At 39.5% G+C, this 72,089-nt stretch overlaps 5 protein-coding genes across 5 annotated transcripts; all 5 read left to right on the plus strand.

The window, feature by feature from the left end:
• The first annotated feature begins 5,361 nt into the window (after positions 1 to 5,361).
• Positions 5,362 to 6,696, plus strand: LOC130095959 (olfactory receptor 52L1-like). The gene has a single exon (XM_056262566.1). It carries the CDS (start codon positions 5,752 to 5,754, stop codon positions 6,694 to 6,696), a length of 945 nt encoding a protein of 314 aa, XP_056118541.1. The 5' UTR covers positions 5,362 to 5,751.
• A 14,756-nt stretch (positions 6,697 to 21,452) lies between these two features.
• Positions 21,453 to 22,382, plus strand: LOC130095960 (olfactory receptor 52L1-like). The gene has a single exon (XM_056262567.1). The coding sequence runs from the start codon at positions 21,453 to 21,455 to the stop codon at positions 22,380 to 22,382; it is 930 nt and encodes a 309-aa protein (XP_056118542.1).
• Positions 22,383 to 28,882: 6,500 nt separating this feature from the next.
• Positions 28,883 to 29,925, plus strand: LOC130095963 (putative gustatory receptor clone PTE03). Its single transcript, XM_056262570.1, has one exon. The coding sequence runs from the start codon at positions 28,936 to 28,938 to the stop codon at positions 29,851 to 29,853; it is 918 nt and encodes a 305-aa protein (XP_056118545.1). The 5' UTR covers positions 28,883 to 28,935; the 3' UTR covers positions 29,854 to 29,925.
• A 13,289-nt stretch (positions 29,926 to 43,214) lies between these two features.
• On the plus strand, positions 43,215 to 44,132 carry LOC130095992 (olfactory receptor 51L1-like). Its single transcript, XM_056262605.1, has one exon. The coding sequence runs from the start codon at positions 43,215 to 43,217 to the stop codon at positions 44,130 to 44,132; it is 918 nt and encodes a 305-aa protein (XP_056118580.1).
• Positions 44,133 to 52,124: 7,992 nt separating this feature from the next.
• LOC130095993 (olfactory receptor 52K1-like) lies at positions 52,125 to 53,956 on the plus strand. The gene is made up of 2 exons (XM_056262606.1): positions 52,125 to 53,022; positions 53,913 to 53,956. Exons 1-2 carry the CDS (start codon positions 52,125 to 52,127, stop codon positions 53,954 to 53,956), a joined length of 942 nt encoding a protein of 313 aa, XP_056118581.1.
• Positions 53,957 to 72,089: the final 18,133 nt, after the last annotated feature.

Consider the following 72,089-nt stretch of genomic DNA (forward strand, 5'->3'; position numbering starts at 1 on the left):
AGGAGGAGGAGGGGGAGGGCGAGCTGGGCCCGCAGGCTTTGGTGGTTGTGGGGCCTGCCGTTTTTTGGTTGACATCTGGGGACTTGCAGCAAAAGAGTGCGATAGTTTGGTTCCAGCATACACCAGTTTTTCCATTTTCTCTGAGAAGCACAGAAGTGGAGATGCTGGAGAGAGGGATAACGTGCCTGGGGAGAGGGGCTGTTGCTGTAATATGCTGTCCTGGTTTCCCTCGCTGTTTTCCAGAAAAGTGTCCTTGGGAGCTGAATCTTGGAGCAGTTCTGATATGTCCCGGTCTGTCTGTGGAGAGCTCTGTGGGCGGGGCTCTGCTGAGATTGTGTCCGTGAGCAGAAGTTGTTGTGGCTGCATGGTGTTATCGTTGTCCTTGTGTGATATGCCAACCGCATGTCCATTCAGGTGCTGAAGTGAAGTCCTGTGGTCATTCATACTGTGTCCAGGTGTGTGTGTGCCATTCAGGTTGAGTGGATTGGCACACACTGCAGAAGGATGATTGAGAGAGAAGTAGATGTTGTCCTTTAGCACTCTTGAACCAAGTTTGTTTGGGTGGAGCTCATCCTTTTGAAACAGTTGCCTCTGACTCCAGAAAAGATTGAAGTTGTCAATGAAGTTTACTTCCTTTTATATTGCAGGTTTTCTGCAGCCATGTGTTGAGCCCAAGCAACCGTGAAAACCTGTTTGTTCCTTTTGCTGGGAGTGGTCCACTGATGAATGGCTGAACTTTCAGTCTCCCTGTTTGTGCCATCGATTTGTAAGTCGATCGGCTTGTTTCTCTACACTCAGTATGGCCTGTCGAGGAGGACTAGATTCATGGGACTCACCGGCTGTATGCTGAGGGCGTCCATGACGAAGCTCTGTTGTGTGTTCCGTCTGGTTTGGTGGTCCCACAAATAACTTTGTTTCAAGAACTGCAATCCTTTGTGAAAGTCTCTGGCAGTTAGTGCAGCAAGTAGATTCCAGAAGAGGCATTTTCTCTTATCCTTTTGCAGTTGTGTTTTCCCTTCCCCGGAATTTAAGCTTTCAGTGGGAGGCTGGTCGGAGAAAAGAATTCTGCTTTTTTGTAGTAATCAAGCGTTTGAGCACTGTGCTGATTTGTTGAAGTTAAAATTAGGTGATAAAAGGAGATAAAATTTAAAAATATAGAGCGATTAAAAAATAAAAAAGCGATAGAGCAAAGCGTGGAGCAGTAAGCAAGAGCGTCCGAACAGTAGCTGAACAGGAAGATCCGCGGACCCGTCTCCAACCCCGTAAAGAGATCCTATTCGCGATCCACAGGAATGCATTCTCCGCGCTGCCTCGGCAGATGCGGGTCCTGAACCCTGAGGATCGCGAGCCTGGCCACTTTCCTCGAAAAGCGCCAGGCGAGAGCGGAGCATGCGGAGCAGAAGCATCTCGCAATGCTGGCAATCAGCCCCCTCGAAGGCTGACACCGCATGCTCCACTCCCAAACAAACTACACAAAGCTCGTGTGTGTCCCCACCCGTTAAATAACGCGGGCAGGGAGAAGCACAGAGTTTGTAAAGTTGTTTCGCCATAACTCTTCCCAATAATATCGAACAGACAACAATAAATAGACAAAGACAGAGTAACACAGATCGCTTGCTGAGACACAGAAGCTAATGCCGGTTTGCACCGGATGTGCTTTTATCCCCTCCTGGTCATGACGTCACCCGCCCGTGACGCTCATTCTTTCCATTGGACTAGTTGACATTGATGCTCAGACGCATTCACGCTGGGGGCACTCCCAAAGCGTCGATGACGCATCGCGAGTTCCCTCGAAAGGGAACTACTAACTCTGCGTTCTGTTGGCGGGAAATAGACATTTAAAAATGGTGCCAGTTACTGTGACCTGGTTTCATCTGTTTAGTATTGTAAAATGTTCCAGTACGTAAGTATGACAAATTTTTTTTCACGTGGTCAATTGAAAACAATAAACATTTAACATGTTGACCGGTCTTGTTTTTGTACTTTAAATCAATATAGTGAAATTAATGACCAAATACATGTTAACTGAAGAAAAGGGACATGGTAAGGACAGGAACAACACTTAAACAATACACAATCATTGACACACCATATCTGTGTTAACTGTTGTTAAATTGCGCAAAACAAATAATGTGTTTTGTCTGTATGAAAATCAATGTATGCATAGTGTGTTCTCAGTCCAGTGTCAAAATAAAAAGTAATTTCACAAAATAAGAGTCTCTAGGCACAGTGGTTCACTGTGACACTGAGTTATGGAAATTTGATCCTCTAGCGCAAGTCTCAAACTCAACTTACCTGGGGGCCGCTGGACGTAGAATCTGGGTCAGACTGGGCCGCATCAAGTATTCCACAAAAAAAAAATTATTCAAGTACTCCAAAAAAGGAGAACAACTGATCCAATCTTCTCAATCTTTATTACTAACGTTTCTTCTGACGGCTGCTTCATTCTCTTTCTTTGATTTCTTGAATAAATCTTGTTGCCTCAATAGACATTTTTTTAAGATTGGCTACCCGGTTCTTTCTCTCATCTCCATGGTGTTTTGTATACTCCTCAGCATGTCTAGTTGAGCAATGACGTCTGATGTTATATTCCTTGTTCACCGCAACTTTCTCTGTGCATATGAGACACGTAAATTGCCTGTGCTCTTCGCCAACCTTTCTCTTTTCTCTGGCACGTTTTGAGAGAGACATGACTGGAACTGGGTGATGGCATATATTTTCTGTCCACTTCTGACTAATGTGACTAATGTTGATACCTCCCCAGTATGTTTGTACTTCGCGGTTGTCTATGACAACTATTGACAATAAACCCGCCGTAAGCTGTCACGAGACTATCTATGGCAGCCCATAAGGGCTAAAAAAAAATAATAATAAAAAAACGCGGCACACGCAACGACGGGCCGCACTAACATTAAACTTTAATGTCAAGTAGGGGGCCACACAATTTTTGCATCTGAAAGTTGCACCCAGCGCCAGCATACCCCAAATAAGTGCCATGAATCCGGATGGATGGATGGATTCAAGGTTCATTCAAGGTTTCAGTCAGATCAGTGCACCCATCACCTCTCTCCTGAAAAAAGGGGCCAAGTCTCTGCCCTGGACCACCAAAGCCACCCATGCCTATGAAAGACTCAAGCTTGCCTTCAGCTCCGCTCCTACCCTCGTCTATCCCAACCCTGATCTTCCATTTCTCGTCGATGGATCACCTTGAAGGCAGAAGTGATGTCGACTTTGGCGAGCCAAGCACCATGACCCATGTTTTTTTTATCATATCGATCGCATGATCTATATCATGGTATTTGAGAGAAAATTCATTGAGAGGAATTAAGCTGTTTATGCATTGGAACAAGAAATTTTGCGCCAGATGATGTTTCAAGCCAACTACTCTCCATTTTTCGATGGGAGGTATCGTTGGCTGGGCCGAAAGATAGGAGGATGCCGGGGAGATGTCTTGCTGGTGGGGGCAAGGGTAGTCCACAGCATCTTGACGTGCGCGTGGCGGTTCGAACATGCAATGAAGCTTAGGTGGTAGTATCAGGGGGAGAAGTAGTAGTCATGGGGCTGGCAGATTATGACGGAGGATCCGGAGAGAAGCGGAACTCGTCGTAAGACGGTAAGAGTTCGAGCTGGGGTATTAAGAGGCGGACCAAATGCTGGAAAACTGTCGTGGGACAGAGGTAAGTCTGTCCCCAAAAAAATTGAAAAAAAATAAAATAAAAATGATAACACTTTAATAACTGCACGCTATTAATCATTAGCTATGCATTAGTAAACAGCATTAATAGACATTGATGAGCAGTTTATAAATACAGATATAAATGCTGTATTCTTGATTTCATAAGCATATCTATAATATGTTTAATAATTATATTTTCATATTTAATTAAAGCTCCAGTCCGTAACTTTTTTGGGTTAAAAAAATTGAGCAAGTACATAACCAGCCAGTGTTCAAAACGATCTGCTTGCCTTAGCTCGATTCAAAACGGTAAGCTTGTAATAATGTTTTCAATTCCAGTGGTACTGTTGGATTTCCGCGGGAAATTGGAGCTTGTCTTTGCATCATTACGTCACATCTGTGCACATAAAGAAGGAGTCTCAGCTAGTAGGCTATATTGCGAGTGAGGATGTTGGAGGTGGAGATTTATAGCCTTTTCTCACTGCACTTGCTATAATTAAACTTATTAATTTGATGGCGGATCCAGAAAGGTTCAAACGACAATCACCAGTGACAACTGGAGATTCACCCGTTGTAAAATGCAAAAGACTTTGGACTGAGAGTTTGGAAAAAGAGACTGCAACCGGCCCACGCGAAAACAAGGATAAATATCGGAAGGGCATTAAATGTAGTCAAGCAATGCTGATGTTGTTAACATTAACAATTTGAGAACAAAGTATAATTTTCACGGTTTGGCGTGATATGATAAGCGATCATTAGATTTAATCAGCGCGATTTACTGCAATGCTTTTTTTCCCTTAGTTGGTCAGAACAAACGTGGATGTTACTTACTTGTTCAGATGACATTTTAGGGTGAAAATTCTTATGTTGGTCATACTTCCAAAAAGTAGAATCTGTGATTCCGAATTACAGTATCCACACCAGCACTTCTGGGTTGTATGTCAGAACGTAGGCTCACAATTGCCCAACGCTGGTTATGTGTTTGATGCGTGTGATGCTAGTGAGGCTACGTTCTGACGTACAACCCAGAAGCGCTGCACTGTTACACTACGAGAACTCACTTAGAGGCCCACACAGAAGAAAATGAATAGTTAAATAAAGTCGTCATTTTTGGGGGTTTTGCGCACAAAAAGTATTCTCTTCGCTTGATAAACTTCTGGTTGAGACACTGTTGTCACTTGGACTATTTTAATGATGTCTTTACTAACTTTCTGGGCTGGCAAGTTTCAATTACATAGAAGCCTGAATGAGTGAGACAGCTCTCAGATTTAATAAAAAATATCTTAATTTGTGTTCCGAAGATGAATGAAAGTCTTACAGGGTTGGAACAACATGAGGGTGAGTAATTACTGACAGAATTTTCATTTATGGGTGAACTAACCCTTTAACTAGTGATTAATAGCGTGCAGTTATTATAAAGTGTTACCAAAAAAATTGTTATATGTATTGTGTTTGAGTTAGGGTTAGTTAATTCCAGTTGTATAGAACTTCACTATAAAGGCCCATAATTTTTTACAAATAGAAATATTTGTTCACTGCATTGTAAGTCAATTTGTGAAGTAAGTGCTGGCTAACAACATAATAGAACATTTTTCAATAATTGTGTAAAGAATTGTATTATATATTACAAGTTTCATATTTTATGTACTGTTGGAACTGATGTATTGACAGGAATATGGTTGGCAAATTTAAAAGACAGGTAATGCTTGCAAATCTATTTGCGGGCATAGATTGGCAGTTATTTCAAATTAAGGGTCAAAAAGCCTTTAGAGAGCTTGTTAACACTGCTTTTAATGTTTGTGGTCAAGGCAATTAGCATGAGACCAGTGTCCATATATAGCAAACCAAATCAAACTTTTAGAGAGCACAATGGGAAACATGACAACAGAGGATATGGTAAGGTCTTGTCACTGAAATGGCAATGTGCTACTGTTAGAGAATCTAACATTTGCCTTTTTTTTCCATCTACAGACAGCCTAGCTAAAGACAATTCAAATTAACTTTCTATAACTAGCTTTTCAATTACTTAAATATAATAAAAAGAAAATCTACATAATAACTGCATATCCTTCCAGATGCAGCCACCACTGGAGAATGAGTCCAGTGTCTTAGTATTTACACTCTCTGGTCTGAATGAAACAATGGAAAACAGATTTGTGTTTTTTTCTCTCACTGCACTGTTTTATCCCCTTATGGTGTTTTGTAATGTAACTGTAATTTTCACCATCATACTACATAAGAAGCTTCATGAGCCGATGTATGTGTTTATATGTAATCTCTGCGTAAATGGACTTTTTGGCACTTCTGGATTCTATCCTAAATTCATGTATGATTTATTAGCACACGATCATGTGATTTCTTATGCTGGATGTCTGATTCAAATATTTGTCATTTATTCATCTGCTTTGTGTGAGTTTTCAACATTAACAGTGATGGCATATGACAGATATGTGGCAATATGTAGACCACTTGAGTATCATTCAATAATGACCAATCAGAGGGTTTTTAATTGTATCATTTTCTGCTGGCTGGCTCCATTTGTTTGCATGTCTGTTTTAATTATTTTAATATCTAGACTCACCTTATGTGGCGCTACCATTGAAAAGTTATTCTGTGAGATTTGGGCAGTTGCAAAACTTTCTTGTTTTTCTACAACTGTAAATAATGTGTTTGGGTACATTGTTATTCTTACCTATTTTGGACATGCAGTATTCATATTTTGCTCATACATTCACCTGATTAGAAAGTGTATAAAGTCAATAGAGGGCAGGCACAAATTCATGCAAACATGTGTGCCACATCTGCTTTCATTGATCAATGTGACTGTTGCTTTGCTGTTTGATGTACTGTACAGTCGTTATGGCTCAAAGAAAGTGCCTCAAGGTGTGCGTAATTTCATGGCTCTTGAATTCTTACTTGTACCACCCATTTTAAATCCTCTCATTTATGGACTAAATCTGACAACAGTACGCCAGCAAGTTATGAGAATGTTTTTCAAGAAACAAGTGGGAATATCATAGTGAATATTTTAATATTAGTAAAAATAACATTATGCTTTATTTGTTTTAGAATGAGTGTGACATTTTTTTAAGAATATTTGAAATATTTAGAAGATTTATTTAATGGACATTGTTGTTCTATTATTGATAACATAATGAGACAATAAGTCACAAGAGGTTGCACGTTATAATGATTTCACCATAATTAAGGGGTATTTTTAGGTATGAAATGGGTACCACTTTAGAATAATGGTCCGTCATTAATAAGTAACTATATGTAGGAAGTAATGCAGGACTAATGAGTAGTACTACATTAACACTTTAGGTACTACTATTAAGTAATATAGAAACAAGCTTAACTAATCAGTAAGTAATATCGAATTTAGGACTAAGGATAGTCCCTTATTAGGTAATAAATGATTACTTAATGAGATTGGGATCATTAAGAACTAATATGTAATTGTGACAAATTATAAAGAATTACTAATTAAATACTAATCACAACATGATAGTGTCTGAGACGTTAACAATTGTCTGTTTTTACTCTCAACATGGTTATAAAATGCATCACTAATCAAGTGTTACCTGGTCACTATGCAGGAACTACTAGTGATCTGGACCATTATTTTAAAGTCAAAAAGATATTTTTCACTTTAAAATAATGGTCTAGATCACTAGTAGTTCCTGCATAGTGACTAGGTAACACTTGAGTAATTAGTGATACATTTTATGACTATATATTCAGAGTAAAAATGATGACTGATTATGTCTCAGACACACAATAATGTTCTTTATAATTGGTCAGTTAGTTAATAGTTATTAATGAGACTAATCTCATTAACTAATTGTTGGTTACCTAATAAGGAACTCTCTCCTAATTTTGATATTACTTACTGATTAGTTAAGCTTGTTTCTATATTTGTTAATCTTAGTAGCTGAAGTGTTAATGTAATAATACTCATTAGTCTTGCATTACTTTCTGCATAGTTACTTATTAATGACGGACCATTATTCTAAAGTGTTACCATGAATTGGAGTAGATGGATTTAAACCCCCTTAGCCACTATAAAATCTCTGTACTGCACAGCCTTGACAACACAACTGTTTGGAAGAACAAAAAAAATTATAATTTTTATTTTGGGGTGAATTTTTCTTGCATTCAGGTGCACTCAGTCAATGTTTGTTCATGTAAAATAAAACATTCATATAAAGTGCTGTTCAAAACCTGTCTATGTGTGTGTATGTGTTTTGACCATAAAATATTTTGAATACCATAAAAGTGTGATGCCTAGATCACATGCTTTTCCATTTCTTTGCCTTGCATACGGTCATTCTCCCACTCACTGCCATATCATCAAATTGGGGATTCAAGGGATGCAAACAGGGCTGACAAAGACCTATAGCAAGTATATGTTTCTATAGTAATGTCCCAAGCTGAATTAAAAGTTCTAAAGTTGTGCTTTCAAATTAGTAATGGCCACTTGAGTGCAGGTTACACAATTTTTATAAATGCATAAAGTCTGTATTAGGGTTACAGTCACCGCCCCACAGGTGGGACGTTTGTCATTATATTTTTAAAACAATAATATCTTAGTAAAAACCTTAAGTAATATTGACAAACTATATATCGTTTGAACGCTTACAATCTCTAGTTTCCATATTTGGTGACTGATTTTCAAAATAAATTACAGAGGAGCCGTAATTTATCAATTTGCAACAATAATATTTTCATACTCGTGTTCAGACCTTTATTTTGAAATAGCAATGAACATGAAAAATCATGAAAAAATGGTAGAAACCTCAGTTTGTTTTCATGCCAAGAGTTCAAAAGATAGCATCCATTCAATTATTTTAGAAAAAAAGGTCTGAATGTTTTAAATATAAAGAAAAAAATAATAAATTCACCATTTGTGATGTGGCAGTGAGCTATGATGCACATGCATGTTCTTTGTATGGGTTTCTTAGAGGTTGAATTCGTATCAAAATCTACCAAACTTCCCATACTTCTGAATAGGATCTCTACTTCATAAATTGTATGAAAATTGTGGAAATAATGGTTCAGATCACTCAAAACACATATGGAAATGGAGGCGCCCTTATATGGGCAGTAATGGAGTCTGGTTCTGACCTAGTGAAAAAGTTTGGTACTGCGCCCAAACAAAATTTTACTGAAAGCTCATTTTTTGAGATATCAACCTAAAATTTGAAACACAACTTGTTCAGATTTTTGGCTTTGATTTTTCTGTAGTTTTAGAGTAGCCCAGGTTTTGAAAATATATATTTTATATAAAATATGAATAATTATTTTTTTTACATTGTACATTTCCATAAACTCAAACTTCTATAATTTTTTTCTGTTTCACTTTCTTAATTTATTTCACTTCTACAAAAATCTGCCAAATGTCTTCTTTAAATAAGACCAATCTTACGTCTATATTCCAATTCCATTCTTGAATTACAACCATTTAAGTTCAAAATGTGCATTTTCATGTCTATTCAAAAAAAGGGGGGTGACACTTAACAGGTTAACGCTTAAAGGGATAGTTCACTAAAAAAATGAAAATTTTGTCATCGTTTAATCACCTTCAAGTTGTGCCAAAACTGTATACATTTCTTTGTTCTGCTGAACACAAAGGAAAATATTTGATAGAATGTGGGACACTGAACAGTTTTGTGGCACCATTGAATTTTTATAGTAATTATTTTCCTATGGAAGTCAATGGTGCAACAAAAACGGCTTGATTACAAACTTTCTTCAAAATATCTCCGTTTGTGTTCAACAGAACAAACATTTTTATATATTTTTGGAATAACTTGAGGATGAGTAAATGATGACAGAATTAAAAAATTTCGGTGAACTATCCCTTTAAATGCATGCCAATCATTATTACATATCTGGGTCTTTAGCGTCCCACATCTATATCTAACACGGATGGATCCCTGTCGCGATAATATAAAAAACTCAATCAGAAAAAAACAGTCTCGACTAGTCTAACCACGAACGACGTGCTAAGTGAGCTGAACTGTATGAAGTTCAGTGAACTTCTGAACTGTATGAATGGCGTTCGTGGTTTGACTAGTCGAGACTGTTTTCCAAAGATGGCTCCTGTCTGTATACACGAAGTGGACTGTCTTTATCTTTATCTTCTTATTAAACGGTCTGTTAAACTTACAAAGTTCCCAATGCTTCGTTTTGCATGTAGGGACCCTCATTATGTTACTGTGTTAGTGTGGGGCTATTTTGAGCCTTGTTAGTGGTATTAATTATTAAATGCCCCCATTACTAGCGTTATACGCTAAACAGTTTTTATAGATAAAACTCTTTACATTCGATTATCATGAAAACAAATCTCAGAGAACGGTTGACTAGGTACCAATGTTTTATTAGACCAAAGGTTCATTTTGCGCCGGAGTTCTCCTTTAAAGCTTTCTAAAGACATCTCTCATGTTTGTGCGGCAAGTATTCGCTGAGTTCATTTACAGACGCATTTCAGAATGGATTTCACTGAGAGAGAGAGAGAGAGAGAGAGAGAGAGAGAGAGAGAGAGAGAGAATGCACATTGTGTTTGTTTTCTTTATTTTGTGAAAAGCACAACATTTTGTTATTATTGTGAGTGTACACAAAGAAAAGGAGACACTTAATGATGTATGATCATTAAGACACTTAATGATGTATAACACTAATCTGTATGACCAAAATCGATGGAGTATTTTGAGTCTCTTTCACACTGATAAGAAAGAAATAACGAGGTGTGCATGCCGGGACCTCCGCATAATTTATGTAATGCGGAACTACCGTTAAATACGGGGTTCTTTAGGGACACCTAATCTGTAACGCCGCTTTAGCTCTGAAGCTCTGATTGGTGCCGATGCAGCCGAGCTCCGCCTATCTATGCGCTCTATCAGAGCCTGTCTACATTCTCTGGCACTCTGCCGTTTTTTGTTAGGTCGACGGTCCAGTGAGTGAGTGAGTCAGAGATATCAGCGACAGCGAGTATGGCAAGTGGCGGTGTTCCACAAGAGCTAGAGGATCCGCCGGCTTCTTTAAGATCGCAAGTTTGGGAAAACTTCGGTTCCCTATCAAGGCTACGGAACTTCGACATTACGGATGTCGTATATGGGAACTCCTCTCCTCCTTCACTTCCGCTGAATTCTTATAGGCTAACGCCAGCAGAGCTGGCCAATTGACGCAAATATGCAAATACTGAATCATGCAGTATAAATACAAATGCAGCGTCAATTCCATTCAGAATCTCTCTCTTCACGCTCAAATCGTGTGCTAGAAAGCTGATACTCCAATATTGAACTACAAGGATTTCTCGCTGTCGTTGAAGGTGCGCCGGAGATATGTACACTGTCTCCAGCATCCGATGGCGACCATCTGCAACCTGTGCTCGGGCCCCATCGTGCCCCCAGACACGCACCTGTTCTGCGTCGCGTGCATGGGGCTGGCCCATGCTGAATCAGCCCTCACGGATGGAGGGTCCTGCGACTTCTGTGCAGACATGTCTCTCCGAGCCCTCAAAGCTAGGCGGGAGAAAGCTCGCGCAGCAGCGGGGATTGGGCCTGCTGCCGCCACTGAGCCGCTGGCAGGCCCCCCCCCCCCCCCCCCCCACAACCGCGGGATCGAGGTTCGTCCCCCGGTGAGTTTCCCCGACCCCGTTTTTCTACCCCCTCGTGAGGTCGCGGACTTCGTGTCCTTCGGGGCAAGCGAGGAGGACGACTCCATGTCTCTGTCGGCCTCTGAGAACGACTAGGGTGCGGAGCAGGCCGCTCCGCGGGCTTCCGTGGAACAAGAAACCCTGGCGGACCTGCAGGATGAGCTTTTCCGCATTCTCTCGAAGGCCGTTGAGTAACTGGACCTAGCATGGATTGCTCCTGATGAACCATCTAAGAGCAAGTTAGATACGTGGTTCCTCCAATCGAGCCGCCGTCAGGCCGCTTCGAGAAGAGGGACACCGTTCTTCCCCGACGTTCATGAACACGTGGTGAAGGCATGGGCGGCCCCGCAATCGGCGCGCACCCTCTCTTCCACCCAAGCCATGTTTGCCCCCGTGGACGAGGCGGGGGACCACGGCTATCTTCGCATCCCTCCCGTCGAGGAGACCGTCGCCGCACATCTTTGCCCGTCGGTTCCCGCTCTGGGCTCGGACCGCAGCCTGACGTCCCGAGCCTGCAGATTTACGGCGCACCAGGCCAACAAGGCCTACGGTGCTGCGGGGGAGGCGGTTTCTGCAATGCATGCGATGGCCCTTCTTCAAGTGCTGCAGGCTAAGCAGCTGAAGTCGCTGGATGGTGTCGCCTCAGTCGACGCTGACGCCATTCGTGACCTCCGTTCGGCCATGGACCTCGCGCTCCTGGCCACGAAGCATTCGGCCCAGGCGATCGGCCGTTTGATGGGTTACCTGGTGGTCCTCCATAGACACCTGTGGCTCACCCTGTCGGACGTGCAGGAGGCGGACAGGAAGACACTGCTAAATGCTCCAGTCTCCCCTGTAGGCCTATTCGGAGACGCCGTGGAGAAGGTTATGGAGCGCTACTCCGAAACTCAAAAAAAGGCCAAGGCTATGAGCCACGTCATCCCGCGGAGGGCGCCGCCGCCGCCTCCGCCGCAGCAGCGCTCACGTTCGTCTTCTGCCTCGGGCCGCCAACCTCACGCTGCGGCCAGACGCCAGGCTGTAAATGTTGTAAATGTTACTCATTGTTCAATAAAGCATGTTACTACTTCACAAACAGAGCTTTTTTCTCCTCTTGCACCACACACTGTGTTACCCGCCCTGCCGAGCCTGCCATCCACTCTGAAGGTGTATGTGGCTGCTATTGCTGCGTTCCACCCCCCTGTTGGCGGACAGTTTATCGGAAGACATGCGTCGGTGGCACGGTTCCTCAAGGGAGCTAGGAGATTATACCCTGCGCGACTGCCTTCGGTGCCGCCGTGGGATTTAGCATTGGTCTTGGAGGCTCTGTCGCGTCCGCCCTTTGAGCCATTAGCTTCTATCGCTAATAAGGAGCTCTCGGTTAAGACGGCCCTGCTTCTCGCTCTCGCTTCGGCGAAGCGAGTTGGGGATTTACAAGCTTTCTCTGTAAGTGATGACTGTATTCGCTTTGGACCGGGAAACTGTAATGTAACTCTCAGACCGAGGCCGGGCTATGTCCCTAAGTCGCTCAATACCCCGTTCAGAGCGCAGATCGTTTCTCTGCCTGCACTGTCTGCTGAGCCATCGTCCTCTCAGGGTTCGGATGCTCAGAGTGCTATTTGCCCAGTCAGAGCGCTCCGGGAATACATTTCTCGCTCGGCCGCTTTTCGACAATCGGACCAGCTGTTTGTGTGCTTTGGTGGGTGCAACAAGGGACGGGGGGTCTCTAAGCAGAGGCTTGCTCACTGGATCGTGGACGCTATTGTTTTGGCTTATGTTTGCCAGGGGCAGGAATGCCCCTTAACGTCAAGGCTCATTCGACTAGGGCGGTAGCCTCTTCGTGGGCATGGACTAAGGGTATGTCCATTCAGGATTTATGTCTTGCGGCTGGCTGGTCTTCTCAGAACACGTTTGCCAGATTTTATAAGTTGGACTTGCCCTCTGTAGCGTCTCGTGTACTTTCGGTGAGTTGATTATATGCACAGTATTATGAGGGCTTCTCTGTGCTGCGCTCATGAGTTGCTCTGTGTGTTGTGTGTTTTACTGTGTCACCGCTGTGCGTTGACCTTCTTACTGTTGTTGTTGCCCTGACTGTTAGTTAGTGCAGACTTTCCCCGGTTATACTGCTCAGGATATGCAAATTCTGGCAGTGTTTTGCGAGCTTGTGATTGGTCCCTTTGGGCCTATCCGGGGTTAGAGGTTCGCTATTGGCAAATCTCAGCCTATCGGAGGCTTGTGTACTTGGGGGCGGTCTTTGTGTTGGGTCTGTTGTCTGTGGCGTGTTTTGCTGTCACGGCGGGATTTTATACAGTTCCCATATACGACATCCGTAATGTCGAAGTTCCGTAGCCTTGATAGGGAACGTCTCCGGTTACTTACGTAACCTCGGTTCCCTGAAAGGCAAGGAACGAGACATTACGCTCACCGCCGTGTTCGCTATTGATTTTAGCGTTCATTCGATTCTTAAGGGAATTGACGCTGCATTTGTATTTATACTGCATGATTCAGTATTTGCATATTTGCGTCAATTGGCCAGCTCTGCTGGCGTTAGCCTATAAGATTTTAGCGGAAGTGAAGGAGGAGAGGAGTTCCCATATACGACATCCGTAATGTCTCGTTCCTTGCCTTTCAGGGAACCGAGGTTACGTATGTAACCGGAGACGTTTTCCAGTCAGTTACAGTAGTACAGGCGAGAGAGTGGTGGAAAAGACGAGGACTCTGTGTCGGCGTTGTTCAGCGGTTGTTGGGTATGTGAGCGGAAATACATCTAACATGCTAACGCATATCCGACGCCATCACCCAGATTTGAACATCACTGGAACAAGACAATAAAAACTGTTCAACTGCTCCTCCCTACAGTGCTTAACCAGCCTTTAGATACACATACAAATAGGGCCAAAAAAAAATCACTGAAGCAATCGGAATTTACATGTCATCTTCAATGCGCCCGTATTCACTCGTAGAGGAAACTGGCTTCAAGTATTTGCTGCACGTACTCGAACCTCGTTACAACATGCCATCCCGTACACATATGAGGCAAACTGTAGTCCCTTCCATATACAACCAAACACGTACGTTGATGGAGCAAGAGTTGTCAGCTGCACCCTCCGTTTCACTAACAACTGATGGTTGGACTTCTCGTGCTATGGAAAGCTATTTAACGGTGACTGCTCATTTTATTGACTCTGAGTGGAGAATGAAAGCATCAGTTCTATAGACGCGGCCCCTGTATGAGCAGCACACAACTACTCACCTAGCTGAGAAGCTACAGGAGGTCGTGGCAGAGTGGAAACTAGAGAGGCCTGGAAAAACTATTTCAGTGACCACAGACAATGCAAAAAAACATTGTTAATGCCGTCAGAGAAGCAGGGCTGGGTCCGCAAGTAGCATGCTTTGCTCATACCCTAAATTTAGCCGCACAAAAAGCACTGGCAGTCAACCAGGTATCAAATCAGAAAGATTGTTACTTTTTTTCATCGTAGCACAACGGCTGCGTATGTTTTGGAGCGTAAACAGCTGGCCCTTGACTTGCCGAAACACTGCCTCATACATGATGTGTCGACACGCTGGAACTCCAGCTACGAAATGGTTGAGCGCTATCTGGAACAACAAGTTGCCATTTACTCTGCATTAACAGACAACTCCATAAAGAACAAGCAGGACGGCTCTCGTCTGTCAGATCAGGAGGTGAGCTTCGCAGAGAGTGTGGTTAGGATTATGAAACCTTTAAAGACCATCACAACAATTTTGAGCACAGAAACAACTCTGTCGGTTTCAATGATCCTACCACTCAAAACAAAGGTAATGAAGAGAGAAATGACGACGATGCTCCCATCGTCAGGGAAATGAAAAATGCTATCAGAGAGACCTTGCAAATCCGATACATTGACCCAGATCTCCAGGATTTCTTTAATAAATGTACTGCATTGGACCCCAGGTTCAAATCGCTCCCTCATTTGGATCCTGCCCATCACCAGAATGTCTTTGAAGATTTCATCACAGAAGTTATGAGCAGAACAGAGCAGGTATGTATTTAATGCATATTTCTAAGTCTTTTTTAAAAACGTATTTGTTTTCTTTGGCGTATTGATTTTTAAAAAGTAATTTGTTACACACATGTGTATATTATATTTGCGTGTATTAAAGTGTGCATATTTAGGATCTGCATTTAGTTGTGTTGTACAGCACTTTGGTCAGTCTTCTGGCGGTTTTAAATGTGCTATATAAATTAATTAAACTTGAAACTTTAATGCTAAGGTTGTTTGTTTTTTATAAAAAAAATCCCTCACTTCTTTCATGTCTTAAACTGAATATATTGCTGTTACAGTGTTCACTGATAAAACCCAATCATTGTCTTTGTTTTATAATACTTCAGACTGAGACCACAGAGACAACACAGGACAGGCCATCAACATCACAGGCTACTTCCTTAGCAGAGATGCCAGAGTCTGAGACATCATCCTCCCCACCTCCTCCAAAGAAGTCAGCCATGACAGAAGTCTTTGGCACCCTCTTTGCAACTAGTCAGATGAACCATCCTGATTTGAAGCAGAAGGTGAAGGAGGAGGTATATGCCTACATAGCCAAGGAAAGCACTTCTTTGGAATCTGACCCACTTGGCTGGTGGAAGTCCAATAAAACAATATTTCCAAATCTAGCCAAGTTGGCCAAATGCTACCTGGCAGTACCTGCCACCTCCGTCCCAAGTGAGAGGGGTTTTTCAACGGCAGGTGACATAGTCACTGCCACAAGATCTATACCCTCACTAGTGAAAGTGTGGACATACTTGTGTTTCTGAAAAAAAAAAAATATATATACAATGAAGATACCTTTAAGAGGTACATTTTGTGATACAGCACATATTGTTCTTTTCTTTTATATTTTATAGGAGATGATGGACCACATTTTTATTTTTACTTCACCCATTAGAAATATGGAATTTTTACCTCCATTGTACCGAAATCGTACCGAACCGTGACGTCTGAACCGAGGTACGAACCGAACCGTGACTTATGCGTACCGTTCCACCCCAAACGTGTACACAACAGAAAACAGCAGCTAGCTACTGTCACGAATCTGGTCCATACACTTCCGGTCAATCACCACCAGAGGTCACCCACTCACTGCATGGACTCTTGCACTTCACTACAATCCCGAATCCTTCATTGCATTGACGACTCACACAGCTGATACCACTAATCACGCTCACACCTGAGAACTATCACATACTATCTCACACTCTTTATAAGCCTTGGACTTTCTCTCCCTGATGCCGAGTATTGTATTGTGTTTAGCACTCCCCTAGTGTTAGCTTCTCTACAGAGCCCATCCATTGACTTTAGTCTTGCCTTGTCCTTTGTTCTGATTCTTGCTAGTGGTGGGCAGATCGAGGCTTCGTGAAGCAATGAAACAGTTGAAGCAAATGTGCCATATTGTTTCGAGGCTTTGAATCAATCCGACACCCGTCTCCACGGCGACACCTAGTGGTCACTTGCAGGTGTTGATCTGAAACAACCTTTACAATGAGCCATTAAAAAAGTTTTTTTTATTATTGTATTTTTCTAATATGTGAAGCTTGTAACCTGTAGGCTCTTCACATTGCATAATGTTATTTTGTTCATGAAAAATGAATATTAATAAAAGAAATCAAGCCACAATGTCTCACTTTCTTATAGATTTTTATTCAAAAATATTAATTTATCTGCTGTCGAAAGACTCAGCCTACTTCTTTTTTTTTTACAGATAATTTCTCCAGCCTTTGAAAAAATGCTCTCACAAGGGACACTTGTTGCTGGCATGCAAATATATTTTTTAGCAAGGACATACAAATGAGGAAAGATTACTGCTCTCTCTTTCCAGTAAGTTAGTGGATCATGAGTTCTGGGCAAAAACGCATCGTTGAGGTATTTTTTCACTTCTACTGTGGCATCAGCTGTAGCATTGTGTATCATCTGGGTTTCACGGATACGATTATGAAAATGTTCCCATAAACTGTAATGTGTTTCAACTGGTGTTGATGATGATGATGAGCCTGATGTTAACATTTGTGGCTCTGAATGAAAATGAAAACAGCAATTAGTAACAAATCCTAAACTGACGGCACAAATATATTGGAAAAATAGTAGCCCACTGTGAAAGTAGCCTATCGGTTCATTATTTGGAAACCTTCCTAAACAAAGTTATGTTATGAATATGTATGCTCAGTGTGTAGAGAAAGATAAAGTGGATTGTAGAACTACTACAATTAGAAAAAGCAAAATTATATCTTGGCTGTAGATTGGGTACTCATATGTAGACCTATAAAATGTATTTTCACAAAATATATTATAGTGACAACATATATTATATTCACAGTAAAGCTGTTTTTAACTTGATTGGCAGTTGTGATTGGGACGTTAGGTAGGGCTTGGCCTATGGACTTTCTAAACAGTGTCCCACCATTTTGTCATTATATTTCAATTATAATTAGCCTATATTTCAAACAATGCATACCTTGCTTAGATGGCCCAGCAGTGTCAGTAGCAGGCCTAGGGGGGGTGCTATCCTCTGCACCCTGCAGAATGGCAGGATGAGTGCTTCTCAAATAGCGCATCATGGATGATGTATTGTTCCCACACCACACATGTACAGCATCTCTTCTGTGGAGCCTCCATTTGTATCTATCTATCTATCTATCTATCTATCTATCTATCTATCTATCTATCTATCTATCTATCTATCTATCTATCTATCTATTAAACTATTCATCTATGTATCTATCTATAAATCTATCTGTCTATATATATTTCTATCTATGCATCTATTAATGTGTCACTATACTCTATCTGTCTCTCAGTCAATGTGTAGCCTACATTTAAATGGAAGCCTAAATATAACTAAACAAATCGCACTATAAATGTCACTATATCACCAAAAATCTGCTATCTCAAAACCAAATTCCGCTCACAAAAACCCACGATGTGAAAATGCGTTGACTTCACTTTTATACTGTGTGATTGTATGATCTGTTCCCGACCGACCTATCAATCAAACCCTGACTCGGCGGAGCACTCCACCTGTTGAAACACTCAGAAGCTTTATTTAGCCGTAGTCACGTGACGTGGGTGTTTTGAATCACGCTTCGGATCAGTGTTTCGAATCATCTGCGCTTCGGGATCTCGCAAAGCTTCGGAACGTCTGTTTCGCGTCAGCCATCCCTAATTCTTGCCTGTTTCCTGGATTCAGCCTTAGCCTAGCCCTTTGGACTCTGTTTGTACCTCGTTTGGATTTTTGCTGTTTACCTGGATTATCTCTCTTTGCCTTGTCCCCTGTTGGATATTTTTCGCCGATCGTCTACCCCCGCTTGCCCTAAGGATTACTCTGTGTCATGCCTCTGCCATACCCGTTTGCTGTTTATTGACCTAGCCTGTATTAAGACCATGTTTTGGAATAAAGCCTTGCATATGGATCCGCACGTCTCTCGTCTTGTTCGCCCCGTTACAGCTACAGCGTTTGAGTCACAGATACATTACACATTGCATGAAAGGTAATATTTCGAAAAAGCATAATAGGGGCACTTTAAAATCCAACAACTCTTACATTATCATCACATCTCGTGCACCACTGAGTGATAAGGCTGCCTTATGGATCCCTAAAATTCGAATCCACCTTTTATGTATTCAAATGTAAATTTTTATTTTAAATTCAACGAATATTCGAAATTCAAATTTTTATTTGACAGCCCACAGTGAAGCCCTAAGGTCCATGGCTGAATTTGAAAGAGGAGGTCAGAGAGGGAGGCTGGGTGGCAATCTTTGAAGACACAGGAGACTTGGAGCTGGGCGGGACCAGCGGAGACACAGAAGACTTGGAGCTGGATGGGACGAGCGGGGATGGAAGACCTTTTCCAGTTCATAAAGACCGTTTGCAGAGGCCAGCTGCAGCCCACCCTAGGCAGCTTTCCTCCATGCCCTCATACATCATTTAGCAGCCCCACGGGGATGAACAATGTTGCCGGCTCACACACCTGGTCAGACTGACTGTGGGGTTCAGGCTTAAGGCCTGTTCACACCGGGACGAATTTTGCGCGCGATATTCCCCGAAGTTTAACGCCTCGTGACTAAACAAAGGGCGCCAATGTGAGTGTGCACACCGACACGAAAAACGCCACGCGTAAAAGCGTCATTTTTTTAAAAACGCCTCGGGTTCGTCTTTTTAGTTTGACGCGCCGCGTCAAAAACTATCCAACCAATGAGATTGGCGCTTTTGCTCACGTGTCTGGAGCTTCTGAAGTTACAGTAAAACACAACTTGGGGGCGCTCAAACAAAAAACGGTCTTGCCGAGCACACATACGTAACGGCGAAGAAGATATACGCCAAGTAGCGTCTACACTGCCGGGAAGAAATAAGACGAGGAAGATGCAAGGCAAGATGAATGTAGAGCTGCTGGTCTCGTTGCTGTCGGAACATAAAGAACTATATGACAAACGCGACAGCGACTACAAAAATCTTGATAAAAGAGAATGTTATGGAGTGGTATTGCAGAGCAAATGGGCGCCATCTAATGTCAGGGAATGAATTTGCATGTTCACTCGGCTCATCGTCAGCGAAAATCGCATGGGTTTGAACACAAAAAACGCATTGAAAAACGCTGCCGAATAACGCCCGGTGTGTACGAGCCTTTAGGGTGGTAGCTGGCTCAGTTCTTCTATCTGGCTTGTACATCACGGCAGGCTCAGGCTCTCCATCTGGGTGGGCTCAGGTGTTCACTAATTGCAGAGTGGGGGAGGTGCTGGCTTGGTTCTGGGTCTGGAGTGGGGCTGGTGACGTCCTCCTCGGCTGGACAGATGGTGATCCACAGTTCACCAGCACCCATTCCACAAATTCTGTGAAATCCTCTCAAAGACCATTCCATGGTAGGTGTGCCTAGGCACGGCAAATCCAAAAAATGTCTAGTGTAACGTCCTTCTGCTCAAGTCAAGAGGATTTGGACGTCGGGTAGGTCCATTGTGAGGGGGCAGAGGGACAAAGAAAGAAAAATGCTGCAAAAATTGTATCCCGAAAGCATCGTTAGCCAACTATGGTCACAAGTTCCATCATTACCAATTAAGTTCAATGGGAATTTGCGATAGTTGGATAACGATGCTTTCGGGAAACGCACTCTTGGTCAGGTATTTTGTCAGGCGCTGTTTAGGTAAGCGGACAATCACAAAGGATAACAAAAGGAGTCTTTAATAGTAAATTCCACTAGGAACACATCTCAGTGAAAAAGCTCAGGAAATAACCATGCTTAACATAAACAATACCAAGCGCTGAAAAAGGAAACGGATGGCTTAAATACACAGGAGAGTAATCAACTGAACAAATTCAGAGGCAGAGAACTAATAAACAACCAAGGTGACTAACTAGGGAACACAGGCAAACCAAAAGAGGGAAAAAAGTAACAAAAACACAATGGAACTAAACCAAAACAGAACATGCATCTTACAATTAAGGCCTATCATAGCAAGTCTTACATGTTCTCTGCTGTCTAGTGATATTAGCAATTATTTGCTTTGTGCACATTATTCTAAATCAATTTAGTAAGAAAGTACCTTCTACATGAAAAATGTTTTCATTGTATATAACTGGTTTCATATGTAGTGTTGGACCTGATATATTGTTAAGAATATGGTTGGACGTAGAAGTTTACAAAAGTAGAATTCTACCTGTGGGTATAGATTGACATTGGCAGTTATTTTAACTTAAGAAAAAAATTGTCTTTTGAGAGCTTGTTAAAACTGTTTTCAATGTTTGTGGTCAAGGCTATTACCATGAGACCAGTGTCCATATATAGCAAACCAAATCAAACCTTTACAAAACACAACTGGAAACATGCTACCCGATAACATGGTAAGAGTTCAACTGCCTTTGTAACTGAAAAACAACAACAACAACAACAACGATGTATGCTACTGTTAAATATTTAGGTATTTCATGTCCACAAATACAAAACAGCTAAACAAATGTCTTTTAAAAAATGATAACACTCTGATAACTGTGTAAATTAAGTGCTCTTTCATCTGCATGTCATTAAGACCATGATGGTGAAATCGAATGCATTTTTTGTTTTCAATAAATTAATAATAATAACAACTGCATAATAATTGCATATCATTCCAGATGCAGCCACCACTGGAAAATGAATCCATTGTCTTAGTATTTACACTCTCTGGACTTAATGAAACAATGGAAAACAGATTTGTGTTTTTTACCCTCACTGCACTGTTTTATCCCCTAATGGTGTTTTGTAATGTAACTATCATTTTTACTATAATTTCGTATAAGAAACTTCATGAGCCGATGTATGTGTTTTTATGTAATTTGTGTATAAATGCACTTTATGGCACTGCTGGATTCTACCCTAAATTCTTGTATGATTTATTAGCTGAAGATCACATGATTTCTTATGCTGGATGTCTGATTCAGATTTTTGTCATTTATTCATTTGCCTTGTGTGACATTTCAACATTAACAGTGATGGCATATGACAGATATGTGGCAATATGTAGACCACTTGAGTATCATTCAATAATGACCAATCAGAGGGTTCTTGAATGGATCCTTTTCTGCTGGCTGGCCCCATTTTTTTGCATGTCTGTTTTAATTGTATTACTTTCTAGACTCACTTTATGTGGCGCTACTATTGAAAAGGTATATTGTGAGATTTGGGCAGTTGCAAAACTTTCTTGTTTTTCTACAACAGTAAATAATGTGTTTGGGTTCACTGTTATTCTTCTATACTTAGGACATGGTGTATTGATATATTGCTCCTATTTTCAGTTGATTAGAAAGTGCATGAAGTCAATAGAGGTCAGACACAAATTCATGCAAACATGTGTGCCACATCTGCTTTCATTGATCAATGTGACTGTTGCTTTGCTGTTTGATGTGCTATACAGTCGTTATGGCTCAAAGAATGTGCCTCAAGGTTTGCGTAATTTCATGGCCCTGGAATTCCTACTTATACCACCCATTTTAAACCCTTTTATTTATGGACTAAATCTGACAACAGTACGCCAGCAAGTTATGAGACTGTTTTTCAAGAAATAAGTAGGAATATCTCAGGAATTCAAAAGACCATATGCTTTTCTTCTTTTAGAATGCTTGCAATCTGAATGTTTTAAAATAAAATTCATAGAGGTTGTTTTAAATAATTATTTTATGGAAATCATTGTTTTGTAATACAAAAAGCAATATAAAAAGTTAGTATGCCACAAGAAATGAAATGAGGAGCCTAAACTCCCCTTAACCACAGCAACATTTCTGTACTGCGCAGCTTCTGCTGGCCTATTGCTTCTTTAAAAATGGGAGCATAAATATTTTAAAAGCCAAAGATTTAAAAAAAAAAACCTTTATAATAATAATCACAATAAACAATTCTTCTGCCAATAGTTTGTAATTTGGCACACCAATGGGCCAATTTGTGTGACCACATATTTTCTCTGTTATACATTTTCTTTGACCACTCACTCAAGATCCAATATTTTTTAGAGCTGGAAATATTGTTTTATAATAACAAAATGTGTGATTGACAGAAAAACAACAACAACAACAACAACAACAACAACAACCTCATCAACAAACTTGTTTATCAAGATGTTTTATTATTACCAGACAAACCATGACTTTGTCAAAAAATAACTGAACATGTTTCTTGCTTGAAGGAATACACACTCTGGCATTGAACATGTTACATGTCATGCAATATTCCAAATCCTTATTAATCAGTCAGTTTCAACACATTAACCATTAATCAGTTTATTATTAGTAGTAAAATAACCAGTAAGTAAAATATATCAATGTGCATAATATAGCAATGTGCATATAGCTGTATGTAATAAACTTTGTTGACCTACAATAAGTATTTTTTCTGCAGAAATGATTGTCTGGCCAGGCATCCAGTAAACCAAATCCATGAGAAGCTTTTATATTGTCGGTATTCTTGTACATGGATATTGTCAAAGGTAACTAGCATAAGGAAATTATTAGCTAATATTTTTGTATGGACAACTTTTTCCTATTAGCCTATCTATTGAATACAGCTAATCAAAGTTTCAAATCTACAACCCAGGAAATAATTACCAATTAACACTTTATTTTTATACCACACTCCGGTTTCCTCCACAGTCTGAAGACATGCAGATCAAATGAACTCTAGATTCCAAATTGTCTGTAGATGAGTGTGAATGTGTTTGTCTGTCAGCCCTGTATTGACAGCGTAATTGTCCAGGGGTGCGTTTCTTAAAGCCAACTATGGCCCCAGGGTGTCCCTCCCATTGATATGCTGGTATAGACTACAGAGTATCAGGTATATAAAATAGATTTTTAAACAAAATAAAACAACCTGACTCAACCAGAACTCGAAATTGGGATCTCCTTGCTGGGAACCCAACAGTGCTAACCACTGAACCATCTTTATCCATTACCATAAACTGATAACCATAGGCCAAAGAAAAAAGCATCTGGTTGAGAGTAGACGCTAAACAAAAATATAGGTATTTTAAGACTATACCAGCAGATGGAGACCACAAGTGATGAGGGAAACTGCTGAGTAAGGTTTGAGAGTGATTAATTGGTACCACATGGTTAACCCTTAAACGCATACCTCGGGTCTTTAGTGACCCTGGACATCATTCACTACCCTCCTCCTCACTCGTCTTTTTAAAGTTAAACATCAAACTTCTTAGTATTCCTCAATCAAATAATTATAAACAATAGATAATAGTATACAATAAAATAATGCCTGTTTTCCAATTAATTTTTTTGCAAAATAGGGAATGTATAGGGTCACTAACTACCTGAGGTGTTTAGCTGTAAGTATTTATTTTCTGCACAACAATAATTGCATTAATTGATAAGTTCAATTCACCTTTATTCCACAAGGTGGCAATGTCTTATACACAATGATGAAGTGACGTTTCACTCATAGTTACCGCATGCGAAAAACAAAAGAATAGGAAGTATCATCAGAAAAACTTGAAATGGCTCTGATTTACAGCAGAGAAAGTACTGAACGCAATCAAATATTAGTGTCGCTGTCACTTTATGGGGGATCTGATGAAGAAGCTGTCAGCGATCAAATTATTGATTTTGAAGATGTTGAAAATTATAGTTTTGAGAATATGTTTGAGACAGCAAATATGAGCCAGATGCTGAAAGTACTGGGAAATGAGCTCTGACGAGGTATAACGGATCCACTGGAGGCAAGCTTATTGAGAATCCAAGTGCAGTTTATTACAAATAAGATCAAACATGAAACAAAAACATGGTGTGGCATGAAAACTCAAATGAAGACATGAACATTAACACGCCTCTTTGCACATTTTATTTTATCCGGGAGTGACGAGAGGTGACGCACTGCCAAGATGGCGACGGCCAAACCCGCCCACTTTAGGCTTCAAAAACGCTCTTCAGAAACCTACGGGTGACGTCACGGACACTACGTCCATATTTTTTTACAGTCTATGAATGGAATGCACTGCTGATGTGTGATGTCTTTGTGAGCAGGGTGCGCGGAGGTATGGAAATACATAGGAAATACACCCGATGAAAATACATTGGGTATTTTCATAAGAATAATGTATATTAAGAATGAGCATAATGAGCATAGCGCACTTACATTATCAACATTTGTACAACACTTACATTATATAGCTATACTGATTCAACAGTGATGAACATCAAAGTGCGGTTTGACACTTATGCCGAGTTCACACTGCATGATTTTCAAACTCGTCAGATCACTGTTCTTTTCACACTGCATGACTATCTGGGGTAGCATTCAGTCACTGCTGTTTGCATATCGCACAATGAATCAGCGACAGGGGGTTTCACATTACACGACTTTGCGATAAGAAGAATCGCAGACAACTCTGTCTGGTCGCAAACTGTTTCACATCCAAACACACGCGAGAAGTGATAAGGAAACAACACAAGATCACGCATGCATGAGACCAGAGTTCTTGTGCGAGACTGGAATTGTTATTTAAAATTATAGCCCACAAGAAGCTTTCGATCCAAATTGTCTGTGTGACAAAAAAAAAAGATTATGGAGGAGACGCGGAGAGCAATGCTTGTGTGTTCTGCAAAGAAAGTTGGAGGTAAATAAATAATCTGTTAATGTGCTGCTTGCGGCTGATTAAGCAAATGGTTGTGCTTTGTTCCGTCCTTCGGATGAGACGTTAAACCGAGGCCCTGACTCTCTGTGGTCATTAAAAATCCCATGGCACTTCTCGTAAAGAGTAGGGGTGTTACCCCGGTGTCCTGGCCACATTCCACCCATTGGCCCCTGCCAATCATGGCCTCCTAATAATCCCCATCCACTGAATTGGCTCTATCACTCTCTCTCCTCTCCAACTATAGCTGGTGTGTGGTGAGCGCACTGGCGCCGTTGTACTGTGGCTGCCGTCGCATCATCCAAGTGGATGCTGCACACTGGTGCTGGTTGAGGAGAGAACCCCTGATATGATTGTAAAAGCGCTTTGGGTGTACAGTAGTACATATGAAAGCGCTATATAAATGCCTCATTCATTCATTCATTCATTCATTCATTCATTCATTCATCCCCAAACTTCCCGCAGGGGGCATGGACGTGGCTTCTGACATCACACTTGGATGTGGGCCGGGTGTCCACCGCAGACTGCAGCAAGGCACTTCTCCTCCAGCTGGAATGGAAGTTTTGATTGGTTTTGCACTCTAAACAGACAGACCAGTCTGAAAATACAGCTAGAGGTCTGGACCTCGGGCATCTCAATGGTGAGTACGGCCCTGCCTGTCTGTTATTGCACTCCTGTAGTTTGAAAAGTGCCTGTCAATGCCAGCTAGCCCTGTTGCTCTGTCGTCCCTTTTGTTGTTTTGAGTATGAGTACACAGCAAAATCACCAGTGTTAAATTAAAACTGCTCAGTGTTTATATGAGTCCACACTCAGATAGTGTTCAATTAACACTGAAGCAGTGCTAAATTTAATGAGATAATTAAGTAATTAATTGAGTGATAATTGAGCATTATCGACGACACCTGATGTTAACAAGCAGAATCACTGAAGGAGAAAATCGTAATTGGTATGTTACCATTATGGAGATCAGTGTTTGCTTTAGTTGGGCTCTTGACCCTTACATCATTAACTTTAGTTCTTTGTTTGGCTGCTATACCTGCCAGATGAACAAAGAGAAAAGGTGATATGATGGTGTTGGTTGTGTTTTAACATAATCAATAGTTGGCCTGAATCACTGAACTCATTGAGAGCATAATTTCAGAGTTAAGTTTACCTTATGGATTATAGCAGCACTGTCATTGTAGAGTATGCATTTTTTTAGCCTTTTCAATTCAATCTAAATGATCAAATCATTACAAAAACAAACAAAAAAAAACCTTAAAAAGTATTTCAGGTAGGCACATACAGACATCAAGAATTAGGGTATGAATCTCAACAATGGTGACGAACAGATGACCTCTGAACATAAGCTCATTATTTATTCATGCAGCAATGCATGATGGGAGCCATGAATGAGATTTGATTGGTGGCATCCAGAATACACTGCAAAATGCTTTATAATTGTCACCATTGTTGAGAGTCACAGGCTGGTTCTTGATGTCTGTTTAAAAAAGAAAAAAAAAAGATTTGTATGTGATTAAGTTTTAAGAAATGATTTGGATTACATTCTAAAAGTTGCAAATATTATGATTTTCAAGGACAGTGCAACTATAATCAATAAAGTAAATGTAACTCAGAAATTGGCCTCTATTCAGGTCAAATGATTGTGAGATAATGATAATGTTAAAACACAACCAACAACATCAAATCACCTTTTCTCTTTGATCATCTGGCTGTTATAACTCAGGTACAGCAGCCAAACAAAGAACTAAAGTTAAAGACTTAAGGGTCAAGAGACCAACTAAAGCAAACACTGATCTCCATAATGGTAACATGCCAATTACGATTTTCTCCTTCAGTGATTCTGCTTGTTAACATCAGGAGTCTTCGATAATGCTCAATTATCACTCAATTAATCACTTAATTATCTCATTAACTTTGGCACTGCTCTGACACTCTCTGAGTGTGGACTCATATAAACACTGAGCAGTGTTAATTTAACACTGGTGATTTTGCTGTGTATGTAGTGTCAAATTCAGGTCATTTGCATTGAAGCAGCAATGAAGATGTCCCTGAATGTGGCATTAATAGTGTCAATCCAATTGGCTCTTCAGTATGTCCGCCCAAACAACTGGGCCATTGACCTGCAGCAAGAGATGTCTCTGACTGTCTTCTCCTGAGTGGGAGGCAATAAAGAAGTATATCTAAGAGGCCATACTTCTTCCTCACAAGCTAAAAAAAGAAAGAAAAAGAAGGGGGAAAAATGACTACACCGTGTTGTCAGTGCTGCTGACCTTTTACTTATGTTCCACATCTCTTTCTTGTACATTTCTGGTGATTGCTCTCGTGCTCATGCTTGTAACACTTTTCGATTATATGACTGGAATAAATAGACACAAATAATAAATAAACTAATTAGACAAAAACATACTTAAATACATGAAGAATGAAAACTATCACAGAACAGATTAACATAAATCAGTTTCAGTAACTGAGAACTTCCACATGATTCCAAGCATGTACCATTCAACACTATAATCAAAATATTAAGAGAGGTGCACATTACTAAATTATTCACAGATCAATATCACAACCTGCTGGCGAAGGCTGTGTTAAGACATACCCTTTGCCATTTAAAAGACGAACACAACTGAGAACATGGTGTATGAATTAATAGTACCATATTCCCATTGACACTTTACATATTATGTAAAAATGTATTTTCAACTAAAAGACTCACAACCTCATTAGTTGCATCTGTATTTGCCCACCAGACTGCACATTTTCAGCCAACACAAATTGTGGTGTTACATTCTTACATATTCAGACTTCAAAGTATGTAATTTGAAGCAAAGTGTTCAATAGATTGCAGTCATCAGTGAGTTCCAATAATTTAACCCACTGTGTCACATTTTTAATTTGTTTAGTTAATGCTGTTTATGCAAATCAAGCCACAGCAGTGGGGTCTTCAGAGACGTGTTTTATGCTATAAAAAAAGCATGTATTGTGACTCGTAGGTCTTCTTAAACAGAGCATGCATAGGCTGGACCTAATTCTCTGCACATTCACACATTAGTTGAAGATAAAGTGTTGGTAATGTCAGATCGTTTCACAGAAGGTATTTCTGGTAATGCAATTTCATATTCATGTAGATTGTTAAACTGACTGAATAATTCACACAGTAATTCATATTCACATGATGTATTAAACATTGTGGCTACAATTATCCTAAGCAGATAAGCATGAAAACAAGTTACACTTTGAGGATACATTTTAATGAGTAATATTAATTAACTACATGTACTTATATGGGGTTAGAGTTAGGATTAGCTTTGGTTCAGTTGCATGTAATTATGGATAATTTATATTATTACTATTTTAACTACATGTAGCATGTGTAACAAGGACACTGTAAAGTATCTGTCAAATCTTTTTAAAGGCAAAAATCACATGAACTGTGTCTGCTTTCATCCACAGGTCAATGAATCCATCCTTTGCTTTTAGAAAAAATGGAAAATGGAACAAACTTTTACTTGATGTTGTTTGAAAATATTGGGTACATAAGATATGCATTCTTCAGTTTGGGAATTATTCTATACTGTGCTATTATATTATTTAATGGCTTTATAATTCTTGCAATTTATCTGGAAAGGACTTTACACCTGCCCATGTACATTCTGATTTCATGTTTGTCCATCAACTCTGTGTTTGGAACAGCTGCTTTTTTCCCAAGGTTACTGACAGATTTGGTGTCTGATACACACTTGTTGTCCCGTGCAGCATGCCTCTTACAGGCTTTTGTCATTTATTCATATGCATCAAATGAAAATACAATATTAATGATAATGGCATTTGACAGATATGTAGCAATCTGTAAACCTTTACAATACAGCAGCATAATGACTCCCAGGATTGTATCTGTTTTAATAGCTATAAGCTGGATTTATCCAATGCTTTGTGTTGGTATTGCTGGTATTTTAAATGCCAGACTGACTATGTGTGGTAACAAACTGTGGAAAGTGTATTGTCACAACTGGGAAATAGTCAAGCTTTCTTGTGAAAACACTATTATAAATAATGTTTTTGGCTTTTTCATAGTGACCACAACTGTTATTATGCCTTTCACTTTTATATTATATTCCTATGTTAGAATTCTTATCATTTGTACAAAAAGTTCAGCAGAGTTCAGGAGAAAAGCATATCAAACTTGTGTTCCACACATAGTCATCCTTTTAAATTTCTCTATTGCTCTTTTTTGTGAGGTCACTTTGAGTCGGGTCACGACTTTGGATCTCCCTCTAGGCCTGTCAATTATTCTTTCACTGCAGTTTCTTATTGTACCACCCATCCTGAACCCTCTTGTTTATGGTTTAAATTTTCCTGAAATTCGCAAAAAAATTATATGTATTATAAAAGCATCCAAATAGATGTGTTTTTGATGTAATATATACTATACAGGATTGGATTTCTCATAAGCATCATATGTTTATCGTGGAGACCATTGGTGGCAATGGTTCTGCGGTAAACCCTAATGTTGTCTTTACTTAAACAATCAAGTGTACTTGACTAAACATTACTTTAAATTTAGCATTTTGGCCCTGTCACTCAAAAATATAAGTTCAAATAACTTATTTACCTTCAAAATACATAAACTTAAGATTTCAAGTGCTGTGAGCTCAAAATCCTGATTAATCCTTACTAAAGGTCATTTTCACAAATGTTGTTTTCTTGACTGTGAAATGAATACATTCATACATGCTTTCTTCAAGTGCAAGGTGTCATTCTTATTTTACCAGAAAACAAATGGCTTTCATTATATTACAATTATTGATCGTAATGGAAATGAACAGATTTTTATTTTTTAAATCTGATACTTTAAACTTGATAAATAAACTTTAATACCCATATACAAGTGTTTTTGTAATACAGTACACCTCCAGTGTTTAATTTACACTGTTCAGTGTTTATATGAGTCCACACTCAAGAGTGTTATAAGTAACACTGAACCAGTGTTAAAGTTAATGAGATAATTAAGTGATTAATTGAGTGATGATTGAGCGTCATTTGTACAAGTTCTGAAAGTTAACACTGAAAACACTAATAAGTTGATTGAACTCAATTGATTTGAGTAAACTCGTTCCCTCAATTTAATTGAGTAATGGGGTCTCCCAAAACGTGCATATTTAAGTGTACTTAACTTGGTGCTTATGTAGACTTGACTTAAATTGTTTAGTTCACCAAACTTGATGATTATTTAATGTACTTAAACAATAAAGTTAACTTAACTTAGTGTTGATTTCAAGTGTACTTGTATATTTAAGTGCACAGCAAAATCCCCAGTGTTAAATTAACACTGCTCAGTGTTTATATCAGTCCACACTCAAGAGTGTTATAAGTAACACTGAAGCAGTGTTAAAGTTAATGAGATAATTAAGTGAATAATTGAGTGATGATTGAGCATTATTGAAGTTACCTGATGTTAACAAGCAGAATCACTGAAGGAGAAAACCATCATTTTTAAGGCACCGTTATGGTGATAAGTGTTTGGTTTAGTTGGGCTCTTGACCCTTTGATCATTAACTTTATATTTTGTTTGACTGCTGTAACTCAGTTATAACAGCCAGATGAACAAATGAAAAAGGTGATCTGATGGTGGTGATTGTGTTTTAACATAAGCATTATTTCACAATCTTTTGACCTGAATCCTAAACTAAACTCATTTAATACCCAATTTCTGAATTAGATTTATGTTATTAATTATAGCAACACTGTCCTTGTACAGCATTACATTTTCAACGATTACATCATAATGCAAACAATTTCTTTGAAGTTGTTCTTATACATATTACTGTATATTATTTTTAGACACACAGACATCAAGATTTAGCGTATGAATCTCAGCAATGGTGATGAACAGATAACCTCTGAACATAAGCTCATTATTTATTCATGCAGCAATGCATGATGGGAGCCATGAATGAGTTTTGATTGGTGGCACCCAGAATGCACTGCAATATGCTTTATGTCACCATTGTTGAGATTCAGAGGCTGATTCTTGATCTCTATGTGTCTAAAATAATATGATCTACATATTTTTTATTATAACAACCTTAAAAGAGAATATTTGGATTAAAATTTAAATGTTACAAATATTATATAAAATATAAACAGTGCAGGTGAACATGATTCAGCTTTATATGACTTCAAAGACTAAATTCCATTCATTATGAAATAATGATTATGTTAAAACACAATCACCACCATCAGATGACCTTTTCTATTTTTTCATCTGGTTACAACTGAGTTACAGCCATCAAACAAAATATAAAGTTAATGAGTTAAGGGTCAAGAGCCCAACTAAAGCAAACACTGATCTCCACAACGGTGACTTAAAAATTATGGTTTTGTCCTTCAGTGATTCTGCTTGTTAATATCAGGTGTCTTCAATAATGCTCAATCATCACTCAATTAATCACTTAATTATCTCATTAACTTTAACACTGCTTCAGTGTTACAGTCTACATAAGCACCAAGTTAAGTACACTTAAATATACACGTTTTGGGAGACCCCATTACTCAATTAAATTGAGGGAACGAGTTTACTCAAATCAATTGAGTTCAATCAACTTATTAGGGTTTTCAGTGTAGGCTTATGATGCTTTTGGGAAACACAACCCAGAATGTTTATGATATACAGCCAAAAATCATTGTTTAATCAAACATTGTTTTATCTCTTCTCATGCTTATAATGATAGATATTACATGTTATGAGTTTTAGCCTGCAAATTTAAGTCTGCCAGGAAATCTTTGCCACAACTATATATTTATTACAGGCCTAAACATATGATGTATTATTTAGTTTGGTTAAATGAGCAAACACTTTTACTGCATTCCTGACATGGGACAGACAGACCCTCAGTCACCTCTCAGATAACAAATACAGACATTGCCTGTAACATTAATACCAGAATAAATGCACTTAATTTAAGAAAATAATACGTTTCTCTAGTTCCCTATTTGTAAAATCCACCCCTTCATATTAACTCTTTGTTGACAGAATTTTCTGTAATTTGCTGATGTGGCCGATGTGGCCTGCCTGAACTAAAGTGATTCTTGATTTCAGTCAGGACCACTTCGCCAAGTAAATATAATTTATTACAATTATAGCATACAGTTAGTGTTGGTGGTATGGTTCTGTTCTGGGTAAAACTCCCACGCCTGTCCATGCAGCAATTCCTGGACAAATCGGGGAGAGCAGCAAGTCAAACCCCCCAAACAACCATATGCGATACCCTGAACACAACTGATGCATTTGAATGGTCAATAACAGGAATGTTATCTTAATAATATAGTTATGGGGGAAGCTTCACCCCGAGCTCAGCAAACGAGGACATGCACACAGCAAATTCCTCAGTGTTAAAGCTGCAGTCCGTAACTTTTTTCAAGTTAAAAATAATCCAAAATAATTATTTAAAAAAAAACATATTCAGCCAGTGTTCAAACCTATCTGGTTGCCGTAGCTCGATTCAAAACGGTTAGCTTGTAATAATGATTTTAATTCCAGTGGTACTGGTGGGTTTCCGCGGGAAATTCGAGCATGTCTTTGCGTCATTACGTCACATCTGTACACATAAAAAAGGAGTTTCGGCTAGCCGGCTATACTGCGCGTGAGGACGTTGACGGTGTGGAGATGTAGAGATGTATAGCCTTTTCTCACAGCACTTTACATAATTTAACTTATGGCGGATCCAGAAAGATCCAAACGACAATCATCAGTGTCAACTGGAGATTCACCAGTTATGTGAAGGGGTGTGTGAAGGGGTTCAAAACGGAAGAAGAGACACTTTTTTCTGCTGGACAAGTAAGACATTTCAATATTTCAATCGTGTAACAGTACCACAATTGTTTACTTAATTCACACAGTTATGGAGTTTCCTTTGTTGTGCCTTTCTCGTTTAGCTATTATGGAGAATATGAATTCTGAACTACAGGTAACCATAAAACACATTAAATCATGCAATGCTGATGTTGTTAACATTGACAATTTGAGAACAAAGTTATCCTATAATTTTCACGGTTCGACATGATAAGCGATCGTTAGATTTAATCAGCGCGATTTACTGCAGACAGTGCAATACATTTTTCCCCTTAGTTGATCTGAACAAAAGTGAAAGTTACTTACTTGTTCAAGAGGACATTTTCCGGTGAAAATTCTTATGTTGGTCATCCTGTACTTCCAAAAAGTAGAATGTGTGATTCTGAATGCCAGTATCCACACCGGCGCTGTGACCGACAGCCGCGACGCGCACTCTCCTCACAACATTGTGTTCATCCGCGCTGTTTCATGCCGATGTACAACTCACGTAAAATTAATAATTCCGCGAATGACTGCAATTGCAGACTTCAAACGGAGATGGCGACAAAGAGGAAAAGCTACGGACTGCAGCTTTAAAATAAGACTTAAAAGTGTGAATTATATCAACTCTGAGCAGAGTGTTAAATGGACACTGAAGCAGTGTTCAAGTTAATGAGATAAATAAGTAAATAATTGAGTGATGATTGAACATAATTGAAGACACCTGATGTTAAAAAGCAGAATCACTGAAGGAGAAAACTGGAATTTTTAAGTCACCGTTGGAAAGGTCCCACGCCGGTATAGTGTGAGGCCTGGGGGGGTTCAACCTCCTGGCTCCTTTGAGAAAACGAACGATAAGGTCATTTCACCCCAGCAACTGGCCAGCCACAGGAGCATGGTGAGCTGCCATGGCTGCCACATACACTTTGAGCGTGGATGGGGAGCGGCCCGCATCTAAAAGCTCTTGTAAGAAGGAGAGCACCACTGATAATTCGCATGAGTGGGGATCGAAGTGTCTGGCTGAGACCAGCCAGCGAATACTGACCACTTCAGAGCATAGAGGCATCTTGTAGACGGTTCTCTACACTGTAAAAAAAAATCCTAATTTTACAGAAAATAACTGTGATTTATTGACGATCATTTTCTTTCATTTTAAATTGTACTCAAAACACTGTAAAATTACAAATAATATCTGTCAAATAAAAATTCAGCTGTTATTTTAGGTATTGTGACATTAATGACAAATTGCAGTAATTCACATTTTTTATACAGGAAATTGATTGTATTTTTCATACAGTATTTTTTCTGTTTTCTTAAATTACATAAAAATGTATGTAAAATTACAAATATAATCTGTAATTAAACAGTAACAAAACAGTTAGATGATAAAACGGTCAAATGACTGGCAGCCCCCAAAAAACTGTAACATTAAAGTAAAAAATCCTAAATTAAATAAACTGAAAACACTGTGATAATTCAGGATATACCTGTAAAATAACAATCATATACCTTCAGTGAAAAAAAAAAATCTTAAAAAAAGGGTCAAATGACTGGCAGCTACGGCTGCCAAACAAAAACCATAAAATTAAAGTAAAATCTTCTAATTCAAATAAAACAAAAAAACACTGTTATTTCACAGGTATTTCCTGCATTATTATGATCATATACCTTCATTGTAAAAAAAAATCGTAAAAAAAGGGTCAAATGACTGGCAGCTACGGCTGCCAAACAAAAACCATATATTTAAAGTAAAATAACCTTATTTAAATAAAGTGCAAAAAACTTTAATAGATGTCACCATGATTGAGATCAGTGTTTGCTTTAGTTGGGCTCATGACTCTTGAGTTTCAACATTACTTTTTCTCTGGCTGCTTTAACTGTGTTTTGATGCACATTTATTATGGCAATAATTGCAAGAGAAAATATAAGATGATCTTGGTCATTTACTGATGATTTTATAGTCATCATATGATGATCTGATTCATTGATATGACAGTCAGATCTCTATTGGCTGTGAATACATTATATATAGATGGACTTTAGTGTTTTACAAAGGCAATTATTATCATACTTTTTTTCACATGATTTGTTGAAATATTGTGGGATCAGTATTAATGCAATCTCAAATTTAAAAAAATGATATATTCTACATAAATATTTTTGAGTTGGTTTATTTTGTTAGGAGTATGGAGACATCAAGAATCAACATATGAATCTCAACAATGGTGACAATCAACAAAGCCTTTTTGTGACTTTATAATAGGTCAGATTTTTTTTTCATTGTCACCATTGTTGAGATTCATACGCTAATTCTTGATGCCTGAGTGAGTCTGTATGATCCTGTCAAAACATTTTTTGCATAATGACTTCATAAAATCTTACATCAAAGCATTGTAGGATCTTCTATAGCAATACTGGCATTCTAAATTAACAATAAACATTTTACAACTTATTCAAACATTAAAAAGTCATACCAATCAGGTGGTATCAATACAGCAGACAACTGCTTGATGAATATTATCACTATTAAGTGACCAACATCATCTGATCTGAGTTTCTCTTGATTTCCTACAATAACAAATATGCATCAAAGACATGCACAGTTAAGAGAAAAACTAATGTTAATATATGAAGGGTCAAGAGCCCAACTAAAGCTAACACTGACCTCTATCATGGTGACATCAAACTTTATTATTTTCAATAAAATATCAACTTCTAAACCTCTTTTATTTCTCAATAGGAATGTTAGTATGAAAGAAGTCTGGATTGTAATAAGTGAAGATGCTGAGATCTTGAGAGATCTGTTTGTGTTTAATGTTCTGCTGGGATGTAAAGTGTTTCTGTATGGTGTGTTTTGTGTGTCACCATTGTGTTGAAGAGTAGAGCCTGAGCTTCAGTCCAGGATGAGCAGAGAAACACTGATGAAATGCTGTGTGTTGCATTATTTAACAGACAGTATCTGTGTAGTTGCTGATGACATATAATCAGTAAATCATGCGTGTAGTTTATAGCAAGATATTTACTTTTTAAAGTGAATATGTTTTTTTAATAAAAATTCAGTAAATATATATATGTGTGAAAGAACTGTGTTTCTGTTAAAAATCTTAATGAAGATTTCTGCAATAGTATTTATTATTTAAATTAGGATATTTTACATTCATTTTATGGTTTTTGTATGGCAGCCATTGCTGACAGTCATTTTACCTTTTTTTCACAGTGAAGGTATTTGATCATAATAATTCAGGAAATAACTGTAAAATAACAGTGTTTTTCTGTAAAACATTTAAGGACAAAGTTTGGAAAAGTTTTTTGCACTGAATTTAAATTAGGATATTTTACTTTATATTTACGGTTTTTGTTTGGCAGCCGTAGCAGCCATACAGGCTGCCATACAGGCTGCCTGATCTGAGGCCACCCTGGCTATTTATATAGGATAACACCGGGTAACACTTTAAAATAACTGCACGCTATTAATCATTAGTTAAGCATTAATCAACAGTTAATTCATCATTTATAAAGCATTAATAGACATTAATAAGCAGTTTATAAATACAGCTATAAATGCTTTATTCTTAATTTAAATGCATATTTATAATGTGTTTAATAATTGTATTTTCATACTTTATTAATGATCAATTTATCATTTCTAAATGAAGTATTGCATTATTTATAAACCAGTTATTTAAGAGTTGTCAGTAGTTCATAAGATTACTTAGAAAGTGTAAGTAAATGATTAATAAACTTTAAATGTACATTCATACATCTTATTATTCAGACATATAGTAATAGTTACTTAGTGTGTTAGTAAGTGCTTTATTAACATGTATTTGTACTGTAATTCAGGGTTAATTCAGGTAGTTATAAAGCATTTAGTTGTGGTTAGTTAACTATTTTGTGAGCTCATCTAAAGTGAGGACTAGTTATGCCTTGTAAAGCATTTACAAAGGAGATTTAAAGGCTTTTAAATATTTCGATGTTTTGTATCACTGTGTTGTGTTTGTTTCATTTTTCTGTTTAGAAGACAAATGAGTCTTTAAATCTCCTTTAAAAATGCTTTACAAGGCATGAATAGTCCTCACTTTAGATGAGCTCACAAAAATAGTTAACTGACCACTACTAAATGCTTTATAACTACATTTACTTACACTTTCTAAGTGATCTTATGAATCACTGACAACTCTTAAAGGCACACTGTGGAACTTTTCAACCTTTATAATATATTACCAAAACCCATTGAGATGGTACATCGACTTACAATAGGTTGAATGACACGTCTGCCGAAGCCTGAAGGTGTCTGTATCGCTTTTACTAGCACTATGTAACTTCGGGTTTCGGGTAGGAACCCGAGCACAAAAAGAACTACAAAATTCGACCGCTTTACGGCATACGTCACTTCCCCCACCACCCCAACTTCCTCAAATTCTAACGTGAGAGCTCAACTCGCGTTTGATTGCCGGTGTCTGTATGTTGTCGTCATGGCTGAATCAACAGCTACTCGGAAGAAAGCGAAGAAAGCAAAGATTTTGTCAGAGGAGACCAAAAAAAGAAAAAGGGAGAGTTTAAAATAAACATCGGCATAAAAGTGTATATGTAATGTAATATTTACTGCGAATTCGTGTAACAAAACTGATATAAGTCAGTCACAACATACTGCCGTATACAAATGTAAATGTTTTTTTTTCCTTTCAGCTCATATATGTTTGTATTTGTGTAAAAGGAAAAACAAACTGAAGACTACAAATAACGGAAATATGTAGTGAGTTATATCAGTTTTGTTACACGATTTCCCGACTACTCGATTTCATCTCCAACCCATTGCAAAGAGATCCTGAAGACGTTAATTGTTTGCTTCAGGTGTGTTTGATTAGGGTTGGAGATGAACTGTGCAGGACAGACGATCGGCAGGAGCATGATTAGGCAACCCTTGTCAATGCGACTTACCTGATCAGACATTGTTTTCTACTTTTATTCAATTTGTTTTCTTTATAGGATTTATATTATTAATCTTATATTTATATTATTATTTTGGTCAGTAGTGAATCGATTAACTTTCTCCAACATACAAATCAAATGCCGTCTGCACACACATAAAGACACGGGAGGTTGACCGGTTGACTGTTTGTTGACTTTTGCGACAATGCTGCGGCGCTTGTGGCCTCTAGGGGCACTAGACGTGAAAATTACAGGTCGAGCGCACCCTAGTGGCCAGAAATTCCACAATGTGCCTTTAAATAACTGGTTTATAAATAATCCAATACTTCATTTAGAAATTATTAATTGATCAGTAACAAAGTATGAAAATACAATTATTAAACACATTATAGATATGCTTATAAATCAAGAAAAAAGCATTTATAGCTGTATTTATAACTGCTTATTAATTTCTATTAATGCTTTATAAATGATGAATTAACTGTTTACTCATGCTTAACTAATGATTAATAGTGTGCAGTTATTATAAAGTGTTACCTAACACCGACATGTTGTCCATGCGGATCAAGACGTGGTGTCCTCTGAGGTCTGGCAGAAATGCATTGAGGGCTAACCAAACTGCTCTCATTTCAAGGCAGTTGATATGTAAGCTCTTCTCCGGGCTCAGCCAGAAGCCGGAGACAGGCTTGCACTCGTGCAGCGCTCCCCAACCTTGGTTGGAGGCATCTGTGAAAATGACTTTCCTACTGGAGGCCACACCCATAATTACACCCGACTGGTACCAGTTCTGGGCTTTCCAAGGGACTAGAGCTCTCACACAGCGCTGGTTCACCATAATGTGCAGGCGGCCTAACAGCCATGCATGGGCTGGCACACGGCTCTTTAGCCACACGGCGCATATGCAGTAACCCTAGTCGGAGTACTGACTATGTGGTGGCCATTAGACCAAGAAGCCTCTGAAACTTCCTGAGTGGTGTGCGCACCTACCCTGAAGGAGACTATCAGCTGTTGGATAGAGAGAGAGCCCACTCTGGTGTGAGCTGTGCCCAAAAAGATTCCATTCTGGCTGGGTAACAGTTTGCTCTTGGAATAATTGATCCTGAGACCCAGACATTCCAAATGGCTGAGTAACATAGATCTGTATGTCAATAATTCGGTCCTCAACTGAGACATAACGAGCCAATCATCGAGATAATTCAGCACGCGCACTCCCCGTTGCATCAGGCGAGATATCGCTGTGTCCATGCACTTCGTAAATGGCAGACCGAATGGTAGGACTGTGTATTGATAAACCCGCCCCTCGAATGCGAATCTCAAGAATGGCCTGTGGCTGGGCATTACCTGAATGTGAAAGTAAGCATCTTTCAGGTCCACCGTAAAAAAAAAACAATCCCCTGGGCGAACCCGCGCAAGGATTTGTATGGTAGTTATCATTCTGAATGGCCTTCTCATTAGGGGCTTGTTCAGATGTCTCAGATCTAAAATGGGGCGGGTGCCACCGACCTTCTATGGTACAAAAAAGTAACGGCTGTAAAACCCTGCCCGGCTCAGTGAGGGGGGGACTGGTTCGATCGCCCCTTTTGCTAGCAGATTTTGCACTTCGGTGTGACGCACGTGAGCCACGCTGCTTCTCACCGAGGTCTCGACGACCGCCTGAAAATGTGGGGGTCTGCGAGAGAATTGGAGCGAGTAGCCTTAATTATACCCATAACCCAGTTTGATACATCGGGGATGGCCTGCCAGGCCTGGGCCCTTGTATCTAGGGTTTGAACATATATTGGGGCTGGGTCGCCTAGCATAGGGGGACCTAATACCCTTGTGTTGTGTTTTGTGCACATGTTCTCTTTTGGGTTGTTTTGACAAACCTGACAGAGAGATAGAGTGACAACTGGGGAGGGGTCTCCTAATGAATGAGGACCGATTATCCTGGTGTTGTGTGTTTGAAACACTCTTTTTCTGCTTATTTTCAGAGGAGCGTGTCTTATGATGGGCCTGGACTGGTTTGTGAACACTCATGTCTCGCTCTATCAGAGCTGCTGTTGAAGCAGTGACTATCTGTCGTGGCGCACGCTTCACAGCGGGCGCGTTGCCTGCAGTGATAGTGTGCGGTATCAGTGGCGTGTGCTTTGTAACGGGCTTGGTAACTGGTTTGAGAACATTTCCAGCCACCCATGAGCGCTCGGGGGGCTGTAGGGGAAACATTTATTTCTCGCTCTGTTTGAGCTGCTGTGAGAACAGCATTTGTCTGCAGCAGTGCGCGCTTTATAGCAGGCCCATTGACTGCAGCTATAGTGCGTTCTTATAATGGGCCCTTGCTGCAGTTAAAGCATCACAGATACCTGAGCTAAGAAGGAACGGTGAGGGATGAGCGAGCTCTCTTTGAAAGTGTTAAATAACACCGGAGAAAATACTTTCTCTGGAGAAAGTGAGTCACGCGGGAGGCGGGGCCGGCGTGGACTCACTCGTTTCTGACACTCATTGTTCGTCTGAATCATGCGGAGGAAGCACGAGACGAAGGGCGTGTGCAAAGGGGGGGGGGGGGGGGTTTGGGGGCACGCGCAACCGGGCGCGAGGGCAGGAAGAAACAGGAAGCTAGCCACGAGCACCGAGAGAATGGCGGCTTGTTCTTGCAGTGAACAGCCATGGTGAGAGCAGTTTCAGAGTGATTTGAGTCCAGGCATGAAAACGCACGTGTTGTATTTGAGTCATGGAGAGGGCTCTGCGTGACTTGCAGAACGGGAGGGCACGATAGCTCTCTTGTGACGTAAAGAGAGATAGCCGCGTGCACATCAACCGCGCGCTTCTTCCATCGCGGCTCAATGAGGGAAGGAAGCTGGGGAACGCGCGAGAGAGAGCAGTTTCAGCGCGCGCACGGGCCCTGGTATAAAAGGTCTCTTTATATAGAATGTGAGTCACGCAGGGCGGGGCCGGCGTAGGCTCACTTGCTTTTGAACGCTCATTGATACTCTAACCCCGCTGTTGTGAAATGGGAGGGTACGAGGGGCGGGGTCGCTTTCTGTATGCAGGGAAGCTGGCTGCGAGAGCAGTGTGTAAAAATTGTCAAGCAATAAACTTCGCCTGCTGTCAGAGCCGGGATTCGAACACGGGTCTCTGGCGCAGAAGTCTCAGATTACACCACTTAGCCAAGGGGGGGTGGACCCAAGCATGATGTGTCTGAGTCTTGGAGAGGGCTCTGCGTGACGTGCAGAACGGGAGGACGCGGTAGCTCTCACGCGTTAAGAGGGCTAGCCGCGCGCAAATCTAACTGCACACTTCTTCCGTCGAGGCTCGACGAGGGAAAGAAAGCGGGGGGAGCGCGAGAAGCGGTTTGCCATCTGAAAGGAGAACTAGCCGCGAGCGCGGGAAGTAAATAAGCAGGCTGTCGCATTTCTGGAACAGCCGCCCTTGTAAAATGGACTGCATTTTATATAGCGCTTTCACAGACCCAATGGCCACCAAAGCGCTTTACATTTTGCCTCACATTCACTCACTCATTCATACACCGACGGCGGTGTCACCCATGCAAGGCGCCATCCAGCTCGTCGGGAGCAGCTGGGGTTAGGTGTCTTGCTCATGGACACCTCGACACTCGGTCAGACACCTTCCGGTTTGTAGACAACTTGTATGAACCACTGAGCCACTGCCGCCCTTGTGAAGTGCAGCCTGTGCGTGGTGAAGCCCAGGCATAAGGCGCGCTCAAGTGTCCATCCGCCTCGTGCAGAGAGGCTCCGCACAAGGCACAGTGGACAAAGGCTTATGAAGCGCGAGGCATTTGCAACAATGCCTCGAAATGTTCTCTTTTACAAAAAGCAGCAGCAGTGAAAGGATATAGCATCGTCTTGCCGGATGGCCACAGGAGAGCAGCGAGAGAAGAGGAGCGGCTTCCGGGTAAGTTGAAAGGCGCTGTCCGCTGTTTTCAAGGCTTGCTCTAGCTGATCTGGCTTGATTCGACGGCGAAAAGCTTCAGTGAGGACTCAGAGACATGAAGTGTCGCTGAAGTTGAGTTAATCTGATATATTAGCCGAAATGAGCGGTCTTTATAGGCTTAGGCCATGCCCATTTAGGCGCGCTCTGACATACTCGGCGCCAAGTCAGTTGATTGGGTCGCGCGTCTGAGGCGCTCGGCCATTGGATGTGCAGTTGCCGCAGCACAGCCAATGAGCGAGCTAGACGCTCTGCTGTGCAGCTGCACTGCGTTTTAAATTATTGCTTCAATATTTCGAGGAAAAGGAGTTTCCCAACTGCGTATAGCTACGCAATAAGAAGTGACCGTTCTCGAAAGGGAACCAGCGTTTTTTATTTATTATTATTTTGCTTTCTTTTGATATATTGCATGTTCAGATATTCATAGCAAAATAATTTGGGGCCCAATACTGTTTTGTGATATTGTTTTTTTTTTAAAAGCCTGATGAGGAAAGATTTAATAATTATTATTTGCAGTGGTAAGTTTGAAAAGCACTAGAGGCAGAATTATGCAAAATTTATATGCTCTATTTATTTATGTTTTACATATGCTATTAATTTATGTTTCCAGTGAAATGAAAGGACTTCAGAGGCAACAACAGGCCTCCTGAGACGTGTTAGATACTATAAAAACACTAGCATGCTCTGGTGACTTCACAGTCAAACTAAATCAGCATTCATTTAATTCTAAATAGAGTTCATTGCCTGCAATTTTAATGAAGATGTAATGATGGTCATTTCAGAGTATATAACAGAAGGTATTTCTAATAATATTTTTAATGTTAAAAACAACAACAACAACAACAACAGCAGTTTTTCTTAGACTGAGTTGAATTATTACTCTGCTAACCATTTAATTGAATGATTATTATAGAACTGATCACACTTAAGACGTTACAGTTAGGGTCACATTACATGAATAAGACACTGTGGCTAAACATTCTGAGCTGAATGTTTATTTATTTATTTATGGTGTAAAAACATATGAACTTTGTTTGCTCTCTTCCTCAGGTCAATGAAAGTTTTCCTTGTAGGAAAATGGAAAATGGAACATATTTTTACTTGATGTTGTTTGAAAATCTTGGGTGCGTAAAATATGCTTTCTTCACTTTGGGGTTTATTTTTTACTGTGCTGTCATATGCTTTAATATTCTTATTATTCTTGTAATAATTCTGGATAAGAAATTGCACAAGCCCATGTACATTTTGATGTCATGCTTGTCCATCAATTCTGTATATGGTACAGCTGGCTTTTTTCCAAGGTTATTGACAGACCTGCTCTATGATACACATATAATCTCCCTTGAAGCATGTCTCATACAGAGTTTTGTCATTTACTCATATGCAGCTTTTGAGTTTACAATATTGATGCTAATGGCATTTGATAGGTTTGTTGCAATCAGTAAACCTTTGCATTACAACAACATAATTACCAAACGGTTTCTAACTTTTCTAATAGTTATAGCATGGCTTTATCCAACTACGTTAGTTGGTATTAGTGCTCTTTTAACTGCAAGGCTGACAATCTGTGGTAACAAATTGCTAAAGGTGTACTGCCACAACTATGAAATTGTCAAACTCTCATGTGTGAACAATACTATTAATAATATTTATGGTCTGATTGTAACTATCACAACAATTTTTATCCCTTTGAGTTTTATACTGTATACCTATGTCAGAATTATTATAATTTGTCAAAGAAGCACACGAGAGTTCAGGAGCAAAGCAGATAAAACTTGTATTCCACACATGGTGATCCTTTTGAATTTCTCAGTTGCTATTTTTTGTGAGCTCACTTTGACTCGATTTATGAATGGAGAACTTCCTATAGCGCTGAGTCTTGTCATTTCACTCGAATTTATTGTTATACCACCCTTTGTAAACCCTATTGTTTATGGTCTAAACTTTCCTGATATCCGCAAAAAAATTATGCATCGTATAAAAGCCTCCAAATAGTATGCTTTGTTTCTGTTGTAATACTGTAACACAGAAAACCAAATTTGAAGACATTTAAAGATAGTTGTTCAATCAAGCTGTCTAGTTGCAACCTTCTAGTTGTGAGTGACTAATAAATGTGTTTACACCTTTCTGAATTCTATACAGATTTCCTTTAAATGACCTCCTCAGTAAATACATGCACTGTAAAAAATGTCACTGCTATTTAATTAAAAAAATTATGGTAACAATATTACACATAATATTTTTGAGTAGTTAAGGCTTGATTTCTTTCATGGAATCTAACAGTTGCAAGTAGAACATTACAGGTTGCCATCTCTTAATTACAGTAATTATGACATCGTGTGAAATTATAATCATAACTCATAAGCTCATTGTTTTGGTTCAGGAGGAACTGTTTGCGGTGCTCTGTGCCTCTACAACTCTGTATAGCCTTAGCACTGATGACGTGTGATGTCTGCAGGGTGCGTTGAGTTATGGAAATACATAGGAAATACATACGGTACACCCAATGTACTTTCATAAGAGGTATTTTCATAAGAATAATGTATATTAATAATGAGCATAATGAGCATAGCGCACTAACATCATCGAAACATTAGCTATCCTGAAAATGTTTTTCACAATTTAAAACAATCTATTGTTTTATGTGAATGATTAGGCAGAATGATTTTCAGATCAATTTGAAGCAAAAACTCTAGGCGACAACATCCACTAGTCAAAAGTCTTGTGGACAGATATTTAGTATGTTATTTGTGGCCTTATATTAGAAACTTTATTTTTTAGTTTTTTCAATAACCACGCATAAACAATATTCTCTCAAAAATACAAACATGTACATACATGTTGATAACATATTATGGTAGCCCTGTGTGTGCTATATAGAGTGTAATTTCACCTGTGCCATTAATATGTTTATAAGCAACTGAAAAAAGCACAAATGTCAGAGCATGCCAAAACATCTCAAGGACCCCGAAAACACCTCAGACCCCAGAGGGTTAAACAGTGATGAACGTCAAAGTGCGGTTTGACATTTATGCCGAGTTCACACTGCACGATTTTCAAACTCGTCAGATCACTGTTCTTTTCACACTGCATGACTATCTGGGGTAGCATTCAGTCCCTGCTGTTTGCATATCGCACAATGAATCGGCGACAGGGGGTTTCACATTGTATGACTTTACAATAGGAAGAATCGCTGACAACTCTGTCTGGTCCGCAAACTACATTTCACATCCAAACACACGCGAGAAGTGATAAGGAAGATCTTGCGTGTGTGAGACTGGAGTTCTTTTTTTGCGATCCAAATTGTCTGTGTGACAAAAAAAAAAAAGATTATGGAGGAGACGCGGAGAGCAATGATTGTGTGTTCTGCAAAGAAAGTTGGAGGTAAATAAATAATCTGTTAATGTGCTGCTGTTGTGGCTGGTTAAGCAAATGTTTGTACTTTGTTTCTGTTTGATATAATTGTAAATATATCTATTAAAATACTGATATTCTGGTCTATAACTCATCCCCGAACTTCCCGCAGGGGGGCATGGACGTGGCTTCTGACATCACACTTGGATGTGGGCCGGGTGTCCACCGCAGACTGCAGCAAGGCACTTCTCCTCCAGCTGGAATGGAAGTTTTGATTGGTTTTGGACTCTAAACAGACAGACCAGTCTGAAAATACGGCATCTCAAATGGCCTGTCTGTTATTGCACCCCTGTAGTTTGAAAAGTGCCTGTCAATGCCAGCTAGCCCTGTTGCTCGGTCGTCCCTTTTGTCGTTTTGAGTATGAGTATGTAGTGTCAAATTCAGGGATGCAAACACATGTATGGTCAAATAAGCGAGAGGTAATAGAAGCCCTCACCCCGCGGCAAATATCCAGATATTTACATTGCCACCAACCCCTGCCATCCCCGGCCCACCCCTATAGGCACATAGGCTGCAGTCAAATTAAATTCAGATAAAGTTTTGACAAAAAAGGTTTTATACAAAGATAAACCTCACATATTTCAGCCTTTAAATCATTTTTATAAAAAGAATGAGTCAAAAAAGATAAATTACTGACATTTACAATGCACATTTGCTTATCTTTTAATATTAAAGGGGGGGTGAAACACTCAGTTTCAGTCAATCTCATGTTAATCTTGAGTACCTATAGAGTAATATTGCATCCATCATATCTCCAAAAAGTCATTAGTTTTATTATATTTATAAAAGAAAGATAGGCTGTACCGAGTCTTTCCGGAAAAAGCCGAGCGGGTGGAGGCGTGCCGTGTGGGCGGAGCTAAATAATCACGAGCGAGCGAAGTTTTAGAACATTTGTGTGTGTCTACCAAGGGGGTAATCCATCGACCGGAAGTTGAAGCCGGCAGGGTGCCGCCATGTTGTAGCAGAACTTCACTTGCGTTAGCATTTACATTGACTCCCATTCATTTTAGCGTCACTTTGACAGTGAATAACTTTACATCTGAGGCGTTTAAAGACTCCATTTGTCTATTATTTATTTCTAAAGAAACACGACAATGTATAAAGGGCTCCATTACCTTCTATGTTACATTATGGCCCCGTAGAAACACACTGTAAAAAATAAAATCGTAAAAAAACGGTCAATGACTGGCAGCTACGGCTGCCAAACAAAAACCGTAAAAATAAAGTAAAATATCCTAATTTAAATTGAGTGCAAAAAACTTTTCCAAACTTTGTCCTTAAATGTTTTACAGAAAAACACTGTTATTTTACAGTTATTTCCTAAATTATTATGATCAAACACCTTCACTGTGAAAAAAAGGTCAAATGACTGTCAGCAATGGCTGCCATACAAAAAAACATAAAATGAATGTAAAATATCCTAATTTAAATAATAAATACTATTGCAGAATTCTTCAATAAGATTTTTAACAGAAACACAGTTATTTCACACACACATATATATATATATATATATATATATATATATATACACTCACCGGCCACTTTATTAGGTACACCTGTCCTACTGCTCGTTAACACTTAATTTCTAAGCAGCCAATCACATGGCGGCAACTCAGTGCATTTAGGCATGTAGACATGGTCAAGACAATCTCCTGCAGTTCAAACCGAGCATCAGTATGGGGAAGAAAGTTGATTTGAGTGACTTTGAACGTGGCATGATTGTTGGTGCCAGAAGGGCTGGTCTGAGTATTTCAGAAACTGCTAATCTACTGGGATTTTCACGCACAACCATCTCTAGGGTTTACAGAGAATGGTCCGAAAAAGAAAAAACATCCAGTGAGCGGCAGTTCTGTGGGCGGAAATGCCTTGTTGATGCCAGAGGTCAGAGGAGAATGGCCAGACTGGTTCGAGCTGATAGAAGGGCAACAGTGACTGAAATAACCACTCGTTACAACCGAGGTATGCAGCAAAGCATTTGTGAAGCCACAACACGCACAACCTTGAGGCGGATGGGCTACAACAGCAGAAGACTCCACCGGGTACCACTCATCTCCACTACAAATAGGAAAAAGAGGCTACAATTTGCAAGAGCTCACCAAAATTGAACAGTTGAAGACTGGAAAAATGTTGCCTGGTCTGATGAGTCTCGATTTCTGTTGAGACATTCAGATGTTAGAGTCAGAATTTGGCGTAAACAGAATGAGAACATGGAACCATCATGCCTTGTTACCACTGTGCAGGCTGGTGGTGGTGGTGTAATGGTGTGGGGGATGTTTTCCTGGCACACTTTAGGCCCCTTAGTGCCAATTGGGCATCGTTTAAATGCCACGGCCTACCTGAGCATTGTTTCTGACCATGTCCATCCCTTTATGGCCACCATGTACCCATCCTCTGATGGCTACTTCCACCATGTCACAAAGCTCTAATCATTTCAAATTGGTTTCTTGAACATGACAATGAGTTCACTGTACTAAAATGGCCTCCACAGTCACCAGATCTCAACCCAATAGAGCATCTTTGGGATGTGGTGGAACGGGAGATTCGCATCATGGATGTGCAGCCGACAAATCTGCGGCAACTGTGTGATGCCATCATGTCAATATGGACCAAACTCCCTGAGGAATGCTTCCAGCACCTTGTTGAATCTATGCCACGAAGAATTGAGGCAGTTCTGAAGGCAAAAGGGGGTCCAACCCGTTACTAGCATGGGGTACCTAATAAAGTGGCCGGTGAGTGTATATATATATATTTACTGAATTTTTACTAAAAAACATATTCACTGTAAAAAGTTAATATCTTGCTATAAACTACATGCATGATTTACTGTGATTATACGTCATCAGCAACTACACAATTACTGTCGGTTAAATAAAGCAACACACAGCATTTCATCAGTGTTACTCTGCTCATCCTGGACTGAATCACAGGCTCTACTCTTCAACACAATGGTGACAGACACAAAACACACCATACAGAAACACTTTACATCCCAACAGAACATTAAACACTAACAGATCTGTCAAAATCTCAGCATCTTCACTTATTACAATCCTTCTTTCATACTAACATTCTTATTGAGAAATAACAGAGGTTTAGAAGTTGATATTTTATTGAAAATAATAAAGTTTGATGTCACCATGATAGAGGTCAGTGTTGGCTTTAGTTGGGCTCTTGACCCTTCAGTTATTAACATTAGCATTTCTCTTAACTGTGCATGTCTTTGATGCATATTTGTTATTGTAGGAAATCGAGAGATTTCGATCGAGAGACCCATAAATCGAGAGACCCATAACCCAGTTTGATACATCGGGGATGGCCTGCCAGGCCTGGGCCCTTGTATCTAGGGTTTGAACATATATTGGGGCTGGGTCGCCTAGCATAGGGGGACCTAATACCCTTGTGTTGTGTTTTGTGCACATGTTCTCTTTTGGGTTGTTTTGACAAACCTGACAGAGAGATAGAGTGACAACTGGGGAGGGGTCTCCTAATGAATGAGGACCGATTATCCTGGTGTTGTGTGTTTGAAACACTCCTTTTCTGCTTATTTTCAGAGGAGCGTGTCTTATGATGGGCCTGGACTGGTTTGTGAACACTCATGTCTCGCTCTATCAGAGCTGCTGTTGAAGCAGTGACTATCTGTCGTGGCGCACGCTTCACAGCGGGCGCGTTGCCTGCAGTGATAGTGTGCGGTATCAGTGGCGTGTGCTTTGTAACGGGCTTGGTAACTGGTTTGAGAACATTTCCAGCCACCCATGAGCGCTCGGGGGGCTGTAGGGGAAACATTTATTTCTCGCTCTGTTTGAGCTGCTGTGAGAACAGCATTTGTCTGCAGCAGTGCGCGCTTTATAGCAGGCCCATTGACTGCAGCTATAGTGCGTTCTTATAATGGGCCCTTGCTGCAGTTAAAGCATCACAGATACCTGAGCTAAGAAGGAACGGTGAGGGATGAGCGAGCTCTCTTTGAAAGTGTTAAATAACACCGGAGAAAATACTTTCTCTGGAGAAAGTGAGTCACGCGGGAGGCGGGGCCGGCGTGGACTCACTCGTTTCTGACACTCATTGTTCGTCTGAATCATGCGGAGGAAGCACGAGACGAAGGGCGTGTGCAAAGGGGGGGGGGGCACGCGCAACCGGGCGCGAGGGCGGGAAGAAACAGGAAGCTAGCCGCGGGCACCGAGAGAATGGCGGCTTGTTCTTGCAGTGAACAGCCATGGTGAGAGCAGTTTCAGAGTGATTTGAATCCAGGCATGAAAACGCACGTGTTGTATTTGAGTCATGGAGAGGGCTCTGCGTGACTTGCAGAACGGGAGGGCACGATAGCTCTCTTGTGACGTAAAGAGAGATAGCCGCGTGCACATCAACCGCGCGCTTCTTCCATCGCGGCTCAATGAGGGAAGGAAGCTGGGGAACGCGCGAGAGAGAGCAGTTTCAGCGCGCGCACGGGCCCTGGTATAAAAGGTCTCTTTATATAGAATGTGAGTCACGCAGGGCGGGGCCGGCGTAGGCTCACTTGCTTTTGAACGCTCATTGATACTCTAACCCCGCTGTTGTGAAATGGGAGGGCACGAGGGGCGGGGTCGCTTTCTGTATGCAGGGAAGCTGGCTGCGAGAGCAGTGTGTAAAAATTGTCAAGCAATAAACTTCGCCTGCTGTCAGAGCCGGGATTCGAACACGGGTCTCTGGCGCAGAAGTCTCAGATTACACCACTTAGCCAAGGGGGGGTGGACCCAAGCATGATGTGTCTGAGTCTTGGAGAGGGCTCTGCGTGACGTGCAGAACGGGAGGACGCGGTAGCTCTCACGCGTTAAGAGGGCTAGCCGCGCGCAAATCTAACTGCACACTTCTTCCGTCGAGGCTCGACGAGGGAAAGAAAGCGGGGGGAGCGCGAGAAGCGGTTTGCCATCTGAAAGGAGAACTAGCCGCGAGCGCGGGAAGTAAATAAGCAGGCTGTCGCATTTCTGGAACAGCCGCCCTTGTAAAATGGACTGCATTTTATATAGCGTATTCACAGACCCAATGGCCACCAAAGCGCTTTACATTTTGCCTCACATTCACTCACTCATTCATACACCGACGGCGGTGTCACCCATGCAAGGCGCCATCCAGCTCGTCGGGAGCAGCTGGGGTTAGGTGTCTTGCTCATGGACACCTCGACACTCGGTCAGACACCTTCCGGTTTGTAGACAACTTGTATGAACCACTGAGCCACTGCCGCCCTTGTGAAGTGCAGCCTGTGCGTGGTGAAGCCCAGGCATAAGGCGCGCTCAAGTGTCCATCCGCCTCGTGCAGAGAGGCTCCGCACAAGGCACAGTGGACAAAGGCTCATGAAGCGCGAGGCATTTGCAACAATGCCTCGAAATGTTCTCTTTTACAAAAAGCAGCAGCAGTGAAAGGATATAGCATCGTCTTGCCGGATGGCCACAGGAGAGCAGCGAGAGAAGAGGAGCGGCTTCCGGGTAAGTTGAAAGGCGCTGTCCGCTGTTTTCAAGGCTTGCTCTAGCTGATCTGGCTTGATTCGACGGCGAAAAGCTTCAGTGAGGACTCAGAGACATGAAGTGTCGCTGAAGTTGAGTTAATCTGATATATTAGCCGAAATGAGCGGTCTTTATAGGCTTAGGCCATGCCCATTTAGGCGCGCTCTGACATACTCGGCGCCAAGTCAGTTGATTGGGTCGCGCGTCTGAGGCGCTCGGCCATTGGATGTGCAGTTGCCGCAGCACAGCCAATGAGCGAGCTAGACGCTCTGCTGTGCAGCTGCACTGCGTTTTGAAATTATTGCTTCAATATTTCGAGGAAAAGGAGTTTCCCAACTGCGTATAGCTACGCAATAAGAAGTGACCGTTCTCGAAAGGGAACCAGCGTTTTTTATTTATTATTATTTTGCTTTCTTTTGATATATTGCATGTTCAGATATTCATAGCAAAATAATTTGGGGCCCAATAATGTTTTGTGATATTGTTTTTTTTTTAAAAGCCTGATGAGGAAAGATTTAATAATTATTATTTGCAGTGGTAAGTTTGAAAAGCACTAGAGGCAGAATTATGCAAAATGTATATGCTCTATTTATTTATGTTTTACATATGCTATTAATTTATGTTTCCAGTGAAATGAAAGGACTTCAGAGGCAACAACAGGCCTCCTGAGACGTGTTAGATACTATAAAAACACTAGCATGCTCTGGTGACTTCACAGTCAAACTAAATCAGCATTCATTTAATTCTAAATAGAGTTCATTGCCTGCAATTTTAATGAAGATGTAATGATGGTCATTTCAGAGTATATAACAGAAGGTATTTCTAATAATATTTTTAATGTTAAAAACAACAACAACAACAACAACAGCAGTTTTTCTTAGACTGAGTTGAATTATTACTCTGCTAACCATTTAATTGAATGATTATTATAGAACTGATCACACTTAAGACGTTACAGTTAGGGTCACATTACATGAATAAGACACTGTGGCTAAACATTCTGAGCTGAATGTTTATTTATTTATTTATGGTGTTAAAACATATGAACTTTGTTTGCTCTCTTCCTCAGGTCAATGAAAGTTTTCCTTGTAGGAAAATGGAAAATGGAACATATTTTTACTTGATGTTGTTTGAAAATCTTGGGTGCGTAAAATATGCTTTCTTCACTTTGGGGTTTATTTTTTACTGTGCTGTCATATGCTTTAATATTCTTATTATTCTTGTAATAATTCTGGATAAGAAATTGCACAAGCCCATGTACATTTTGATGTCATGCTTGTCCATCAATTCTGTATATGGTACAGCTGGCTTTTTTCCAAGGTTATTGACAGACCTGCTCTATGATACACATATAATCTCCCTTGAAGCATGTCTCATACAGAGTTTTGTCATTTACTCATATGCAGCTTTTGAGTTTACAATATTGATGCTAATGGCATTTGATAGGTTTGTTGCAATCAGTAAACCTTTGCATTACAACAACATAATTACCAAACGGTTTCTAACTTTTCTAATAGTTATAGCATGGCTTTATCCAACTACGTTAGTTGGTATTAGTGCTCTTTTAACTGCAAGGCTGACAATCTGTGGTAACAAATTGCTAAAGGTGTACTGCCACAACTATGAAATTGTCAAACTCTCATGTGTGAACAATACTATTAATAATATTTATGGTCTGATTGTAACTATCACAACAATTTTTATCCCTTTGAGTTTTATACTGTATACCTATGTCAGAATTATTATAATTTGTCAAAGAAGCACACGAGAGTTCAGGAGCAAAGCATATAAAACTTGTATTCCACACATGGTGATCCTTTTGAATTTCTCAGTTGCTATTTTTTGTGAGCTCACTTTGACTCGATTTATGAATGGAGAACTTCCTATAGCGCTGAGTCTTGTCATTTCACTCGAATTTATTGTTATACCACCCTTTGTAAACCCTATTGTTTATGGTCTAAACTTTCCTGATATCCGCAAAAAAATTATGCATCGTATAAAAGCCTCCAAATAGTATGCTTTGTTTCTGTTGTAATACTGTAACACAGAAAACCAAATTTGAAGACATTTAAAGATAGTTGTTCAATCAAGCTGTCTAGTTGCAACCTTCTAGTTGTGAGTGACTAATAAATGTGTTTACACCTTTCTGAATTCTATACAGATTTCCTTTAAATGACCTCCTCAGTAAATACATGCACTGTAAAAAATGTCACTGCTATTTAATTAAAAAAATTATGGTAACAATATTACACATAATATTTTTGAGTAGTTAAGGCTTGATTTCTTTCATGGAATCTACCTGAATAAATCATTTAAAATCCCCTTAATTATTTAGTCTTTGATACAATTAATTTAATATAGTATTAGTGAAATATGCTTTTATACTCGCAAATTGTGTGAATTAGAGTAAATGGAAATAGTCTGTATATATTTGACTTTTAGTTATGTTGCATTATTAAAGACTGTATATGCTACTAGCACAGCACATAACCAAACGTGTCACTGCATTAGCATTTAACAAAGTTTTTGCTTAAAGAACATAGCAACGCTTCAGACTATCAATGCATGCAGTTATTCACAGCTTTACTATAAGCCCTACTCTTCTGCACAATGGTAAAGATCAAAACTTCAACATAATAGAAACTCTTTCAAATGTCAAACATAACTGAACTTTAAACATTAACAGATGTTTCCCCTTACTCAAAAACACATCAAATAACACTTAATTTCAATATTTCCTCTCCATTACCAGCCGTGTGCAAAGCATGCTGGGAACTAACAATGGTGTCTCTAAATAAAACTGCATATTGAGCTAATTCTCTTAAAATAAATTGGTAGCCCTTTTTCCTTAATTTGATCAGCTTAATCGGTTCCTAAATTCCAGGTTTCCTTAAAAAATCTCTTGGTTTTATTAGTGAAATGTTCTGAATATTTTCTTTACAACACTGAACCACAATTTTCTTAATAAACTATACACAATATTTTTAATTATCAACTTAATTTTTTTAATGAAAATGACAAGACCCATGATTCATTTTTTTCAGTGTGTTTGTGAAAAATTGTATAAGGGTTTTAGAAACACAATCAGAGAGTGACTTTCTTAATTGACTGAATAAAGGGGCCATCCATATCATATGAGCTCAGATTAATAATTGTATTTATAGAATATAAGCTTCCATGAAATCTTTTAAAAATGATAGACTATTAGTGCAGTAATTCTTTATAATTGTGTTGTTTAAAAATAATAAGAATAAAATAATTGTCTTTTTTAAACTGGTGTAAAATTGTTTACATTTTGTTTTTCTGCATGCAAGGCATTACATTGTCAGGCTGAACCTGGCTTTTCTTTGTAAATAACGATTTAGGAATCAGTTTTTAGAGGTTCAAACCCTCACGGTAATCCTCAGATCACCCTGGTCATGCACTGAAATAGGTCTATTCTGAGGTCCATAATAGACGCTAGATCAGGGCAGGGCCGGCTCTAACCCTTTGGTTGCCCTAGGCGATATTGAGTTTTGCGCCCCCGCCCCCCCTTTAAAAAATTATAAGTATTTATTAAACTAAACATGCTCTTATAGTTACTTAAAAACTTAAACAATAAATTGTTCATACAAATGCTACAAAGAACGTTCAAGGATATTTATATCATAGTTGCATTGTACAACTATATTTTATCTGACCATAAATAACTTTTAGTAGATAAATTACAACTACTACCACCACTAGGCCTACTATTATTACAATCTATTGGGCTGCTACAAGGTAAAGGGGGTTAAGGGGGTATTTCCCCGTAAGAAAATTTTGTGCATTTTAATGTTAAATTCATCAATCTGGTGCACTTTGAGAGTTCAAAACTAAAAGCTCCAACCCATATTCAGTGTGCAAATTGAACAAAGAAAAATTCAAACCTCTTTTAATTACAGTGTCTGTCTACATTACACTAACGTTACTACATAATAATAGATATAATATTAATCCCCGTTTTCGTCCCTGTGCACCAGAGGGTTTAGACCGCTTCATTTTCGATCAGCGCGCGCAGCAGCCGAGCACTTGCCTAACGTAACCATAGAACGTAACGTAACGCAACTAACCCCCGCCCCCCCCCTTTAGGAAAAGATCGACAATAATCATCCATTCAATCTAATAATCAGGTTATGACAAGTTATTAAACGTATGGCTGAGGGGCGCCTTAGGATGATCATGTTTAATAAATATGTTTTTGTTTCGCTTGTCATTGTAATTCTATGATTAATGGGAAGTAGGCCAAGGGCGACACTAGAGGGCGCCCGCGCCCCCAACACATTTGTCGCCCTAGGCAACCGCCTAGTTCGCCTATAGCAATCGCCGGCCCTGGATCAGGGCATAGGCGAGGGGACTGCACCTCCCTTGAGGTAAGCGAGTCTCGATCTCAGCACTGTCATAGTCATATTCCCGCAATGGGAACATGAGCTATTCACAAAAGCTGCCTCAGCATGCTGAATGCCCAAACACGAGAGGCAACTATTGTCAGGGCCGTCGCTAGTGGGGTGAAAGGTGGTGACAATTATAGGGGCCCCCGCTGCCCAGGGGGCCCCACAAAATCCAGCAGTTATACTATTTAGGCCCCTGTAGTATGAATAATTCTAATATTTATATTAGTTGTATGCCTGAGATTTAAATGAAAACCACAAAAACGTGCAATTTGGGTAAATATTTTTCCAAATATCTGCTTCTCTTACCTCCATAAAAATGGTTTAGTCCGACCTAAAGTATTTATTAATTATTTAGTCAGAGTCAGTGACAAACATCAGATGGACCCAATAAAATTGTAAGTCCCACCCCAGCTCGTGAACAGAACCAATCAGAGTTGAGGCGGCAGCCTGAAGTTAAAGGAGCACTTCACCCATTTCAACATTCATCTTTATTGAAAGTGGGTCATATATGTAGTCGAAATGTAAAAGAAATTTTTAATTTGGTGCCCTCTTGACCGAGAAAAGACAGAAAATAACTTTCAGGGCGCATTTGTGTGTAAGACCACAACTCCCAGAATGCACCACGTTGCACAGCTCCGCAAGCCACTCCCACTAATCCAGAACAGCGCAAAGTCGCAAACATCAGAGAAATCACTCTTCCGTCTACTCTACAGGGCTAACGTTAGCTGCCACCAGAGTTAGAAATTCATTTCACACAAAATGTATAGTTAGTTGGCTGTGGCGAGCAGGACGAGGGACGTGAGAGCGGCGCGAGGCCGGTGGCGTGAGTGATAATGAACGACACCTGTGAGACGCACTGGTCTCTCTCGCGTCTCTCACCAAGGAGCGGACGCATAAAACGAGGAGCGACGACAGGGCAGATCGAGTGAGGAACAGGCCTGATTTTATGGTGTGTTTTGTTTCTGTTGTGTGTGGCCAGCATTGAGGGGCTGCTGGCTTATACTTTTGTTTTGTATTTGTTTATTTTACTATTAAAATGTTTAAATGTTCGCCGATTCCCGTCTCATTCTTCCCACAACAACGAACCCCGTTACATTGGCAAACTCATTAGCGAATTAGCAGCTACTCCTCGTTTGTATTTCTTTCTATATGGTGAATTATTGCATGATACCTGGATGTTCCAGTGAGAACATATGCGGTGCGACACTAGGATGGTTCACATCACAACACAAACGTCCGTGTGCACAAAACTCCATGTCCGTGTCTGCCTCTGACATTTCTTCTAGAAGGAATTGGCATTTTAGAGATTCTTTGCAGCAGACAGACTCTAGCTCGGTGTCCATAGGCGCACAGTTACAGCACGAGCACCACCAATTCGCTACAGCGCGAGCAAGCCCGGGCTTCTCGTCTGCGCCGGGCTGGTCTCCTGCGGCGGCCGCTGCCGCAGCCGACGCCGCCGCCGCCGCCTCTTGTTCCTCCATCAGCCTCAGCTGCTCTTCGCTATATTGTGGCTCGTATAAATAGCCACGAACATCAGTTTCGAGCAAAAGATTTTCAAAATCCTCGTCTTCCATATGTGTGTCGTAAATTCAGGCATTATGGTAAATCTAACTCCTTGAGCGCTTGTTAGCTTAGCTTGCTGTCTTCCAAGCAAGATGGCGGATTAATAGTTTAGTTTCTTCAGGTTTAGTCCCACCCACTGATCTGTAATAGGCCGGTGGGGTGAGTGGGTCCCACGCCCTTGAATAATAATGAGCTAAAGGCTGTAGTTTTCTTAATATGCAATGAAATTTATCTTCCGTCCTATCGTGACGCAAAATGACGATATTTACGTCACGATAGGACGGAAGTAAAACACTTAAATCCTTTTTTCTCCTATCTCAGAAAAAAAACAAGCAAAATTCCACCATCATTATAATATATGACTGGGTTTCTAACAATACAAACCTTAATGCAAATGGGTGAAGTGACCCTTTAACGATGAACTTGGTGGAAGAGCAGGAGACTGACTGACTGAAAAATGTCGGGGAAAAGAAAACATAAATCAGGGAACCAGAAATGCCAGGAAAAGGCGGAGAGGGAGGCAAGGAGAGTGGTTGTATCCCAGTCGATCAAGACGTTCTTAAAGACCGGTTATATATTGTTATTTCGCTGGGAATTAGAAAACTTTACGTGGTCTAAATTCCTGTCTTTTTACACTATTGTAAATAGAGTTTTAAAAAAATTACACGAGTCACGACGCATTGCATTATGCATCTGACCTGCCGGCTGATGATATTTAAAACATCGAGAAAACACGAATACAACACACTGCACTTGGATGAATAAATGTATTCGCTTTATTTAATAATATTACCAGTTCCATATTATCTTTATTAAAAAATAAGACAATGAATGGTTTTATTTTTTTAATTAGACTGCATTCTTGTCAATTTCTAAATGTTTACTTTTTGATTTATGAATTATAACAGATTGATGGGGAAAAAAAATATTACTTTTTAAAAATTGGTTTTATTATTATTTAACAATTTCTTGCTTTTTGTTAGTTTTTATTAGGTGTAATTTTTATATAAACATTTAACTTTTAAAATAAAGGTTTTACAACAACATCACCATCTTCTGTTATGTGGGCCTCCATGTTCATCTATTGTACAGTATATGATATTGGTGGAGGGTGGTGGGTGGTGGGGGGCCACATCAATATTTTTTCAGGGGACCCCGAATCCTCTAGCTACGGCCCTGACTATTGTGGCCGTCTGCTGGCGCCAGGGAACGACCGCATCCAGAAACGCACAAGCAGAATGACATCCTGAAAAGGATGCATGGTCACGCTTGTGTTGCTCTTTTAATGAAAAATAAAAAAACAGAAAATAAAAAAATCTTCAGTGCTGAAGCACCCAGGGATAGCCGCAGTGTAATCGGGGTACACACTCAAAGGAGGATCGCCCACCGAGACCGACACACACACACACACACACACACACACAAGCAATGCTGTGAAACCAGCAGTTGTGAGCTGTAAATGCTCGCGGCCACCGCTTATCGCGCCGTCACACCAGCACTGGAACACAGAGTTTTTCTTCCTGTCTTCAGTAATGCTCAAATAGTAGTAGTCAAACTCAGAGTCAAAACGAAAGCTCGGCTCCGAAGTGAAAGACAATGTGTGCGTGCGCCCGCTTCCTGTTTATACCTGCGCTGAGGGGCGCGTGGTTTCACGCACGCCAACGTTCATTGGCTCGTTCTGTAGATACTCGAAGTTGATAGAAGTGATCCCAATTACGTCATCAAGTCGACGTTACGTCGAACGTGAGCGACTGAAAGGGAACTCATAATTCCGAGTCTGAGGATGTGAACACTGTAAACCCGAATAAGTTGGCAAAAAAGTTAAGAAACTTTTTAAGTTAAGAAAATTAAACTTTATGTAAGCAGAACTTATGCATTTTAATTGTTCTTAACTTAAAATGTTTGAGTACACTAAATCATACATTTAACTTAAAACATTCATGTAATCTCAATATAATCACTTGTATTAGTGTATACTCAGCTAGCTTTAATAAGCTAGTTTGCTAACACACTAAATTGTTAACAATAGAATATTAAACAGTAGCACTTGATGTATGAGTGCACCAATATAGAGGTTTTATTTGCTCTCAAATCAAGCTCATGCACCACTCGTCACCATGATGGTAACTATCCTAAAACCAACATTAACAGAAATTCTTCTAAATATAGCATAACAAAACATTAATCACTACTAAATCTCCCACTTAACATTAATCTTGCACAAAAAAACATTATATTACACTTATTTTAGCATTTACTCTCTCTTTCGAGTGCCATCGGCAAAGCATGCTGGGAAATAGACATCCCAGCCGTTTCAGTTAAACTTAAGTTTGTCTAAATTAAAAGAAATAATTTCACACAACTCAAAACAATGAAACAGTTCAGTTTACTTAAAATATATCAGTTCTGTGAACTTGAAAGAAAAACAAAAGTGCTAAATACTCATAAAAGTTAATTTGACTAAACTAATTAGTTTATTTTAAGTTTGTCCTACTCAAACCAATCAAGTATTTTGAGCGTTAGGGTTTACAGTGAACAGTTGCAAGTAGAACATTACAGGTTGCCATCTCTTAATTACAGTAATTATGACATCGTGTGAAATTATAATCATAACTCATAAGCTCATTGTTTTGGTTCAGGAGGAACTGTTTGCGGTGCTCTGTGCCTCTACAACTCTGTATAGCCTCAGCACTGATGACGTGTGATGTCTGCAGGGTGCGTTGAGTTATGGAAATACATAGGAAATACATACGGTACACCCAATGTACTTTCATAAGAGGTATTTTCATAAGAATAATGTATATTAATAATGAGCATAATGAGCATAGCGCACTAACATCATCGAAACATTAGCTATCCTGAAAATGTTTTTCACAATTTAAAACAATCTATTGTTTTATGTGAATGATTAGGCAGAATGATTTTCAGATCAATTTGAAGCAAAAACTCTAGGCGACAACATCCACTAGTCAAAAGTCTTGTGGACAGATATTTAGTATGTTATTTGTGGCCTTATATTAGAAACTTTATTTTTTAGTTTTTTCAATAACCACGCATAAACAATATTCTCTCAAAAATACAAACATGTACATACATGTTGATAACATATTATGGTAGCCCTGTGTGTGCTATATAGAGTGTAATTTCACCTGTGCCATTAATATGTTTATAAGCAACTGAAAAAAGCACAAATGTCAGAGCATGCCAAAACATCTCAAGGACCCCGAAAACACCTCAGACCCCAGAGGGTTAAACAGTGATGAACGTCAAAGTGCGGTTTGACATTTATGCCGAGTTCACACTGCACGATTTTCAAACTCGTCAGATCACTGTTCTTTTCACACTGCATGACTATCTGGGGTAGCATTCAGTCTCTGCTGTTTGCATATCGCACAATGAATCGGCGACAGGGGGTTTCACATTGTATGACTTTAGGAAGAATCACTGACAACTCTGTCTGGTCCGCAAACTACATTTCACATCCAAACACACGCGAGAAGTGATAAGGAAGATCTTGCGTGTGTGAGACTGGAGTTCTTTTTTTGCGATCCAAATTGTCTGTGTGACAAAAAAAAAAAAGATTATGGAGGAGACGCGGAGAGCAATGATTGTGTGTTCTGCAAAGAAAGTTGGAGGTAAATAAATAATCTGTTAATGTGCTGCTGTTGTGGCTGGTTAAGCAAATGTTTGTACTTTGTTTCTGTTTGATATAATTGTAAATATATCTATTAAAATACTGATATTCTGGTCTATAACTCATCCCCGAACTTCCCGCAGGGGGGCATGGACGTGGCTTCTGACATCACACTTGGATGTGGGCCGGGTGTCCACCGCAGACTGCAGCAAGGCACTTCTCCTCCAGCTGGAATGGAAGTTTTGATTGGTTTTGGACTCTAAACAGACAGACCAGTCTGAAAATACGGCATCTCAAATGGCCTGTCTGTTATTGCACCCCTGTAGTTTGAAAAGTGCCTGTCAATGCCAGCTAGCCCTGTTGCTCGGTCGTCCCTTTTGTCGTTTTGAGTATGAGTATGTAGTGTCAAATTCAGGGATGCAAACACATGTATGGTCAAATAAGCGAGAGGTAATAGAAGCCCTCACCCCGCGGCAAATATCCAGATATTTACATTGCCACCAACCCCTGCCATCCCCGGCCCACCCCTATAGGCACATAGGCTGCAGTCAAATTAAATTCAGATAAAGTTTTGACAAAAAAGGTTTTATACAAAGATAAACCTCACATATTTCAGCCTTTAAATCATTTTTATAAAAAGAATGAGTCAAAAAAGATAAATTACTGACATTTACAATGCACATTTGCTTATCTTTTAATATTAAAGGGGGGGTGAAACACTCAGTTTCAGTCAATCTCATGTTAATCTTGAGTACCTATAGAGTAATATTGCATCCATCATATCTCCAAAAAGTCATTAGTTTTATTATATTTATAAAAGAAAGATAGGCTGTACCGAGTCTTTCCGGAAAAAGCCGAGCGGGTGGAGGCGTGCCGTGTGGGCGGAGCTAAATAATCACGAGCGAGCGAAGTTTTAGAACATTTGTGTGTGTCTACCAAGGGGGTAATCCATCGACCGGAAGTTGAAGCCGGCAGGGTGCCGCCATGTTGTAGCAGAACTTCACTTGCGTTAGCATTTACATTGACTCCCATTCATTTTAGCGTCACTTTGACAGCGAATAACTTTACATCTGAGGCGTTTAAAGACTCCATTTGTCTATCATTTATTTCTAAAGAAACACGACAATGTATAAAGGGCTCCATTACCTTCTATGTTACATTATGGCCCCGTAGAAACACACTGTAAAAAATAAAATCGTAAAAAAACGGTCAATGACTGGCAGCTACGGCTGCCAAACAAAAACCGTAAAAATAAAGTAAAATATCCTAATTTAAATTGAGTGCAAAAAACTTTTCCAAACTTTGTCCTTTAATGTTTTACAGAAAAACACTGTTATTTTACAGTTATTTCCTAAATTAATATGATCAAACACCTTCACTGTGAAAAAAAGGTCAAATGACTGTCAGCAATGGCTGCCATACAAAAAAACATAAAATGAATGTAAAATATCCTAATTTAAATAATAAATACTATTGCAGAGTTCTTCAATAAGATTTTTAACAGAAACACAGTTATTTCACACACACATATATATATATATATATATATATATATATATATATATTTACTGAATTTTTACTAAAAAACATATTCACTGTAAAAAGTAAATATCTTGCTATAAACTACATGCATGATTTACTGTGATTATACGTCATCAGCAACTACACAGTTACTGTCGGTTAAATAAAGCAACACACAGCATTTCATCAGTGTTACTCTGCTCATCCTGGACTGAATCACAGGCTCTACTCTTCAACACAATGGTGACAGACACAAAACACACCATACAGAAACACTTTACATCCCAACAGAACATTAAACACTAACAGATCTGTCAAAATCTCAGCATCTTCACTTATTACAATCCTTCTTTCATACTAACATTCTTATTGAGAAATAACAGAGGTTTAGAAGTTGATATTTTATTGAAAATAATAAAGTTTGATGTCACCATGATAGAGGTCAGTGTTGGCTTTAGTTGGGCTCTTGACCCTTCAGTTATTAACATTAGCTTTTTTCTTAACTGTGCATGTCTTTGATGCATATTTGTTATTGTAGGAAATCGAGAGAAACTCAGATCAGAAGATGTTGGTCACTTAATAGTGATAATAGTGATAATATTCATCTGTTGTATTGATACCACCTGATTGATACCACCTGAGTTGTAAAATGTTAATTTTGAATGGCAGTTTTGCTATAGAATATCCTACAATACTGTTATATAAGATTTTATAAGTCATTAAGCAAACATTTTTTTGACAGGATCATACAGACTCACTCAGACATCAAGAATTAGAGTATGAATCTCAACAATGGTGACAATAAAAAATTCTGACCTATTATAAAGTCACAAAAAGGCTTTGTTGATTGTCACCATTGTAGAGATTCATATGTTGATTCTTGATGTCTCTATACTCCTAACAAAATAAACCAACTCAAAAAAAAATTATGTAGAATATATATATATAGATGGTTTTTTTTTAGATTGCAATAATACTGATCCCACAATATTTCAACAAATCATGTGAAAAAAGTATGATAATAATTGCCTTTGTATAACACTAAAGTCTATCTACATATAATGTATTCACAGCTAATAGAGATTTGACTGTCATATCAATGAATCAGATCATCATATGATGACTATAAAATCATCAATAAATGATCAACATCATCTTATATTTTCTCTTGCAAATATTGCCATAATAAATGTGCATCAAAACTAGGGGTGGGAAAAAAAATCGATATTGCAATATATTGTTGTGCTCTCTGTCGCAATAAATAATCGATACACTAACGCCCAATATCGATATTTTATTACAACACAAAATGATTAATTTACCCGTTGTCAGTGTCACTGTCACTACCCAATATCTACCATTCTGTTTGCGGGGGGCGCTGTTCGAGTAAATAGGGGTAAAGTGGCGCAAACAGCGGCCAGTGAAGAACACAAGTTAACTAACAACAACAGAGAGAAGCGAGAAGAATGGCGGAAAACAATAAAAAACTAATCAAAGACCCACCCGCTAGTTTCCACTCTAAAGTGTGGAGACACTTCGGGTTTTACGAGCAGAGAGAGCGCAACGGCCGCGCGCGCGCACTCTCACGTCTTCAAACAACACGAGCGCTGTCTTGTTCTCTCCCTCGCGCATATTAATCAAAATCAATTGACACGATAGTAAAAGGTCGGAAGACCGCAGTTTCACGTGGAGCATTTGGAGATTTTTAGAGATTAGAGACTCGCCTAAACTCAATGAACAACATCTCAACACTAAATTATAAAGGCCTGTCTCATATAGACGCCTGTCTCGAATAGCTTACAAGCCGGTGCAGTTCGACGATTTGGGAAAATAAAAACCCGGGAAGTTTTACGGTATATTAATTCTCAATATGTACACATGCATTGTTAATCTTTCTTTTCAGTCACATATATCGTGATATATCGTTGATGAAATTTCTTCCAATATATTGAATATCGTAGATATCGCGAATCGTGATATTATCATATCGTGGACAACATATCGCCACAGAATTGAATCGTGAGGTACCTGTATCATCCCACCCCTAATCAAAACACAGTTAAGGCAGCCAGAGAAAAAGTAATGTTGAAACTCAAGAGTCATGAGCCCTACTAAAGCAAACACTGATCTCAATCATGGTGACATCACATTTCTATTAAAGTTTTTTACACTTTATTTAAATTAGGATATTTTACTTTAATTATATGGTTTTTGTTTGGCAGCCATAGCTGCCAGTAATTTGACCCTTTTTTTACGATTTTTTTACAATGAAGGTATATGATCATAATAATGTAGGAAATACCTGTGAAATAACAGTGTTTTTTGTTTTATTTGAATTAGAAGATTTTACTTTAATTATATGGTTTTTGTTTGGCAGCCGTAGCTGCCAGTCATTTGACCCTTTTTTTACAATTTTTTTACAATGAAGGTATATGATCATAATAATGCAGGAAATACCTGTGAAATAACAGTGTTTTTTGTTTTATTTGAATTAGAAGATTTTACTTTAATTATATGGTTTTTGTTTGGCAGCCGTAGCTGCCAGTCATTTGACCCTTTTTTTACGATTTTTTAAAAATGAAGGTATATGATCATAATAATGCAGGAAATACCTGTGAAATAACAAGGTTTATTTGTTTTATTTGAATTACAAGATTTTACTTTCATTTTATGGTTTTTGTTTGGCAGCCGTAGCTGCCAGTCATTTGACCCTTGTTTTGCGATTTTTTTTTTACAATGAAGGTATATGATCATAATAATGCAGGAAATACCTGTGAAATAACAGTTTTTTTGTTTTATTTGAATTATAAGATTTTACTTTAATTTTATGGGTTTTGTTTGGCAGCCGTAGCTGCCAGTCATTTGACCCTTTTTTTACGATTTTTTTACAATGAAGGTATATGATCATAATAATGCAGGAAATACCTGTGAAATAACAGTGTTTTTTGTTTTATTTGAATTAGAAGATTTTACTTTAATTATATGGTTTTTGTTTGGCAGCCGTAGCTGCCAGTCATTTGACCCTTTTTTTACGATTTTTTAAAAATGAAGGTATATGATCATAATAATGCAGGAAATACCTGTGAAATAACAAGGTTTTTTTGTTTTATTTGAATTACAAGATTTTACTTTAATTTTATGGTTTTTGTTTGGCAGCCGTAGCTGCCAGTCATTTGACCCTCTTTTTACGATTTTTTTTTCACTGAAGGTATATGATTGTTATTTTACAGGTATATCCTGAATTATCACAGTGTTTTTCAGTTTATTTAATTTAGGATTTTTTACTTTAATGTTACAGTTTTTGGGGGGCTGCCAGTAATTTGACCGTTTTATCATTTAACTGTTTTGTTACTGTTTAATTACAGATTATATTTGTAATTTTACATACATTTTTATGTAATTTAAGAAAACAGAAAAAATACTGTATGAAAAATACAATCAATTTCCTGTATAAAAAATGTGAATTACTGCAATTTGTCATTAATGTCACAATACCTAAAATAACAGCTGAATTTTTATTTTACAGATATTATTTGTAATTTTACAGTGTTTTGAGTACAATTTAAAATGAAAGAAAATGATCGTCAAAAAATCACAGTTATTTTCTGTAAAATTAGGATTTTTTTTTACAGTGTAGCTGCCAGTCATTTTACCCTTTTTTTACGATTTTGTTTTCACTGAAGGTATATGATTGTTATTTTACAGGTATATCCTGAATTATCACAGTGTTTTTCAGTTTATTTAATTTAGTATTTTTTACTTTAATGTTACAGTTTTTTGGGGGCTGCCAGTCATTTGACCGTTTTATCATTTAACTGTTTTGTTACTGTTTAATTACAGATTATATTTGTAATTTTACATACATTTTTATATAATTTAAGAAAACAGAAAAAATACTGTATGAAAAATACAATCAATTTCCTGTATAAAAAATGTGAATTACTGCAATTTGTCATTAATGTCACAATACCTAAAATAACAGCTGAATTTTTATTTTACAGATATTATTTGTAATTTTACAGTGTTTTGAGTACAATTTAAAATGAAAGAAAATGATCGTCAAAAAATCACAGTTATTTTCTGTAAAATTAGGATTTTTTTTTTACAGTGTAGCTAAAAGCAGACTCTCCTTGCTTAGAGTATACCCTTGGTATTTCTAACTGATGTGATCCTAATGATCTGAGTGATCTGTTGGGTTTATATTCAGTGAGCATATCTGCAATATATTGAGGTCCTAGCCCATTAAAAGATTTATATACCAGTAATAATACTTTAAAGTCAATCCTAAATGTAACTGGGAGCCAGTGTAGAGACCTGAGGACAGGTGTGATATGTTCATATTTTCTGGTTCTGCTCAGAATCCTGGCAGCAGCGTTCTGTATGAGCTGCAACTGTCTTATGGTCTTTTTAGGAAGGCCAGTGAGAAGTCCATTACAATAATCCACCCTGCTGGTGATGAAAGCATGCACAAGTTTCTCTAAGTCTTGATTGGAAACAAAGCATCTAATTCTTGCAATATTTTTCAGATGATAGTATGCTGATTTAGTTATTGCTTTGACATGACTACTGAAACTAAGGTCTGACTCTAAAGACACACCAAGATTCCTGACTTGATTTTTAGTTGTTAGACCCCTAGAGTCAAGGTATGCATTTACCTTGAGAACTTCATCTTTGTTTCCAAACGCAATGACTTCAGTTTTGTCTTTGTTTAACTGAAGAAAGTTTTGGCACATCCAACTGTTTACTTCATCAATGCATTGGCACAGGGAGTCAATGGGGCTGTAGTCGTTAGGCGATAGGGCTAAGTAGAGCTGTGTGTCGTCTGAATAGCTGTGGTAAGAGATTCGGTTCTTTCTCATTATTTGGCTCATTGGGAGCATATATAGGTTGAACAGGAGTGGTGCAAGAATTGAGCCTTGAGGGACTCCGCATGTCATGGACGTCCACTCAGACTTATGGTCTCCTAAACTCACATAATAACCTCTCCCTTCTAAGTATGACCTGAACCATTTTAGGACTATCCCAGAAAGCCCCACCCAGTTTTCCAGCCTGTCAAGAAGTATGTTGTGATCGACAGTGTCAAATGCAGCACTGAGGTCGAGTAGTACCAGCACTGATAATTTCCCTGTATCAGTATTTAAGCGAATATCGTTTATTATCTTTATGAGAGCTGTCTCTGTGCTGTGATGTGATCGGAAACCAGATTGAAAATTGTCAAAGTATCCATTCGAGATTAAGAATTTGTTCAGCTGATTGAAGACAACTTTTTCAATGATCTTGCCTATAAAAGGAAGATTTGAGATCGGTCTATAGTTGCTTAATATAGTCTTATCCAGATTGCTCTTTTTCAGGAGGGGCTTGACAACGGCAGTTTTCAGGGAGTTTGGAAAACTACCAGAAAGAAGTGAGGCATTTACCACTTTTAGGAGATCTGCTTCTAAACTGTTTAACACACTTTTGAAGAAAGATGTGGGAAGTGCGTCAAGGGCGCAGGTTGATGTTTTAAGGTGCTGTACGGTTTCTTCCAAAATGTTGCCATCAATTTCTTCGAAAACAGACATAGTAACTACTTTCTCAGGTTGTGGTCTGATCTGTCTGACCCCAGTGCGGCTCAATGATGTGCTGATCACCTTTCTGATATTCTTAATTTTCTCAGAGAAGAAAGAAGCAAACTCACTGCACTTGCTGTCTGAGAGCATTTCACTGGGAATCTGGCTTGGGGGGTTTGTCAGTCTCTCTACAGTAGCAAAAAGAGTGCGTGTGTTGTTTAAGTTGCTGTTTATAATATTTGAGAAGAAAGTCTGTCTAGCTTTGCCTAGTTCAATATTAAAAGCATGGATGCTGTCTTTGTAGATGTTATAATGCAGGCCCGCCGACAGGGGGGGACAAACGGGTCTGTTGTCCCGGGCCCAGGGTAGGGAGGGGGGCCCAGAACTGGGCCCTCATTAAATTATGGAATAATTGAAAAAAAATAATTAAAAAATAGGCATATTTGTTGAAAAAAATATCTAATATTTGAGTTACATAAAAGCTTTTTATTCGTTTTCTTCCTAATTGTCCTTGAAATAGTGGTCAAGAACCCCCCCAAACAAAAATGGTTTGGCCACTGATCGAAATATGATGTTGTCATTTGATTTGAAGTTCAGTAGGCTAACGTTACGCTCAAAATGTCCGGTTAGCACAAGTCCGGTGCTCAGAAAAGAAAAGAGAAGAAGAAAATAGAGTCCTTCGAGATGTCCTAAACAAATATTTTTAAAAAGGTGGTGACGGTGAAGCTGGAACTAACGTTAGTAAAGTCAACGTAGAGCAAGGTAAGAAACAGCGCAGCCAACGTCAAAGACCCGGCACTTCGGTACCAAGTCGGTACAAATTTCTTTTTAAACGTCACGCCACGGTACCAGGTTTTCTCAAACCCGGGATGCCCGTGCATGCCCGAAGCGCGTGCAGTTGCGTCCTCTTCATAAAAGCGCTGAGACATGGCGACCGGCGGTGCTGCTGCTGTGGTGGCTGTAAATCCACTTTTTGATATGAAAGGAGGAAAGAGCCACATATGGAAATATTTTGGATATTAGCTCATAATAGCGACGCAGCGCGCTCGTTTTTACAGGCGCGCCTAAGTTCATTGTTGCATAGCAACGACAGACGCCACGGGAGAGCAAACGCTTGTGGAAAGGAGAAAGCGGTGCGAACTGCGCTCTCCATGATGACGAGGAAGTATTAGCAAAGAATTCATTGATTTCTAGCCCTTGGATTAGCTTTACTACTATTTATGGAGATGAGAAATAAAAAGCCGGCTGAAATGCATCACTGTCATCATCGGTGAACAGATAATGGGTCAGATCCGAGTCTATTTTTGCTGCGCTGCTCATGCTTAAAAGTGAAAGCACACTTTTGATGGACAAAAAATAAATATGATTTCACACAAAAAGTGCCCAAAATGCACAGATTATGCATGTCTAGTAGCCTGGCTAACGCCAGACCCAATCTCGTTGAGAATTGGGTCTGGGAACCACATGTTCATTTTCTCGTATTTGAGGCGTGGTTTACGAATGCCCAGAGCCGTTTATTGGGTGCTAAGAATGTCTATCAAATGCGCCTGTACGTAGCTCATAGCCAATCGTTTCGATTATACCAGATGACGTATGTAGAGCGACAGAAATTAGACGAGGGAGACGACGATGGCCGGCCGATGGGTCAGAGATTTATGTGTAGCCTACACGATGGCGTGTATCTAACGGCCGTTTCACACCGCATGCGTGAGCGGCGCGTATTTTTCGGCGTGCATGTTAAGCAATGAGTGCATTCACACCGGGAGCAGCGCGTGAGCAGCAGTGAAGCGGGGGTTTCGAATCTGTTTTTTGCTGCATTGCTCACGCTAAATTAAAGTGAAAGCACACTTTTGATGGACAAAAATAAATGTGATTTCACACAAAAATTGCCCAAAATGCACAGAATTAGCATGTCTAGTGAGTTTTAACAAGAACTTGAGTAGGCAAATAAAAGAAAATAAAGACTCTAAAATATTTATAGAAGATTTACCCGGTAAAAACTTGTTTTTAATTATTCAGTTTGGGTGAAAGTTGTGTATTATATAAATAAAAAAAACTAAAGTAAACTAGCCAGAAAATATTATATATAAACGTTCTTTTAGTTCATGTAACGTTAACACACAGACAGCTACAGGCTAGCACAACCCAAATCAAACCCGAGTGTGTGGTTTATTTGTGTGTTTTGTTTTTTATCCGCGGAGTTGCGGTCTTGTAAACATCGAAAGTATGACTGAAACTAATAGATTGGAGCCATTTTCTGGGTTGTTTTGTTGTATTACATTTAACTTATATGCGAATGTTGTACACCTCCCCATTACAAACTTTCAAGACTATCAATGTTATAAAATGACCAACTTCTAAAAACAAATGTATAGTTGTTTTTGTAAAGAATTGCTCGCTTATATATAATGCCGAAGTCATATTTCAATGTCTTTGGAAAACAAGAAAAAACACAAAATGACTTAAGCAATTATGCTATGAGGCTAACGATATGTAGCTTTGGAGCCGCTGCTGTGACACTGTACAAACGCTTCCAGTGTGAATACTCTCGCGCGTCTGCAGCTGCAGTGACGATGTAGTTACGCTGACGCGCTGCTCAAATGCCGCTCACGCTTGCGGTGTGAAACCTATATGTGAAACGGCCGTAAGGCTGCATCGAAAGGTAACTTCGCGTCTACTGCCATGTTTGATCCATAGGTATAAACAAACTGCTTCGGTGTGTCGCATAGACGCGTCATCGTCTTGCTGCTCCCTCCCCGTTCTGTGATTGGTTCCCTAAATGAGGCGAAAAATCTGGCCATGGTATCCAGACTGCCTTTCAGCGTGAATTGAATCGCGCTGCGGTAAGGCAGTATGGGGAAACCCAGGCTACATGTCTAGTGTGTTTTAACAAGAACTGCAGTAGGCTATGTCAGAAAAGAAAATGAAGACATTTATAGAAAATGTACCCATTTAAACGTGTTTTTATTATTCATTTTGGGTAAAAGTATATGGTGTTTTATAAAAAATAAAAATAATCGTGGGGGGGGCCCATCTAAGATTATCTTGTCCCGGGCCCAGACAAGACTGTCAGCTGGCCTGTTATAATGGACTACAAGTTTTGTCTTCCGCCACATGTGCTCTGCTTTTCTGCATGTTCTTTTCATATTTTGCACAGCTGTTGAGTTTCTCCAAGGTGCTTTTTGTCTACCACTCTTCCTGACTTTCACAGGAGCAATATAATCTATTACACCTTTAACCTTTGAGTTAAAAGAATCAAGGAGAAAATCAACAGAGTCAGCAGATATGCTTGGTTTTAAAGATATGGCCTTCATAAATAGCACACTAGTGTTCTCCTTTAAGCATCTCTTCTTGACAGACACAGATCTAGTTTCAATGGCAGGAGAGATCAATATATCAAAGAAAATACAGAAATGATCAGACAGTGCTACATCCTTAATAACAATTGATGAGATGTTTAAAACCTTACTGATAAGTAAATCTAGAGTGTGTCCACGATTGTGTGTGGGTCCATGTACATGCTGAATCAGATCAAAAGTTTTTAAAACAGTTTTGATTTGTTTTGCCATATTTGTATCATTATCTATGTGAATGTTAAAATCTCCAGTAATAGCAAAACAGTCAAACTCTGAGGAAATTGTTGATAACAGTTCTGTAAAGTCCTCAGCAAAGGCTGGAGAGTATTTTGGAGGCCTGTAAATAATGATAAGTAAAATGCGTGGGGCACCTTTTAACACAATACCCAGATATTCAAAAGAGGGGTAGTTACCAAATGATGTTTGCTTACATTGACTACGTTTACATGCAGCCAATAACCCGTTCAAAACCGGGATATTAGCAATAACCCGGTCGCGAACGGCCATGTAAACACCGGCAAAAACCCGAATATGCTCATATCCCGGGTTTTAAAAACCGGGATATTATACCTGGGGTACCCCTTTTCTAACCCGAATTTTTGGTCATGTAAACGCGCATCGGCATATCCCCATAGTGATTCTGCGCATGTTCTATTCGCAAGGAATCTTGGTCTTTTGAGTAGAGAAACTTCTCGGCGCATACAAAACCCCGCGTGCAGTATACCGGAAGTAAACATGGCGAGACGCAGCACAGCATACTTTTGGAGCGAGGTCAGTAACGTTACCAGCACCAAAGCGCAAACAAAGGCGATCGCTATCTGCCCCGAACTATTCATTATCCGCGTGCTGCTGTTGTTGTTGTCTTTGGATACAGGAAGAAGAATCGGAAATGACGCATATTGCGTCTTAAGGTTGTCCGTACGTCCAGACGCTAACCGCGCGTCGCGTTTACATCGGGATATTGCAATTCCATGTATACAGGAGTAACTCTCTCTGCTCACGCATGTAAACGGGTTATCCCTAATG

The sequence above is a fragment of the Rhinichthys klamathensis genome, unplaced genomic scaffold (assembly GCF_029890125.1).
Source record: "Rhinichthys klamathensis goyatoka isolate OS25496 unplaced genomic scaffold, OSU_Roscu_1.1 h1tg000194l_1, whole genome shotgun sequence".
Lineage (NCBI taxonomy): Eukaryota > Metazoa > Chordata > Actinopteri > Cypriniformes > Leuciscidae > Rhinichthys > Rhinichthys klamathensis.

Bases quoted from the DNA above. Each gene is read 5' to 3' on its own strand.
- LOC130095959 (XM_056262566.1), top strand. From the start codon at position 5,752: ATGCAGCCACCACTGGAGAATGAGTCCAGTGTCTTAGTATTTACACTC.
- LOC130095960 (XM_056262567.1), top strand. From the start codon at position 21,453: ATGCAGCCACCACTGGAAAATGAATCCATTGTCTTAGTATTTACACTC.
- LOC130095963 (XM_056262570.1), top strand. From the start codon at position 28,936: ATGGAAAATGGAACAAACTTTTACTTGATGTTGTTTGAAAATATTGGG.
- LOC130095992 (XM_056262605.1), top strand. From the start codon at position 43,215: ATGGAAAATGGAACATATTTTTACTTGATGTTGTTTGAAAATCTTGGG.
- LOC130095993 (XM_056262606.1), top strand. From the start codon at position 52,125: ATGGAAAATGGAACATATTTTTACTTGATGTTGTTTGAAAATCTTGGG. The intron at 53,023-53,912 runs GTATAAAAGCCT...CCTAAATTCCAG, and splicing joins CCGCAAAAAAATTATGCATC to GTTTCCTTAAAAAATCTCTT.